Consider the following 72089-nt stretch of genomic DNA (forward strand, 5'->3'; position numbering starts at 1 on the left):
AAACTCGGTTGCCAGTTTCCTATTGAAAACCTTCTCCTATAGATCCATGCGTGCTGGTGGTATAAATGTAAATGTGGTATAAATGTGGTAAACAACTTACTTTTGATTAGCTTCACAAACTTTGAATCAGGTTTTGTCTTTTCTTGGGCAAACTGACAACAATATAATTATTTGGTTATGTTCTTTTGTTCTTCTGTAATCCACTTTTGTTGTTTGTTTATTCTTCATGATGCCAAAAGACCCATCCTTTTGGAGCTATGAACAATACATGTTTCGTTTTGACTTAGAAAGAGTGTGACATTTGGTGAGTCAAAATACAAAAATGGACAAACGTTTGGCAGAAAAAAAACACCCAGTCTTGCTCTTTACTTCCTTTGTTTGTAGAACAAAAATCTTCACGTACATCAACTGCCAGCATCACAATAAACAACATCTTACCATTACTTATTAAGATAACTTCCTATCTCCTTGTTGTATTTTTCAATTCAAGTTTCATTCGTCAGATAAAACATACTAGAGAAAAATCGGAACAAGTGAAGCAAAAAAAATTGCAGGCACGCTCAATGTTTGACACGCTCAGTAATTTAGACTCATAAATAATCCCAGACGGATCTCAAACTGAATAAAGCTTTCAATAAACAGGAATCCGTTTTGTAAAACCAAAACTTTCTGCCCGGGCCAGATAGCACGCAGTGCAGCAAAGTGACGACAGGTAAATCTCCTTCCCATTGGAACTCCTTAAGGCATTAACAAACACGTTGGTTTTCCGCTTGGAATGATAATCCACAGCGGCGACCACATACAACCACACACTAATTACACTAGTGTTGGGATGACACGCAACTGACTAACCCAGCGTAAGCCAGGCCTAACAAATCTCCATCTCCATGTTTCAACGCGTTTTCCTGCACTCTTGTTTCGCCACAGATTTCCCATCACAACTTTTTTTACAGTTTCACTTCAGCTTTTGCGTTGCCTTCATTTTTACAAGCGCTGATTAGATGCATGTGAGTAGCGTCAAGCAGTGAGGCGCGGTTCCCCTCGGGGGGATGGCAGAGATCGGGCTGTTGGCAGGACGGGGAGAGGTCTACTGTAGCTCTGGTTTGTGTAATGACTGATAGGAGGGAAGCTTCCCACCTCCAAGGCTGGTTAGACATCCTAACATCAGGAATGGAGGTTCCTCCGGTGCTACCACGTCTGGCCGACTCATTCCTCCAACATGCGAGCGTTACCGTATTAAAGAGAAGAAGAAGAAGAAGAAAATAAAAACTTTTTGGGGTACTATTTTTTTTATCTTCTCCTGGCACTCTCCACTACCTCACAGAAGAAAAATGCTTTCCTTTTTTTTTCTCGCTTGCCACAGAGGAACAGCCAAGCAGAATTGGTGAGCGAGGCGAAAATATTGGGGTCTTTCAAACTTAAAGAATGGAAAAGGAGAAGAAATTCGAAATAAAAGCAACTTTGTAACATGAAATGGAGAGCATATCATGACCCAATCAAACCCCAACTATATATCCCATTCCCCCCTCCCCTCTCTCTCTCCATTCTCTCTCTCTCCCTCTCTCTCTCTCTCTCTCTCTCCCCCCCCCCCGCACACTGTCACTCTATTTTTCCATGGGGGAGAGAGAAGAAGTGGAAAGAGAGACCACTAGGATTTGTACGAGGGTGAATGCCAACACAAATTGGGAAGTCGGTCCATTTCCCCTCATTTGAATGGACCGCGGCCTAAAGGAAGGCGTTATACATACCGGCTACATCGAAACACCATTTCAATGTATTCTAAAAACATGTCAGGGTGAGACAGACATCATTAGGGAGGAGAGAAACAGTATACTGTTTAAAACAATAAAAGGGGTTTGCGTTTTCAGGACTCAAAGCAAAGGGGTCTAGTTTCACGCTGCTCTTGTGTGGTCTCTCTCTCTCTCTGCCCCTCTCTCTCCCCCCCCTCTCTCTCTCCCTCTCCCTCTCCCTGAATCTCTCTCCCATTCCCTCTTCACTCTCTCCCTCTCTCCCTCCCTCTCCCTCTCCCTCTCCCTTACTCTCTCTCCCTCTCTCTCTCCCTCACTCTCTCTTTCTCTCTTACTCACTGACTCTCTCTCTCACTCCCCTATTTCCCTTCTCTCTTCTCTGTCTCTTGTTTTTCATTTCTATCACTCTCCCTCCTCCTCCTCCTCCTCCTCCCTCCCCACCCCCCTCTCTCCCTACTCTTCCACTCTCTCTCTCTCTCTCTCTCTCCCTCCTCTCCCTCCTCACTACTGTGCGGTTCCTAGCCTATGAGCTGGCGTGGGCCCTTCCTTCCAACACCACCCCGGCAGACCTGTTAAAAAGCTGGGCTGGAGGTCTTTGCAGTGCACTCGCTCTCTCTCCTTCTCCCACTCTCTCCCACTCTCTCTCTCTCTCTCTCCTGCGCTCCCCCTCGGTGTCTCTCGCCCTGCCGTTGGCCCCCTGGTTGTCCCAGGTGCCAGCCAGGTGAGACCTGTACAGCGCGCAACTCCAGGGGCGCCTCAGGTTCGGGATGCGGACGCACGCTCTGGCCCCCCCCGGGCTCCTGCTCTTACTACTGGACCCCTCACTGCTGCTGCTCGACATGGCCCTTGGGGACAGCCAAGGTGAGCGCAAGGAATGCTACGCTGCTGTTGCTATTATGAGCTGAAGTGTTCACGCCATTGTGGAGGACATTTCCGTAGAGGTTCTTGCACGTTGGACTCAGTGGGAAACTCAACATCGGATCGATAGGATACTCAATAATACAGTGGATGGATATTTGATGGATATATACAGTATGCGGGGAAGTGGGGTATCTTCTTTGGGGAAAGTTGTGTGTGTGTGTGTGTGTGTTTGTGTGTGTGTTGTTGTGTGTGTGTGTGTGTATTTGTACGTGTGTTTGCCTTGACGTTTTCTTCTGCCTTGCTGCAAGCTAAAAGCTATCGTCCCGTGGTCGGAGGAAGATGGGTCTATATATACACACACATAGTCAATATTGGTTCACTATGTGCGTCCGCTTTGCTTCCTTGTGTACCCCCCCCTTGGGCTCAACCTGTGCATACCGAGTGTGTGTCGGAGCGTTCTTTACACGTTGTGCGACGGGCGGAACGTTGTTCCTTGACCTTCCCTCGGCCCGTGGTCTCTGTAGAGGTTATAGTCCTCAGAGGATGCTCTGGGCACGGGGACCGCTGTGGGGGAACCACACAGTCACATCTCGTCCTCCCCTGAGGCTCTGTGTGTGTGGTTGAGTGAGTGTGTGTCAGGATGACAGAGAGAGAGAGAGAGAGAGAGAGAGAGAGAGAATGGACGCACACGTGCGTTGGTGTTCACCACTGGTATGTGTGCACTCGCGCTTACATGATCTTGCGGCGTGAGAAGTGTGTGTTAGAAGAAAGAAACACAGACACACATAGATACACACACGAGAACAAAGCACTACGCCACTGCCTTTGGAAGGTTCTAGATGTACTGCTGCGTTGCTTTGATTTGTTTTGTGTGTGTGCCGGTGTGTGTGCGTGTTGTGTTCATGTGAGTGTGTGCGTGTGTTTCGGTGTCTGTGTGTCTGTAAGTGCAGGTTTTGCGGTCATGTACTTTCAATCTATGGAAAGCTCAAGACAGGCTGTTGTATCTTAAAATGTATTGATCTTAAGTTCTGTATGTGCATACCACATGTATCCACCGATGTGTGCTCTGAATCACATTGGTGTGTGTGTGTGTGTGCGTGCGTGTGTGTGCGTGCGTGTGTGTGCACGTGTATGCCTGCACGTGTGCCCGCGCTTGCGCGTGTGTGTGTGTGTGTGTGTGTGTGTCGGTGCCTGTGTAAGTGTGTTTGTGTATCGGGCTGGATGTGTTTGTTTTAGAGTACATGCTCGTCTTGTGTGCGTACGGTTGATGCGGCGTCCGTTGTGTTTATTTACGTGTGCGTTTTCGCTGTCCACGGCCCAGCGCTCTATGAGCGGGAGAAGGAGCCAGCCTATTGGGACGCTCAGGCCCGTGACACGCTGGTCGCTGCCCTGAAGCTCCGCCCCCGCGAACACCGGGCCAAGAACCTCATCCTCTTCCTGGGAGACGGTAGGTCGTCATGGCAGCACGCTCTGTGCTTTTTCTTAACCTGTGTTACGCGTTAAACTTGTGGTACGCAAGTTTAATGGTTCTCTTGTAATAGACATGTTAACAATTTAAAAAAAAAAAATATATATATATATATATATCGATAAATATTGTTCAGTAAAAACTGGAGATGTGTTTGAGCCCAGTTACTATATTAATTGTAAGAGTGTGTCATTGGAATTAATATAAATTAGTAGAAATTAGGGAATCTTTATCAGATAGCCTACATGTAGACTGAGGACACATTGGGATGTGAATCCACAACCTCTTGGTTTGGACTCAAAGTTGTGTTGCAGATGTCATCTAGCCTTGCTGGCTACCTGTGACACATTTAAAGAAATGTTTTGAACGTGTTCTGTCCCTGTCAAGTAAACCAATAAAGCAAAAAACACATCTAAACCTGTCCCCAAACAGCCAGCACCTCCTAGAACATAATAAGGACCTTAAAGCTAAAAGCACAACAACAGAATCCTCTCAGCAGGAGAAGCATGCTATAGTAGTTTTCCTATCGTTTCATTTACTGGGGAGGATGTAAATCCCACAGTGGTAAGATTTCCAGGATCCTACCTCAGTGTTAGTACTTCTGTGGCAATTAGCAGGAGTTTCCATCTGAGTCAGAATTGATCTAGGGTTAGTAAACTGAAATGGCAAGTAGTTGTGGCTGGGGGGTCGCAACTCTACGGGTACGTTTAGAGGGTCATATTGGATCTAGGGGGGTTTGCTGGGTAACACAGCAGAGCTTTAAGACGTTCTCTTGGTGTCAGAATCTTTGCTCTTAATCAGATGTACTCAGCTACATATGTGTGGGTGGTCTGTGCTTTCCATGCTCCCAACAAAGACGCCTCTCTCAGTGTTTTTTTTAACAAGGATATTTAAGAGAATATAAAACGTCTTTAAAGCGAGAAAACGTTTTTATTAAGCAAACTGTTTTTTACTTGCGTCTAGTAAGGCGAACTGGGAGGGATATATAGTGGGGTGAGATTAATTAAACTAATATATATACAAATAAAACAAATACGCTTGAGGGACAGTAAATGTTAAAGCTAATTCACAGCATGTGTGTCCATCTGTCTGTACGCACACCATATTGGCCGTATTTGAATTTCTCTGTTTATAATATTGTGTATATAAATATAGATATTTTCTTATCATATAATATGAAATATATTAAAGAAAGTTTTCCCAACCCTTTAATTATAGTGTGCAACTCTATAAAAATAAGCAGAAGATTAGATTCTGGAAGAAACAGCAGGACTTTGTAGAAGAAGAAACCGAGCATCAAACCACAAAATGGTGTTGGGTTGTACATGAGTCACGTTCTCGCTCTCCTCTCATTGGTCCACTGGCAGGTATGGGCGTGTCCACAGTGACAGCAGCACGTATCCTGAAGGGTCAGATGGAGGGGAAGTCAGGGGAGGAGACAGTGTTGGCCATGGACAGCTTCCCTTACCTGGCTCTTTCTAAGGTACAGTACCAAGTGTATCTCCCCAAATCACTAGTACTTTATTTCATGTTTGGATTTACTGTGATTTGGGCAATCAAAAATATATCGATACATATAAGGAAAAAAGAATTGTACAATGTTTGCTCAATTCAGGTACGAACATTAACAGGCACACGAGAACACACATGCGCACACACATACAAACACTCTTGCATGCACACACGTGAACTAACACATTATTGCATTGGCACACATTCACACACCCTGAAGAACTTGGTGTTAATAATTTATGCTGGTGGGGCTGTCTGGTGTTAATTATAAGAAAAAGTGAGACGTTCTGTCTCCATGTGATTGTGTGTGTGTGTGTGTGTGTGTGTGTGTGTGTGTGTGGTGTGTGTGTTTGTGGGTGAAGTGAGTGATGCGTTTGAAAGAGAATCAATCACAGCATTGACTGCTTGTGTGAAGTAGCAGGGATCCACATCTGCCTCTGTCACATATGTGGCGTGCAAGTGTATAGGGACGCTGAGAAAAAGAACAATGTCAGGCTCCATGCCGTCTTAAAGCGCTCAACCAGGCCAGCCAACTTATGTGTCTTTTTAGTGCCAACATCCTCTGTGTAATGACCCATAACCGGTCGTAAGTTTGGTCGTTTGTGGTAGTCGGCAAAAAGTGGTTTGAGTTTGGTTCTGTGGAATTCTTCTGTCGTCCAAAATGCACATCAAGAGGCCTCCTGTTTCTGCGCTGAGCAAAATGCATCCGGAGGGTTGATATGACTGTCATATCTCCTATCAATCTGTGGCAGGCGACAGTTGGACGACACAAGTAAACAAAGACAGACTGTACTTTTGGGGCTGAAAAGCATTCCTACTTATTGAAAAGCCTCCCTACGTTTCATTCGGAAGGCAGACAGAAAAATAACCCACAGATTTATTTTGAAGGAAAAAGTGCATGTTTTTATTTGAAAAGCCTCCCTACGTTTCATTCGGAAGGCCGACAGAAAAATAACCCACAGATTTATTTTGAAGGAAAAAATGCATGCTTTTATTTTGAAAAAAAACAACACAGAAGTCAACTGTTGGTTTGCATGCTTTATTCCCCTGACGAGTTTCATCTTGTCTCATTCCAGCCCAGTGGAGCTTGAGTGTACCCCTGCTTAATGTGGGACCAGACACATCGGTATTTAAAAAGGTTTAGCATAAGTCCACATCTCCAATGAAAACCCTGACAGGCAGGAAACCACTGAAATTACACACATGCAAAGCTGTGCTAACCCCATCAGATTCTGTATATTCAGCTGAGTGCTGGGTGGTTTGGAAGGCATTTAAAATATATTTAACCATGACCCATCGTTCAACCAGCGAAGCACTACTGAATAGCAACTAAACGGCCGAATCAGATTGACCCCTCCAGCTTTGGTCACAGGGCACAGATCGCAAGAATTGGAAGTGCAAGAAAAAATGTTTAAGGTGCAGATGAGCATGTCGATGGCGCAGAGAAGAAGAAGTGTTGAGTGGCCAGCCATATATTGAGGATTTTTTTTTTAAATATAATTCCAGAATCAAGCATTGTTCTCACCCAAACTACCAGTAGTACCTAACGTTACATCAAGTTGGCATTATCAAAAACATGTAGCCACCATTACAAACACCAACCACCATACAATGAGCGAAATCAACAGCATTAATATTACTTTTTTTAGCGTTTGTTTTCTGGTCGGCTGCCAATGGCTGGAGCTATTAAAGAAAAGCATTGTCAACGCGACAGGCAGAGCTACAACTGGCCCATAACACAGAGGTCAATCGCTCTGAGCACTGTGGTTTTGAGAGCACCCAGTGAGCGAGTCGAGTGAGCGCATGTAGGCTTTGAGAGAGCACCGTGGGCAGGAAAGCGTGGCCTAAGTGTAAATTATCATTCGAGGAAAATAATCATTCTCTCTGACCTCTCAACACTCGCCCTGTGTGCTGGATATGCTCATCTGCGCCCTTGACAATTTTCCGAGTATTTTATCCGGTGCTCTTCTACATTCCCCATTTGTGTGGGATTTTCCCAACACTCGAATCTAAAATGGCGCCACATTTATTTAGGCTGTCGTTGGTCCCTGTCTTAAAACCTCTTCACGCTTTTATTTACAACGTCGTTTCTGTGATGTTCTCGCCATCACTGTAACCCTCCATTGTACTGCTGGGCTTTAAAGGTCCCATATTAAACCACCAGGTGTACCTAGATCCGCCACCTAGATGTATCACGGCTAGATGAGCAACGTTTGCTACAGTCCACTGGGGAGGCTGGTAGACTGATCTATCCAGCGCACATCTAGGTGGACAAGCCCACTTGTGATGTCACTAAAACGCAGGAAGAGGCCGATTTTCCACAAGGCTTTTAACGGCTAATCACACTCTAACCTTGTGGCATGATATGGGACCTTTAACACAGAGTTATTACCTCTCAACTACACCTCTGCTTGTCTTGTGATGATATTTCCCGCCGTCTCCCTTTACAACAGACCTACAGCGTCGACAGACAGGTGGCCGACAGCGCTAGCACGGCCACAGCCTACCACTGCGGGGTGAAGGCCAACGCCAAGACGGTGGGCCTCAGCGCCCGAGCGGTAGCCTACGAGTGCAACACCACCTTCGGGAACGAGGTGTACTCTGTGCTGCGGCGCGCTAAAGCGCAAGGTAAGAGCGCTCTGGTTACGTTATAGCTAACCTCGATTTTCAGTCCCTCTTGTGATACTTTCGTTTAAATGTTTTTTAATTTTAGACACTTTTATCCAAAGCAAACCGCAACCATTCATACACATATTCACCAACCGATGGCGGAGTCAATCATGCAAGCCACAGCCAGCTTGTCGGGAGCAGTTAGGGTTAGCTTTCTTGTTTAGGAACACCTCGACACTTAGCTGGGAGTAGCCGGGGAACCTTCCGGTTACAAGTCAACCCTCTCTACCTCCTGAGCTCAGCCCACCACAGCCTTCGTTGCAGGCTATACGAAAGCCTGGAGGAAGACCCTAACCATATGGGCTGGCCAATTGGCTGGTGCTTGAGCTGTGATTGGCTGGTTTGGTTTTAACATGCGTGGGTGTTACTACAACTAATTTGGTCAGATTTGTGTCCCAACTGCAAAGAGGCTTCCTATTTAGGAACTTGCCTTCTTCTGGGTCTATCCCCCAGATGTCTCTATGATTTGATATAGAATGCTCCATGTCCAGATTTCCATTAAAAAATATATAATTTCTTAAGAAGCTTAAAACTTTGAAGTCTGACTAAGTAAGGCCTGGCGGGATATCACATGGTTTCCGGGTTTGGGCAACTTAAGGGCCTTCTTATCTGTAGGATTTATTTGACCGAGAAACTTTAGTTGCTCAACTCAACTATATTAGTTTATTATATTTGAGTGGCACAACACGTCACACATCAAACATCAAAGTTGATCAGGTACAGAGAGGCAACCTTTCTTATTACCGCTGGGCAATTCAACACATTATCACAATAGTGCGATCGACGAGTATGGTAGTACAGCAATGCTTATCTGAAAGAAACATGGACTCAAGGGCTACACAGAGCTCATATTTCCCATTCCCAACACCATACGTTTAACACCATTTGTCCCCTTTGTGTTATGTTACATCCATAACATAACATAACATAACAACATGTCGTGTTGTTCATGTTAATGTCACCGTTGTTGTCCTATGTTTCCTATGGGCAGTTTCATGAGAGGGAGTAGAGTCGAGATGAGTCACCATGCGGTGCACAAGAGCCATAGGATGCATTCTACTTGGATGATCCTAGTGATTGAAATGGAGCCTATGATCCAAAGGGCAAACACTGAGTCATACATTGTTGAAAAAAAACAACATTAATGATCTACCATGGCCATTAAAACTCCCTACTGTCGCCGCTTAATCTTTAAGAGGACAAACCGCTTTTTGAATTAGTGAGATTAGTGAGACTTTATATTGTAGCCTAACAGCATACGTATGTGTGGTAGCAGGTGAATGTGTGCACGTGTGCATTACATTTACGGCATTGGCTGCCATCCAAAGCGACTAACAGCGGTTCATACAGACACCCATGGAAGCTGACTGCCAGTCATGGTTAGGCGTCTCGCTCAGGGAATCCTTATATCTCTTAGTTTGCTCAAACTAGCAACCTAATGGTTACAAGTCAACCGCTCTATCTCCTGAGCTTAGCCGACCCCGTCACCTGCACCTAATGTCTAGCAATCCGACATTATCAAATGTAAATGAAGCCAACATGAAGGACAACATGTTTCTGCTTCTGTATGTCTGCACAATTGATGACAATATGTGCAGTTTGTACAGTACACATTCTGTTGTCTCCTGAAACTGTGCTGTATCTTTGCATTAACACACCTCGTAACCAAACGTGGAACCTGTTCTGAATCTACCCAGTAGTACTATGTATGTGTGGGGAAAAAAGAAGGGAAATGGCCACCGGCCTGTGTTAACTTCACCTCTGTGTGTGCGTGCGTGCGTGCGTGCGTGTGTGTGTGTGTGTGTGTGTGTGTGTACGCGTGTGCGTGTGTGTGTGGGTACGCGTGTGCGTGCGTGCGTGTGTACGCGTGTGCGTGCGTGTGTTTGTGTGTGTGTGTGTTTGTGTGTGTGCGTGTGTGTGTGTGTTTGTGTGTGTGCGTGTGTGTATGTGTGTGTGTGTGTGTGTGTGCGCGTGTGCGTGCGTGCGTGTGTGTGTACATGTGTGCGTGTTTACATGCGTGCGTGTGCGTGTGCGTGTTCCTCAGGTAAGTCGGTGGGCATCGTGACCACCACGCGAGTGCAGCACGCCTCCCCGGCCGCTGCCTACGCCCACTCCGTCAGCCGCAGCTGGTACAGCGACGCCGACCTGCCCGCCAGCGCGCGGCGCCACGGCTGCGTGGACATCGCCACCCAGCTGGTCACCAACGTCGACATCGACGTACGCACGCGTGAAAGTTTCTGAAATCATTCCCGATTTATTCCGATCTTCATTATTTGAGATTCAGACGTGGACCGTCGTTCATAGAAACAGAGTTCTTATTTTCACCTGAACTAGTCGTACTCTCATTGAACTATTTCACTATTGCTTTAGCTTTCTTCAAAATCTTAATTGCATTGCACACATTGCATTTTTTTTTACTTGGCCTTTATTTTCTTTTTAACTTCATTTTATTGTTTCTACGTGAAGCACTTTGAGTTGCCTTGCCTTGCCTATTGACCTTGCTATCCCGTCCCCACAATAGGTGATTCTCGGGGGAGGACGGATGTACATGACCCCCAAGGGGACCCCGGATCCTGAGTACCCCACCTCCAACTCCCGGAAGGGGGACCGCAAGGACAGGAAGAACCTCATCGAGCAGTGGCTGAAGGCCAAGCCGGTACGACTCACTTTTCTCCTCGGTTTCAATGAGCTCATAGAATCGGTACATTTCCTTTTGTGGCCATAAACTAGTGGGAATGACTTTTTTGTGTTTCCTATCCTTTCATTTACATGTTTTAGTTAAGTATATTTTTATAAAAGTACAGCGCTGAACAGTACAATTCACTATGATAGTACAGCTGAGTTTAGCTCCATAATGTCATAATGACTATAATGACTATAATGATCTGTAAATAGACCGTGGGCGGTGACTGATTGGGAGATGAGACACACCTGGGACTGCTAGAACGAGGCCAGGCAAAAACGTAAATAATCATTATGACACACTTTATCCTGTGTGTTTTGTTTTCTCTGCAGAAGAAGAAGTCCCACTACGTTTGGCACAAGGAGCAGTTTGACGAGATCAACCCCAAGAGCACCGACCGTCTCATGGGTTGGTGTTCCGCAGCTAAAGCCTTGGCGTATACTTTGTGTCATAGTACAAAGGTAGACTCAAATATGGAGTCGGATCACACAGAGTTCAAACTCATGTCTGAAACGCCATTCGAATACTAAATCTGGGGGACAATCATTTGCCAGCAAACAATTATGCTTCATTGTAATAGACCATAGAAGGTCTAAAGCGTTGACGGTATATCAAAGTATTTCGAAGATCAATTTTTAGAAACAAGAACAAATACAAACACACTGACACATACACACTGGCACTTCCTTATCAGGCCAGCTCAGGCCAGCTCTTGATGGATATCTCGTATCTCCATAGTGATGATATCTTATCTATGAATTGCCCGATAAGATTTGAGAAAACGGGTCAACTTTGAACTTTCCGATCTGCCACAAAGTATCAATGCCAGATGGCTGTCCCTCACAGGATTGGCTACCGAAAGCAGACTCCGTAGCAATACATAAGGGCAGATCTAAATATATTGAATCATTGTGCGTAGATTATAATAAAAAAGTATTTTAGAGAAGGATGTGTTTGATTTGACTATTGCAGCCACCGTCTAAGTTGGATCTCATCCCAGTTGCGCGACTACAGCTTTGACGATGTACCTGGCCATACATTTGTCCTGTATAGCATTTACATTTACATTTAGCAGTCGCTTTTACCCAAAGCGACTTACAACCATTCAGTCACTCATGCAGGGCAACAGCCATCTTGTCGGAGCAATTAGGGTTAGGCGTCTCGCTCAGAGAGACCTCAAGAGTCAGCTAGGAGGAGCCGGGGATCCAACCAGCAACCTTCTGGATTAAAGTCAAACCCCTACTCCTGGTCTAAGATGGCTCGATATATCACCAGGTTACCCTGTGCTTTCCTGAACATCGTCTTTATTTGTATTTCATTTGTTTGCATGACCTCCCCCCCTCTCCTCCCTTCCTCCCCCCCTTCCCGGTGACTCCAGGTCTGTTCGAGCCAAAGGACATGCGGTTCGAGGTGTTCCGGAACAACACACGGGACCCCTCCATCGTGGAGATGACCGAGAAGGCCATCCAGATCCTCAGCAAGAACCCCCGAGGCTACTTCCTGTTTGTGGAAGATGAGTTTCAAAATGGCCGCGTTCAAACTGTTAAAAACTATGGGCTTGTTCTGTTCAGTTCTGATTGTTGTGGTGGGGAGAGCTCTGGGGAACGAGGGGGAAAACAACAATAGAACCGTTCCGTTTGTGTTTTGTTTTGTTCTTTGTTTGTTTCGAAACATCAAAATGTGACGGTAATGCGTGCCAAATGGGCCCTTGGATTCAAAGCGTTTTGGGAAATTGAACAGAAAACATATGGAGTCGGTCACTTATAATTAATACAACCAATGCTGTTTTCTTGTTTATTTACTTTACATCTGTTAAAAGAATCCCTGCTCCAATATTTTTCTGTAAAATGGCGTATTTGAAAGATACTGTGGTGAGGTTTGGGGCCAGATGAATCATATATATATATATATATATATATATATATATATATGAGCAGGCATGGGTAGCAGGCTAGACATCTGAATCAAGGAACCTCCAGTGCCTTTCTGCTGAAAGTGGAGCAACCCCAGCCACTACACCGCTTCCCCTGCCTTTTGTCTCTGGGTCTGACCGGCTGTCCTGTGGTCTTGTTCCATTACGAGGGAGAATCGACCACGGTCACCACGACGGGGTCGCCAAACTGGCGCTGACGGAGGCTGTGATGTTCGACCGCGCCATCCACCACGCCTCGCGGCTCACCAGGGAGTCGGACACGCTCACCGTGGTGACCGCAGACCACTCCCACGTCTTCACGTTAGGCGGGAATACCCCCAGAGGGAACTCCATCTTTGGTACGATCCGTGGTGCTTTGAAGAGTATAGCATGGTAAAGCAAGGCGGACGGTATGTCTGTATGGATGGCTGTACATACATTTATTCATACATATATATAATCAGAATTGAACCAATTTTACTCATATGAGCGAGTTAAATACTGTTTTACTGACAAACACAAGAGAATATCTTGTCCCATCTGTCATTATAATCTAAAATAATAATTCTAGGAAACAACAATAACAATGACAGCAATGACACATCTAGTAAATCTATACTCCAATGCAATTATTCAATAACAATTTCCATTAATAATCAGCAATTAATATAAAAAGTAACATGAAAGTCACCTAACAATTCGACTTGACTAATATTGCAAGGAATTCCACTGATGTTGAAAATGAATGGATTCACTGGCAGTGTAGATGGATGCCATTGAACGATCTGGATGAATATCTTTCCCACTTACTCACTGATCCTTCATCGTTCCATTTTATCGTTTGGTCAGGTCTGGCAGCGAAGAAGGCCGATGACAGCATGCCGTTCACCAGCATCCTGTATGCCAACGGGCCGGGTTATGTGCATGTGAACGGAACCAGGGCCAACATCACGTTGGTGGATTACTGTAAGCAAACCAAACCTAATGTCTTTCAGATGGGACTCTTCCCTGCCTGCCTGTCTGGGGTGTGTATAAAAATGTGTATGGATCATTTCAACTCGTTGCGGTTCAAGAATGACCCTGCAGAATGTTTGTTTTTGCTGTTCAAAGTGGGAGTGAAATATGACAATTGTGGCTATCTAATAGTTTTGGTGAGCCTGTGGAAAGATTTGCTTCTACCGTTCGGTCGGGGGTTGTTTTCTAAGGATAGACTTTCATTCATTGTCTTGGCTTTGGCATTTGCTCCATTTCCTTGGCTGGTTGGATATGTGGGCACATTTGCTGAAGCTGAATGTAGTTAGAATTCCGACCTGGGATTCAGTAAGGCTCGGTTATTCTTGTTTATCTGAAGGCTACCTTGACCCTATCAGATCCTTTCTAGAAGCTACAACTTTTACTTGTTCGACTATTTCACAAAATATAACACCCTGTTAATAATATGCGGCATTACAGGACAAAATGTGAAGATGTAACCCTATTTCACTTTGGCTCCGAACCAATTAAAACAATTAGTTAAAGTATGTTAAGGCAAAAAATACGATAGAACCCACACACATACTTTGACCAAACTGGGGACGGCCTCGCCAGCTCAGACCACCGTAAGACCCATACCCCACCTCCCCCAGACGACCAGGAGTACATGCAGCAGGCGGCCGTGCCCCTGGACTCGGAGACCCACGGCGGGGAGGACGTGGCCATCTACGCCCGCGGCCCCATGGCGCACCTCTTCCACGGGGTCAAGGAGCAGAACTACGTGGCCCACGTCATGGCCTACGCCGCCTGCCTGCCGCCCTACAAGGACTGCCCCCCCAAGGACTGCTCCTACAGGGAGTGCCCCCACACGCAGGCCACCACCTCGGGGGGCCGCCGGACCCCCGACTCGGCCTTGTGCCCCCCACTGGCGGGCCTGGTCCTATGGCTGCTGTTGAAATGACAAGGGGAACTAAACCGATGAGACGTTTACAGGACATACTGTGCACGACACAACACACACACACACACACGCGCGCACACACACACACACACACACACACACACACACACACACACGTGGCTGCTGTTGAAATGACAGGAGAAACTAAACCAATGAGTTGTTTACAGGATATACTGTGCACAATACAACACACGTACACACGCACACACACACGCGCGCACACACACACACACACACACACACACACACACACACACACACACACGTGGCTGCTGTTGAAATGACAGGAGAAACTAAACCAATGAGTTGTTTACAGGATATACTGTGCACAATACAACACACACACACACACACACACAAACACACACACACACACGTGAGGACCCCACTATGGACTAAGTGGAAGCAGTTCTATGCACAAGAGTGAAGATAATCATATAGACAATGTATGTTTGTGCTCCTTCTTCCTCACACACACACACACACACACACACACACACACACACACACACACACACATCAATGTGCAAGACCCAACAACAAAGGCCTAGGTACATAGCCTCCAGGGGTTGATTATAATTGTTGTTATGGAAATACACACGCACACACACACACACCGCGATTGTGGCATCATCAATTTAATTGGCGTAATTTCCTACTGCCGTTTTTATCACACGTTCAGTAGGGGCCAGTTGGATAAGCCTCAAAGAATCCTCTCATCTTTGGGATCACTGTGTGTATGTGAGTGCGTGTGTGCGTGTGTGTGTGTGTGTGTGTGTGTGTCTGTATTTTACCAAAGAACTGATGACTCGTTGTTTTTCTGATGACTCAGAGGCCTTAGACAGTGGCTACAATAGCCATCATTTACGATTTAACTCGAAAGCGTTTATTATAATAATGGGCGGAGAGGCAAAGCTATAACGAGTATATCTCCACTGCCTGTTGGGAAGAGCTGACCTTTGACCTCCGCCTGCGACATACCAGAACGATTTCTGATGCTGTACCTCTTGACTGACCGGAGATTTAAATGTAGTTTTGAGTTCTTATTTTAACCTCATAGGTTCCAAACTGTGTTCCCGTAGCTGGTATGTTCATCTGAAATCTACTCGGACGGGGATACATGAATTTATTTTCTATGCAGATATTATTGTATTTTTGTACTGCGTTTTTACCAAATGTTAGTTATGTATGAAATAATAAAAACACAAAAAGGACCTGAATTAAATGAATGGCTTCTTCCTACTCTGTGGTGGAGCCACACATTGGATACCTGCCCAAACAGTTTGAGAATATCTGGTTTAGAGAGGCAGTAATTCATCATAGCTACTATTTTGCTGAATAATAATTCTGTGCTTTTAACCTTTCTTATATTACAGAATATGGATACTCCAGACCAACCTAACACACACACACACACACACACACACACACACACACACACACACACACACACACACACACACACACACACACACACACAGACAAGCGCACACAAAAAAATACAGACAGCTAGACACACATGCACACACACACACACAAATACAGACAGACACACACGCGCACACACACACTCACCTGTGTGCCTCTAGCAGGCATGATAATTGATTATTAATCGACAGCTGTATAAAATCAGACTTCGTACTAGGTCCAGCTTTACAGCGACCCCAAAAAAACAATTATGTTGTTAAAGGGCAAGGATGAGTCTGATACAGTAGGCAAAGTTTAGTTCTCTACTATAGTTCTTGGCCTCTTGCCAAGACACAATAACGTCTCTGCCTGTTGATGTTACTCTCATTATGGAACAACAGTCCCAATAATGTAAAGATATCATTGGTTTTATTGAATGACCCTATGATACATTATGCCTCATATAACAGTTTGTATCTATGGTTGATGTATTGGTATGTCAATTTTGATGCACACACACACACACACACACTGTTGAAATGACACACACACACACACACACACAAAAAAAAAATGTGGCCATTATATTATGATTATCATAATTAAAAGATTGCGTGTTTTATAAGGCCATGATAACTGAGTAGAAGCCCTAAGTAGCACTTAGAAGTTGCAAAGAAAACAGGCTCCTTAAGTCAATAACAATGATAATGTTCAATAATAACAATATATCGATTGAAATAGATAACTGTGGGAGTGTGTGTGGATGATGGCTGGTTGAGGCAGCCTCACCCCAGGGGTATACCACGAACCTCGCTGAACATACCCAGGCTTTCTTGGGAAAACCTGGCTCGATAGAGACGCAACTCGCAATCAGAGTTAAATGGAACCACGACGCACACTTTAGATTAAATTAGTCGAACCAGGTTTTCCGCATTAGGTTAAATGTGCGTTCACATAAAAGGGGCGTTTATCGTGTCATTTGACTCACCCTTATGCAAAATGAATCGAGCGAGAGCGGTGTATTTCACCCAAGACGAGCAGTGTATTATTATGAATTCCTACGAGGAATTCAAAGTTGAAATCACATCCAAGGGGAACACGGTTGCCCATAATAAGGCTAGGGTGGCGTGCTGGCAAAAAATAGCCGACCGTGTTAATTCGTAAGTGAAAAGATTCTGCATATTGTCTAAAAAATATATATCATGTATCATCATGCCTTTTACCCCCATAGATGTGGTGCCAGCAAGCTAATTTCAGGTGAATCTAGCCTATGATTTGCAATGGCCTAGGCTCCAACCTTTAATCTCATGTTGATTACCTGTAGCAAATAAAAAGAAAACCCAAATTAATACGACTGGGAGGGGGACCGCTCCACCGCCCTTCACCACTTCGGAGGAGCTGGCTCTCGCCACTAACGAAGGTCGGCCGATGATGGTAGGAGTGGAAGGGGGGATGTCGTCTGACCCCACTGCCTCGACATCCAAGGCGTTTGTAATGAGTATGTATTCATGTATTGGCAATGGACATAAATAATTGTCTTGCTAATCAAATGTGAAATGATTGACTTTTTAGTTGAAGGTACAAACATTATTTTGGAGGAGCCGCCGACAATCAATCTCCAATCAGAGGTATAAAACTATCAAAGCGAAGTGTCACGTATTCTTCTAAATGTTTAATTTTTGGGAAGAATGTCCTATAATAGGTTTCCCCGATTCTTTCAGGAGACTCTGTCGGCCTGTGACTCCAGGGCGACTATGGAGGTGATTTTTCTTAACAATTCTCACAGCTATAATATGAATTTGTAGAATAAAAAATGCCTAGGCCTAATTATGTCACTGAAATAGCGGAAGGGATAATGGACAACAAGGCACTTGACTATCCAAGGTTAATGTACGTTGAACGTGGGGCCACCTTTGAACTTTCTTAAGATCCATCACAATGAGGAAACTCAACTGAGCAGTGCTGTAAATGTTTTACATGACTCTTCCTTTTGATCATTTATTCTATAGAGGGAAATGGCATTGGATAGGACCTCCACCTCAACCTCCTCAAGGCCTTCTCGAGGGACGGACAAGGTTTTTATTTAGGTTATTCCTTTTGGAAGGTGCGCCACAAGGCTTTGACCATGGTAACTGAATTACGATTTTAACCCATCATTTATTTAGATTGGAACAGACACTATAAGGGCGCTGTACAAGCGCGACTTGGAGCTGGACAACGATATTAAAGTCTTGGTGAAAGAGTCGACATTCTGTGGGCAAGACCTTGCAAAATCAAAATGAAAAAAAAGTAGGCTACAAAAGAGAACGTGCGTCAATTTCGATTAATCCCGTTAAATAAATCGCGTAATTAACGCGTTGACTTGTCCAGCCCTAAAAGAAAAAAACACATCCTTTTTTGTTTCATTTAGGAAAACTAAATGAAACACAAAAACTAACCAAAAACTGGTTCGAGATGGCCCGTCTGACCGCCGTTCCTGTGGGATGGTCCACCGTGATGGGGTCCACCACCTCATCTGCCACCAGTGGCACATGTGGGGCTCTCTCTTTACGAATTGTTGCAATATTGTGGAGCACCACACATGCCGTGATGATTTGGCTTGCCCTCTCCGGCTTGACCCTCAGACCACGGAGGCAGTTCCATCGGGCCTTGATTACCCCAAAGGTCATCTCTATCCTCACCCGGCATGTGCTTAAGGCCCTGTTGAACCTCCGATTGACTCTGTGGGTCGCCTTACGGTGTCATTAGGAACGGCATGCAGGCATACCCTCTGTCCCCAACAGGAATTCCATCACAACGGCCTATTAGAAAGAACATAATGTGATCAGTGCCTTAATCAACATTTACAGTTAGTGATCTTGTGTATTGCGCCACACCTTGCTGAAACAGTCGGCAAAGACTTGACCCCCGAAAAAATACCGAAGTCATGGACCGAGCCAGGCCATTTGGCATCCACACTGGTAACCATAAGTTGATGGTCACAAGTCATCTGAAAACGGCATTTCTGTTACAATAGTTGGGCCATTATGAAGCATATAACAAAGTAGTTTAGTAGGCTTAGTAGGCTACCTGCATGCAATTTCACTTCCCACATGATATAGCCCAGGTAACAGGCCTACTTTACCTGCACATTGATGCTATGGGTTGACTTTCTGTTCAACCTCATGTTCCCCTAAAGGTCCAGTGATGGGGACATGAGTGCAGTCAATTGCTCAAATCAGTTTGGGGAATCCTATAAAGGGATTCTGTAGAATGTTACAAATCCAAACGTGTACAGACTGGGCATTATTATATATTATATATATACTTGTTGAAAAAAATGCATTTGTGAATCCAGCCACGTCAGGAGAGTCTCAAAAATCCACATATAAATACAGACCAGTTCACACACAAATGCAAACAAGTTTACAAATGAAAAGCGTCTTGTTAATTCAAGTTTAACAGTTTGCATATCAATGTAACAACATCCAAATACATTTTGAGGAAAATTGCAAATATTTTTTTAATTAATATATTTATGGATTTATATTATATTTATTTAAAACAAGACACATTTGTGTGTGGATCAGAAATGTGTTTGTGAGACTTATTTTTGTTTATGGATTTATTTTACATTTATACATACCGATGTCCATTCGTGTGTGCATTGAAATGTGTTTGTGAGAAGAGAGTCATTTATATATAAATCACAAAATACATCTGTGAATCTGTGCATTCATTATTAATGAGACCATTCTGACCCCATAGAAAACCTGCTCCCGACCAGGTTGGGTTGCGAGCATAAGTCACCATGGTGACACAGCGACGCTAAAAGAGTTCGACTTTCGTGGTCCGGCTAACCCAGGCTTTGAGCTCAACATGCCTCGCTAACCCTCTAACCGAGGTTCGTAGTGCAGGCCAGCCCAATCAGATTGGACTCCGGTGCAGGGTCTGAGGACTCAATGTGCACACCTGTTATACATTGAGCAATCAGCTTGCACATGTCAAACCAGCCATCTCCACACACAATCAGGGAGAGATCTACAAACTTTTACCTACAAACTTCACCATGAACCGGATTCAACATCACTACCCCCCGAGTCCTTGTCTGGAGGGGCCCAATAAAAGTCACCTAGTTGGAGGGTAAGATGGACCTTGCAACAATATTATTTTGTTTTCCTTGATAATGAGAAATGGTCTGACAAACTGTATGTCAATGTAGCTCTAACAAGCCAATAGCAAAGTTATTACAAAGTTTATCGTTTCTTAAATGTGTTGCTCTTTAAAAATATATTGAAAGAGTATGAAGCACATCAATGGGTTTTTTGGTTAGTTCCTCTTCAAGGTTAGTTAAGGTTATACAACTAGGTAGTCAACTGCTTCCTTACGTACTTAGCATCTCTTTTAGGCACACAGCCCTTTTAAATGTAGGACAGGATGAAAATAATGAAAGTATTTGTTCTTTTAGTCGAAGTAGTCGGACCAATGCATGGCCATGATAAACCATAAGTCTCGGCCAAACGAGAATCGAAGCCCCTACGAAAGCATATCTAGTCTTCAGCCTCTCTGCACACTAATATTGAATCAGGCAGCATTTTCTTTTTGAATGAGAAAGTTTTCAAAAGTGCTCAACCACATCTCTCCATCTAAACGTTGTTGACCCCTCAATGCAGAATGTAAACATTGATACATATATAGAATAACACGATTTATGTTTTGGTATACATAGAGGATATCTGTCTATGATTCTGTTCATTTGCTCTATTACAACATTTGACAATGAATCTTGGCCGGGATTTATCTAAGGATGAGGGAGGAAGCCTTCCAATTTGAACTTCGAACCCAGGCTGTGGTTATAAAATGGCCACAAGCATTGCTCCTGCATCATTATGTTAGGCACACTTTTATTATAACGTATAGACAGCACAATGGCAGGCCTACACAACTTTATTCAGTATGGATTACTTTTGTTTCTGTCTGTGCACTGGACTTGGGCCATTATTCCAGGTAAGGTTGACTAGCCCAAAATCAAGAAGCCCGTTAATGTGTGTCTTATTGACAGGTATGTTTTTTTAAAATGTTATTTCAAAATGTAAGGCCATTTAAAATATTCACATACTTAGGTTCAATAGTATGATTCAAAATATTTTGATTAATGGAATACAAATTGTACATTATGATGATGGGTTAGTTGCTACGGTAAACATTTGTTTAGTTATGTACATTATGATCACAGAAGCACTCCACTAACCACTAACTACATGCATAAAACTTAAATACAAAAAAATAACACAAATACGAAAGGTTACATAGAACAATGAATGCTAAAGATTTGCTCGAATTATTGAATTCTAGGTTAGTATCAATATCAGACTGACCCATAAGCAAAATATTCAGTTTACTTCAAATACAAACTGAGAAGAACGTAGGAGAAACAAAACAACAGAGCCCACTGATGTCTGCCTATCTGTCGTCCATTCACCAACCGGTGGATCAAAAGGTGATAAACTGTTAACCGCACACTCTACCCAGAGCAAGAGCTTCACCCGTGGTACTGGGACAAGATGGGCCGGGATGCTATAGACGTGTCCCTGAGGATGACCCCCAACGTGGGCAAGGCCAAGAACCTCATCCTCTTCCTGGGAGACGGTGAGTTGCCGGCACAGGGACGAGAGACATAGACGGATGGTGATACGGAAGAGATGAAAAAGCTAGCATTTTGAAGGAAAACATGCTGCACTGCTGTAGCTATTGTCGATAAATAGCAGCACTATGAACTGCTTTATGTGTGTGTGTGTTTGTGTGTGTCTGTCTGTCTGTCCCTGTGTGTGTGTGTGTGTGAGTGAGTGTGAGTGTGTGTGTGTGGTGTGCACATGTGTATGTGTTTGTTTGTTTTGGCAAATGAATGATGAAGTATGTTGATTGACCCTGTTTTTTTCGGACGCCAATAGCACTTTAGTATATTACTACTATATAAGATGTCAGGGTGAGAGTCATTGGTGATTCCATTATTTGGGTTATGTCCTCCCATTCTAAATTTGATATCCTCTGTTACAGGAAACACATTTACTATTTACAAGATGTATTGAAACTATTTCCCCACAGAGTTATCTCATTTGTTTACTTAAATGGAAGGCCATTTCTCTCTCACACACACACACACACAAACACACACATATACAAACACTCACACGTACACACGCGCACACCCATACCTATGATCTCTCCTCAGCCGTGCACGTCGGGTCACAGCCAGAGCAGCGATCACGTGCACTCTCACAAGACACAAGCCAAACAGCCTTGCACCTTACACTCTCTCTGTGACGGTGACAGTGAGAACTCACTGTTCTCCCATGAAGACTCATTCACCAATAAATGCGAATAAAGATTTATTTTGAATGATAACATAAGAGAGAATATTATGCATGATAAGTCTTTGGCGTGAGTCCCGTCACGGATCCAAGAGGACGTGTGGACTCGGCATATCCTGCCAGGATTAGCAGGGGCGGAGCCTTCCCCTGGACCGGTAGACCGGGGCAGACCTGGTGGTGGTGGTGGTGGTGGAAGGGGGTGCTTCGAACAAAATACCTATGCAGCAAAGCACTTATGTTAGACTACTCTTTATAAAGCAGGTGTCGGCAGGTGATTGGTGGCAAACTGGCGCGTGTGAGTTGAGTCCTCCTGGTAGAACTTGCGCTAAAGCTTACATCTCCTCTTCGCAGGAATGGGCGTACCCACGGTGACCGCTGCCAGGATACTCAAAGGCCAGTTGGCAGGGTTCAACGGGGAGGAGACCAGCCTGGCCATGGATACCTTCCCGTACCTGGCCTTGTCCAAGGTACCGAGCCCGTTGACAACAGCCTAAGTGCTCTACCATATGCGCATTGTGTAACACGTGGTCATCCTGTACAATGAAGAACGTTCAAAGTAAAGTCAAAGAAGCTATATATACTTCAAATAGAACTACTTAATGTCACCACCCAAATGGGAATTCACTTTTTCCCCTAACCAAATATGGAGTCAAATATTAATATTTATTTTAACATTTAGTAGACGCTTTTATCCAAAGCAACCTACAAAGGTTCATACACATTCACACACAGACGGCGGAGTCAACCACGCAAGGCGACAGCCAGCTCGTCGGGAGCAGTTAGGTCGACGTGTCTTGCTCAGAGACACCTCAACACTCTAGCTAGGCTAGGAGAAGCCGGGGACCGAACTAGCAACCTTCCGGTTACCAGTCGTCCCGCTCTATCTTCTTAGCTGAGCCGAGCCAAATGCTTCAATGGAGTCCCAAGTGTTAAATCTGGTATCATCAAAAGGCAGATATGGTTGAAACTGCTTCCAAACATCCCGATGACTCCGAACGATGTCTCTGTGCAGACGTACAACGTGAACCAGCAGATGCCGGACAGTGCGGGCACGGCCACGGCGTACCTGTGCGGTGTGAAGGCCAACTACGGCACGCTGGGCGTCTCCGCTATGACCGAGCGAGGGAAGTGTAGCGGCGGAGCTGACAACGATGTGGTGTCTGTGCTCCACAGAGCCAAGATGGCAGGTACCGGACTCAGGGGGATTCAGTAGCTAGTCCACCTGTCCACTGTCTGTCCTGTCTGTCCACCTGTCTATCTTTTTATGTGTCTGTTTGGTTGTCAATCCATCTGTCTATTCGTCCATCAATCATCCGTCCGTCATTTATCGATCCATCTATCGACCAATTCATCCATGCATCCATCCATCCTTCAATGTAATGGATCGAGCCAATCGTTCCGTCTGACTGTCCAATCTGTCCATCTCTCTGTGTATCTATGTATATCTCTGTCTATCAGTTATTTAGAACCACAACAACGTCAGCTTGTCTGGTAACAATGTTTATCCTGAGTGGACGCGCCTGCCGTGTGTTCGCAGGGAAGTCGGTGGGCATCGTCACCACCACCCGCGTGCAGCACGCGTCCCCTGGGGCGAACTACGCCCACACACCCGACCGCGGCTGGTACAGCGACATCGAGCTCCCCGCCGACGCCGTTAGAAACGGCTGCCGCGACATCGCCTGGCAACTGATCAAGAACACAGAAATAAATGTAAGAGGAAGACTGATATAAAAGGCGATTATCAGAACTGACACATATTAGAAAGTGATTTGTAAGCAGGTGCACACTTTGAGGCACAAACATAGTTGAAAGTATATATATACGTATTTGTGTACTATTTGCCATCTGGTGTTCCATTACCAAGGTCATTCTCGGAGGAGGGCGTCAGTACATGTTCAGCAACTCCACAGCCGACCCAGAGTATCCAACATACTTTGGAGAACGTAGTGATGGGAAGAATCTCGTCCAGGAGTGGCTTCAAGGAAAGGAGGTAACTCCTCTTTTGCTCAATGATAAGGCTCTAAACTGACTAATTTTTATGAAGTGCTGTGTTTGATCAATTAAATTACAATAATAACAATACTAGGCCTAATAATAACAACAGTTATTGACTATTAGCAAAAATAAAGTACACAATAAGGTCCAATATTTGGTTTGCTTTAAAGTTATAAACGTATCTACAGCCAGTCAAAGTCTCTTTTTTAATCCTAATCTCATTGTTTTTGTGCAGAATGCCAAATATGTGGTGAACAAGGAGCTATTGGATGCAGTCGATGCTACAAAAACAGACTTTCTAATGGGTGGGAGAATTTTTCCTCATAGAATCGCCATTAATTTAAAAAGATTGCTGAGACATAAAATAATAGAATGTTAGTGTTTTCCCGTTGCGATAACATTGACAACCATCTTGTCATTGTTCGGATTGTATGGCTGTACAGATAATGTCACAGATTTGATACGGACTCATATGCTTTATTGTTCTAATAGACATATAATCAATATCATTTTCTGGTTAACTTAGGTCTGTTTGAGCCCAAAGACTGCCAGTATGAGCATGAACGTAATACGACCACTGACCCCTCGCTCACGCAAATGATGGAGAAAGCCATCAATATCCTCAAGAGGAACCCAAAAGGTTTCTACCTGTTTGTGGAAGATAAGTATTAAAAGATTCTTGCAACAGTTAAAATAGTAGTAAAGATCTAATTTAATGTTTAACAATCCCAAACTCCTCTTGGCGAAATACAGGCTGAGTATACTGAGTAAAAAGTATAAATATATTGATATTTTCATTCTCAGAATTGTGTGTCTCGATCGTTCCACTCTTAGATGAGATATATTAGGAGTACGGTACCTGTGGTAACTTGCTTATGCAAAAAGTTCTCCAATAGGCATAGGTTGTAAGCTTTGATTGTTCTCTGCCTCACTACATGCAAGTCGCCTCGGATACAAGCTTCTGCTAAATCCTCCAGAACCATTATCGCTCATGGTATATCATAAAGTAGTTTTCTCTCCTCTGTGTTTCCAAGGGGGAGAATCGACCACGGTCACCATTCCGGTAAGGCCAAGCGAGCCCTAACCGAGGCGGTGGAGTTTGACCGGGCCATCGAAAGGGCTGCCCAGATGACCAGCGAGAAGGACACCCTCACCGTGGTCACGGCCGATCACTCCCATGTCTTCGCATTCGGGGGACATTCTCACAGGGGGAACTCTGTTTTCGGTAGGACGATCGATACGAATCGAATCATTTTGTGTCCAGAATGTTGACTGAATGATTGGAGTATCGTTTGAGTGAAAGCTGCCGTTCTCTAAATGATTGAAGGTCTGTCCCGCGAGTTGGCTACCGACAAAAAGCGCTTCACCACCGCTGTCTACGGGAACGGACCGGGCTACCAGATTAAGAACGGCTCCCGGCCAGATGTCAACGAGACCGTTGCAGGTAAGTGTCTCGTTTCAGAAACGCTACGATGTGGAACAGTGGCACCATCTTGTGGTTCAACAGACGTGTCGTTCCGTTTGCCATTCATGCCTCATCAACTTTATATAGATAGTAGGCCTATTGTAATGTATTATTTATTCAGTCTTTTATATTATTAAACAACGCTTAAACGACGCTTTTGGACACTTATACTGGATTTTGGATACATATAATTTAAGTTTGTCCTTAGTTTAGCAAATATTTTAGTTTACCTCAGCATTACTTTAGCACTACTTTTTCTTTTTATTGTATTGCATTATATCTTGTATCTCTTCTTTAACTGCTGCTGTGCGGCTACACAAGATTTTCCTGGCGATTAAAAAGCGTCATCTTATTTTACCTTATATACGTAAAAGAGAAATCCCACCCATTTGCGCAATTTAGTTTTTTTGCCCAGTTTATAAAATGCACCCTTGTCCTCCTCCTCCCCAGCTGAACTAGATTACCGCCAGCAGGCCCCCGTCCCGAAAACCTCAGAGACGCACGGCATCGAGGACGTGCCCATCTTCGCCAAGGGCCCCATGGCGCACCTCTTCCACGGGGTGCAGGAGCAGAGTTACATAGCCCACGTCCTGGCCTACGCCGCCTGCCTGCCGCCCTACGAGAAGTGTGGCCTGGAGGACAACCACTCTCTGTGCCTCCACCCCAGCTCCGTGGTGGTCCTTATGAGCCTCATTCTAGCCCTCGTCTCCTCCCGCTTGGGCTAGCTAGACGCGCGCATGCGCGGTCTGTAGTTGGTCCGTTTTGTGAATAAATTATTATAAATATTTTTAATTCTGTAATTGTCCAGCGGCGCTATGTTGAACACTGTAGGGATCTGCACACCGTCTTTGTTCGATGAGTCGGGGGTTATTCACCGCTATGCTTTTCTTTGTTTTATATTTTTGCTTTAAACTTTGTCGTAACATAATGACGTGTTTACTAGATCCCTAGAATAAAAATGTAACTTAAAAATGAGAGAGAGAGAGGTGATGATGATTACCAATCCTAAGGCGTTTAGCTTCAGTAATACTTGCATATTATCAACCATATTGGGCATCAATATATGAACTCTTAAATGTGTTGAATAAAGGAGATGCAATGATTGTGATATTTTATTTAACTGCAAGCATGCTTGTACCTACATGACGATGCGACTCCTCCAATAAAACACAGATTTGACTGACAGAAAGCATCTAACTTTTTAAAACGCGTCAAAACCCATGTGTCAGTTTGGTCTGAATTGTCTCAAGCAGTAGACCAACATCGAACTGCGGCCCATAAAGCTCGGAAGTCCGCACCTTCCGGGAGACCCCCATGGGACCTCTGGGCTAGGAAAATTAGATTGGGTTTCAATGGAGAGAAAGTAATTATTTTCTGGTCCCAGTCTTTATGTGCCCTGGATTACACATATGTTGTTTGTGGATTAAAATTGTAATTTTTCATGCAAATAAAACAAAATAATTTTGCGAGGAAGTTTGATAATGTTTTGTGTGAGGCCGCTCGCTGCTCTCGACGCGAATGATATACGTCACCACCACTCTATACAGACATGGCGATCTCTCTGCTCCACTTTACCGCTTTTTTCCAAGGGGAGGATAACAGCGTCGAAAGAGGTAAAAACCATTATATGTCGGGGCATGTGTAGATTTTCAGTTATGCCGATGGAGAGATTGTCGCTCTTGTCCACGCCAGTCGCAGGGAGCATGACGTCACATACGAGACGCGTAGTCTTTCTCATTGGGTTTTCTCTACAGCCTTTAACTGAACAATTGCACAATAAACGGTCAAACTCTTTGTGAAAAATTATTATTTGGACCCACACAAAACATATGTCTAATCCAAGGCATTGAATGACTGGGATCAGAGAATAATACATTTCTTTCCACTGACATTTGGAGTCAAGAGGTCCCGTGAGAGGTCTACCGGAAAGGGCGTATTTACGAGCGCTATAGAGTGGCGAAGACACGCCCTTTCCGGTAGAGCCCATGGGACCTATGAGATCGAAAAATATGAATGGGTTTCAATGGAGAGAAAGTAATTATCTACAGGTCCCAGTCTTCATATGCCCCGGATTACGCAGTGCGCGTGGTGACGTATATCATTCGCGTCACAAAGCGGCCTCACTCGCTTCCCGAAGAAGTTTGATAATGTTAGGTTTTGTACAAAACCTAACATTATCAAACTTCTTCGGGAAATCTTTTAGTTTTCTTTGCATTAAAAAAATATCATTTAAATCTACAAACATGTGTAATCCAGGTCATATAAAGACTGGGACCAGGAAATAATTACTTTCTCTCCATTGAAACGCATTCATATTTTTCGATCTCATAGGTCCAATGGGCTTTACCAGACCGGATTTAAATTATAATTTTTCATGCAAAGAAAACTACAAAATTTCGCAAAGAAGTTTGATAATGTCAATTTTTTTTGTGAGGGCCGCTTTGTGAACTACAGCTCTGTGCTGCTCTCGACGCGAATGAATACAATATACACTTGGAACTCCGGTACAGACATGGCGATCTCTCTGCTCCACTTCACCGCGGGGGAGGATAAAAAGCATCGAAAGAGGTGAAAACCATTATAAATCGGGGCATGTGGAGAGTTTCATTTATGCCGATGGGGAGATTGTCGGTCTTGTCCATGTCCAGGCAAGTTGCAGGGAGCGTGACGTCACATACGAGACGTGAAGTCTTTCTTATATTTTCTCTCTACAGCCTTTAACCGAAAAATTGCACAATAAACGTTCAAACTCTTGACATGAAAAATTATCATTTAAATCCACAAACAACATATGTGTAATCCGGGGCATATAAAGACTGGGACCAGAAGATAATTACTTTCTCCCCTTTGAAACCCATTCAAATTTTTCGATCTCATAGGTCCCATGGGCTCTACCGGAACGGGCGGGACTTCCGCCCGATTGACCAATGGGGAGCCCGGAAGGACGGGGCCGACGGCTTGGAGGGAATTTTAACCACGGGGCGAGCTCTACCAACAACAAAAGATCATGGGATTAATAATAAACATTGAATAGCTCGTTCGATGGACGTATACCATCGTTTCCTTCAATTATCCACGAGAAACCCGTCCGTTTAACGTTATTCCGTATTAATCGTGCATCAAGTTAGCTTTCTTCCCAGTCTATGGGTAAAGATAATGTTGCGATCTGAGACTACGTAGAGGGCGTGTGACGATAACAATGGACCCAAATAAGAAGAGACTGGGACGCCAACTGTGTAAAGCCGTGAAGGATGAGGACCCAAGGTGAAGTATTATGATGCCTTATTGTTTGTCCCCCGACATGTACTCTCTGTACTCACTCTGTGCTTTTATTGTGAGGTTAAATTAAACATCCTTATAACACGGTCTCCACCAAGCCTGAAACGAAGATCTTTTTACCTGACTTTAAACGGTGAATGAATGGCGAGCCATTCATTCACATGTTATAAGGAGGTTCCTTATAACATGTCATGCCATTCAACGGTTTTAATCATTGGAATAGTTTCCTCACTCCTGCACGAAGGGCCCTCCATATGAACATGTAAGCCTTATCTGACTCTTTAATGGTGATCATCTCACAATATTGTTCCTCTAAGGAAAGCTTTCGATCAAAATGCGTTTTTGGTTTTATGAAACAAAAGTGTTGTGACAAAACGCAGATCACCTTTTAGATACTAAATCGTTTCAGAAACGATTTAGTAAAACCGTGCACATATTCACTAAGAAGTAGGAGTTTGAAATGGGACAATCCGGATACAGCAGACACTATTGCAGAACCGACCAACCTCTTTAAATTTGTACCGGCTGCTGCGCGGCGTTGCGCCGAAGGGGTTAACACGCCCCTCTCTGTTCCCTCTGTTTGTCCGGCAGGTCGGTGCAGGCGCTGCTCTCGCAGGGCGCCAGGGCTGACGCGGTGGCCGCCGGGGGCGCGGCGGCGGTGCACCTGGCCGTGGGGAAGGAAACGGAGAAGAGCATCCGCTGCCTGAAGCTGCTTCTCCAGCACGGGGTGGACCCCAACGTCAGGTAGGCACGGTTTTTCGTTGGGTTTCGTTGTTAACTCGCAGTGTTTGTGGTTGATTTGAATGAGACTTCGTGTGGGTGTGGGTGGTGACAGTGATGGTCTGTGTTGTGTTGTGGCTCCAGGTCTTCAGAGGGTCTTACACCCCTCCATGTGGCTGCGCTGTGGGGGTGTTACCAAAACGTCAAGCTGCTGTTGGCCAATGGAGGAAACCCCAATGTCACCGACCAGGTCAGAAAGGGTTTTTTTAGCTGCATGTGAAATACTTCCAATGCGACCAGTCTCGTATTTGTTGCTCTGCATTGGGAAGATGTTTGGTATCATGCTGTACGTTCTTGATCACAGCCTCAGCGGCCGTGTCATTTCTGTGGGCGGAACCAACCTTACCACCGCCTTAATGAATCAACTCGCACAGGTATTGATTTGCTGCTTACATCTGTTGTATCTCCCACCGGGGGCAGGATGGAAACACTCCGGGGCAGTTTGCAGAGCAACAAGACAACCGGAAGTGTGCCCAACTCCTCCAGAGCTACCAGACCCAGTCAGCCGACGGCGAAGAAGACCAGCCCTGCTTCCAATACTGTAAGGAGTTGGATCATGAGCTGGATCTTAAATGAGTTATTTAGCATTAGATGTTTGGACTCGTTTATGTTAAATTACAAAATGAATTGTACTTGGTTTTGATGGTCATTTCATTTGGTTTCAGGGGTCGTTTCTCATCAGAGAAATGAGCAGTCTGATGTTTTTTTCAATGGGAAAAACTAAAAGTCTAAAATTGTTAGGAAAGCCCCTAGAAGGAACGCTGTTGTTCTAGAATTATTGAATCTTATCCATTCTTCATCTCTGTCTCCCCAGCTCTATACTCGGACCAGACGGACGCGTCGAGCTACCCCGACTCGGAGGCCAGCCTCAGCTCGCGCTCCTCCATGATCAGCGACTTTGGCGACGACCCGCTGAGCAGCACCAGACACTCTGCCCTGTTCGACCACCGGGTACCAACCCAACCCACTCCCTGGTGGAGGCAGGGGCCCTCCGACGGGCAGGGGGACTCCAACCCCACCGGGGGCAGGGGTCCGGGCAGAGACTGGAACCAAAACAAAGAGTGTGCGTGCGGCGACGGACCCTCGTTTCTTTCCTGCACCCGCATGTCCACGGTGGGCTGTGTCTCCGCCAGGCCGGTTCCCAAAGAGGACGTTTTTTTTTCGGGGGACGTCACGTGGGCGCCAAACCCCTTGGAGGGCTCGTCGTTCCTGTCGAGCACTCGCATGTCTATGGCGGGACCCCTTCCTCCCTATAATAATGTTGAGGCTCCGTTCCAATGGGGGGGTTCACACCCTCCAGGGCTTGAGGGCAGAATTTCGGCCATAAACGGAGACGCTCCGACGGTCGCTGTCGCCGGCCCCTCCAGGCGAGCGAGCCGCAAGAGCGTCAGCTTCCGCGAGGGGGCCGAATATTTCCCTGTTTTCAGGCCGGACTCCCCTGAGCCTGCGGTGGACACGGTGCCCTTTGACTCCTCCCAGGACACCGACTTTTTGAGCTCTGAGCGCCTGTTGACCGTCTTGCACCGGCAGGGCATCGACGTGACCTCGCCTGACCACGTGCACGTGTTTGACTGGGACTGCACTGAAAACACAGAGGGGGACATGGAGAAAACAGTGATGAGTAACCTACATTCGGCAGGGGGCGAGGAGACAGACGACGAGGATGAGGAGGAGGAGGAGAGGGAGGAGGTGGAGGTCGGACGTCAGACCCAGGCGGCGGCACAGCGCCCCGGTGGCGTCGCAGGCGGCGGCGGCGGCGGCAGCAGCAGTGGGAGTCACTACAGCAGCTGTGACAGCGACCATTACACGACCGCCCACTACACCACGGCCCACGGAGGCCTCGGACCATCCGGCCGTTCCGCTTCCTCTGAGGAGGAAGCGAGGGAGGGAGCGCCGAAACAGGAGGCGGAGTCAAAGCCGGACAGATCAGAGGAAGTACCAGCCCAGGTGGGCAAACCCAGCCGGTCCGACCCACCGCCTGCCGCTGCCTCTGAACCCGAACCCCCTCGGGACGTTTCAGACCAGGCGCTCAATGCCCCAAATGAGGGTGCCGGCGATATTGGCGATGAAGGTACTGCCCGAGCCCGCCGCAGTCCCGTCGCCCAAGCGGCCGGGGCCCCCCCGGGGGACCCCGACACCCCCTTCACCCCGAGCCCGTTCGTGACGGGCCGGACCCGGTCCAGGCTGCGCCGTACCCTGGAGAGCCTCTCCTCGGACGTGTCCCTCTTCGAGGCGACGCTGCCCACGCCGGTCAGAACCGGCCGCAAGGCGCCCCGGCCACAGGGCGATGGCGACGCGCTCCGCCACGCCCGGCCGAGGGGCGACAGCAGCAGGGATCTCTCGGGGAGCTTCTTGACCTCTGACCCCCGGGCGTCGCGGTCCAGCTCGGGGACGAGCGACAGCCAGGCGGACACCTTCCTCCTCCCCCGGGCCGCGGCTGACCCGTCCCAGAGTTGTCCCGACACCCTCATTCTGGAGAGGCAACCGGGCGCGCCGGGCCTCCACTGGGAGGACGGCCTCGAGTCCTACGCGCCGAAGGTGGTGTGTCACGATGTCGGAGAAGAGGAGGAGGAGGAGGAGCCGCTGGCCGACGACCGGACGAGCGCCGGCGCGGCGGATCGGCGGCGGGAAGTCCCGGGGAGCGGAGGGAGGCCCTGGATCACGGAGGGCAGCGACTCCGAGGGCGACCCCAGCGCCCACCCCTCTCCGTCAGGCTCGTCGTCCGCCAGCTCTTGCTACTTCTCCCCGAGGGGGCCCCGGGAGGGCTCCTCCGACACCCCTGTCACCCCGGGCACCACGGGCTGCACCCCCAGGTTCAGCATGAGCCGGCTGTCCCTGGGCCTCCGTCGGTCTCAGGGCCACCTGGCCCCCGACCACCACCCCCAGGGCTACACCCCCGGGGGGCGGCCCGCGGCCCCGCCCCCGGAGGAGCCCGTGGAGTACCTCTACACGGACACGGAGCAGGGCCACGAGCTGATCGAGACGCACATCCCCCCCGGGGCCAACGCCTCCCTGTCTAGCAGCAGCCTGAGCGGTAGCGGCGGCGGGGAGCCCGGGCCTGAGGAGACGCTGGTGTACGACTGGAGGTCCCTGAGGGCCGACGTGTTGGGGGCCAAGGGGGGCAAGGAGAACCAGGCGCCGCGGAGGAGGAGGGGGGAGGAGAAGGAGGCGGAGGAGGCGGCGGCGCAGCTGCAGAAGAAGAAAGAGGAGGAGGAGGCGGCGAAGGAGGAGGAGAGGAAGAAGAAGAGAGAGGAGGAGGCGAAGGGTGGCAGAGCGTTGCCGGACACCCTGGGGATAACGGACAAGGAGCTGAGGCGCCGCCTGGTGGCGCTGGGGGAGAGCCCGGGGCCCATCAGCACGCGGACCCGGCCCGTGTACATGAAGAGGCTCAGTCGCCTCGCCCTGGAATCGAACTCGCGGGCGAAGCCGCCGCCGCAGCAGCAGCTCGAGCAGCCGGACCGCGCACACACAGGTAAAGAAGAGGTTTTCAATCGACACGGATCAAGCTAAGATAGGAGGTCTGGCAGGTGATTTGCAAATAGAGTACTAAAGTGGCACGTCCCGTTTCCATAGCAACCGACTTTCGGTTCTGCTCAAACCAAACGAGCAAGGGCCGCACGAACGTTTTATAGAAAATGAACGATTTTTTTTGGCGAATTGATTCGCGAGTTTGCTTTACCAATGATGTAAGTAATATTGAGAATAGATTGTCTTCATAAAAAAAAAAAAAAAAAAACTAAAGTAACGTCGGCTAACTCTTCCTTTGAATACCCCGGGGGAATACATGAAATCCTCGACATGTTTCGATTGGTAGTGATTTTCACCTCTTGAAATTGATTTCTTTTCACAACACATGGCAGCAATGGAGAACGCCGTCGCTCGTTCGGTTGTTTAGAACTTGAAATCCGGTTGTCAGGACAACGTGACGTTTTCACTTTAGTACTCTATAGTATAATACCTATAGTACAATAGGTTACATTTCAAAATGATCAAATAGTCAAATAACGTAAATAAATAAAAACAAGGCTAAGTAAGTAAAGGCTATGAGACCAGTCACACATTGCATTCTTTCGTTTTCTTGGAATATACTGGAATATAACTGTTTGTCAACGTCTATGAAAGTGTTACGGCCATTGAGTCTGTCGTGCATGAAGGCTATACCAATACAATATAATTCCTATACATTAAACTGAGTAACACCCCTGCTCTGTGGCTCCGTCGTGGCCCTGGCTCAGACTCACGCTACAGTGTGGAGCTAGGCAGAGCCCTGAGGACCTTTGACCTCCCCGACTGCCACGCGGCCGAGATGGACCTCTGCCAGCAGTTCGACCAACCCGACCAGAACAAGAAGTGGAGGGAGGGGGTCATCAAGTCCAGCTTCAACTACCTACTGCTGGACCCCCGGTCAGACACCCGCTGTCCCTCAGGGCCTCCACAGCGCCCCCATAGGGCACTACTCTGTTCAGTCATCGTGTTAAACCCGCCCCATATTAGATCAACGGATTTGATTGGCCGGACACCCGGCTGTTTTTAAAAGCAACAGTGGTGACCCGATTTATGTATTTAATATGACTAAAATAGTTTATTGAGAGTCATCTCATACAAATACAAAGAGTATGCGGTATATTATAAAAAATGAACAATGGAGTCGTAAGGGAGTTCGACTCCTAAAATCCATTTGGGTTGGAACTTCAATTTCAACGTCTACTCCTAGGCATACTTAAGCTACTTCTATTTTTAACTAATTTCATATTTCTATCGTAAGCTGCTGAATTAAGATTATAACTCGCAACAGTTGAGGTAACCAAGGTTAGATCGATGACTCTAAAACCCTCAAACCGGAAGCGTCCAGCTCTCCCTCAATGTGTGAAACGATGGAGCGTGTCACCCCCGGCATCCTCTTAATGAATGTGTGTGTTCCGGGGGCGTCCTTCCAGGGTGACGAAGAACCTGCCGTTCCGCAGCCGCGGCATGTCGCCCCAGGAGTGCTTCCACACCTTCGTGCACGCTGTGTTCTACGTGGGGAAGGGCAAGCGCTCGCGGCCCTACAGCCACCTGTACGAAGCCCTGGAGTACTTCAAGGGGGACAAGACCTCCAAGGTACCGCCCGTCCGCACCATGGAAATCCAATACAGCATTCGTTTACTCCCTATGTGAACTGAAAAACGCATAGCAGATAATTACGAGCAGTTGAACAAGGGGTGGGAATACATAAGCTTTGACTTCCTCTCACTCCTTTCTCGGACACAGACACTACATTTATTTTATAAATATTGTTTATGACACTTTATAATTATTGTTGTTTTGTGTTATGTGTATTTTTTTATGATGTGTCATACTTGCTTTTCTTATTTATTAACTTATTTTTGTTCGAAATAAAGACGAAATGAATGAATAAATATGTTTTACTCCATATATGCAATGTTAGTGCAGTAGAGGTAAAGTGACAGACCAATTTCCCGTTGCAATGGTGTCAATATTTACATTTACATTTAAATTTAGGGCATTTAGCAAAGGCTTTTATCCAAAGCGACTTACAATAAGTACATTTGCCAGAAGAAAGAGAAGCGATATATCGCTGTGGGTACAGTAAGGATGCTCATAGAAACAAGTGCCAAGCACTTACAATCACTAGGTTAACCCATTCCCCGTATACAACAAAGATAGCTGATAAGATGTCCATTGCATTGGTGTCACTGGCTGTCAACGTTTCTGTGAATACTTAAATTCAACGAGAAATCAAAGTAAGCTAGTTAGAGGTTTAATAATGTGTTTTTCCCAATTGGTCTAAAATACTAAATAATAGTTTAATAAAAACAGTGTACAAAGGGATCGTTGCAATGCATACTAATAACAATGTCACATTCCTCTTGTGTCAAACCTCGTCCCGGTCCCTCCCCTTCAGAAACTGTGCTCCAAGGTGCAGCACATCCTGGAGGTGTGGCGCGAGGGCCAGGGTGTCGTCTCCCTGCACTGCTTCCAGAACGTCATCCCCGTGGAGGCCTTCACCCGCGAGGCCTGCATGGTGGACGCAATCGGTCGGTGTGCGCGCGTGCAACGAGGCGCTTTACGACGTTTGATTCATCCAATTAAGGGGTGGTATTGTACCCCCAGGTGTGAGTGTGATTAGCAAGCCGAAAATTGGCCCTTTCCTGTGTTTTTGGTGACACCACAAGTGGGCGTGTCCAACTAGATGTAGTGTGGTGGATGGATCAGTCGACCGGCGTACCCAGCGGACTCCAGCAAACGGTCCCGATCCAGCCAGCATGTATCGAGGACGGTGGACACGCCCACTTGTGATGTCACTAAGGCACAGGGTAGAGCGGTTTTGCAAACGGCTTGTAATGGCTAAGCGCACCTGGTGGTATAATATCACCCCGTTAGGAAGGCGCTTTCCAGTCGAATCCCCTTCATGTGGAGGGAGAGCCGCCGATGGCACCGAGAAGAGCGGTTGTTGTCAGCCCTTTTGTTCCGTGCTGGGCCTTGGGGATGGAACCCAGTACCTTTTTAGTCCGGGGAACACACCCTAGCCACACCCCTACCGCCCACATTACGTTATATTGCACGCTAGCTACGCCAACCCAAGCAAAGGAGCTTCTAAAGCAGCGGCGACATAAAGGCAAAAATATAAAGCGTTATTAGAGTGTGCCATGTGTTATTTTAGCCGTTTCTGTGCCAACTATGAATGCCTTGACATTGTTGTACCTGTGAGGCGCTATAGCTAACTAGCTAACCAAAGTCTCCTCCTATGACCTTGCAGGGCTGAAGATGCTGACAAATAGGAAGCGAGGGGACTACTACGGCGTGGTCTCGACTTGGCAGGCCAGGAAGAGGCGGGAGCTCGGTGTGCACCTGCTCTACCGGGCCATGCAGATCTTCCTGGCAGAGGGAGAGAGGCAGCTGCGGCCTGCAGACATCAGACAGTAGCACCCCCTACTGGATGGAGGGTGAATTACGAACACTTTCTGATTCAGGTTAAAGGCGACATCTCATACCACCAGGTGTGAGTGGGATTAGCCTTACACACCTGGTGGTATAATATGTCTTCTTTTAAAAAGAAAACAGTTTTGTCACACAGGGAAATGTAAGTATTTTATGTAAGGCAAGCTGTCCACTGAGTTCTTGTTTCCTTCATGTTTGATTTATCGTTGTGGTTGAACTTTTTGACGCTGCGGTCCTTTTAGCAAGGCCACACTTTTCATGAAATGTATTTAGCAACACTAACAGCACCCCTACTGCTTCTTTCACTCCTGCTACTACCCCAATACCAAAACATATCAAGTTCTCCTTATCAAGGCCTTTGCATGCCAACCGACTGAAGACTTTGGTCAAGAAAGGAGCGTTTAAATCTCCTTGGACTCAAAGATCTTTCAAAATGACTAATTTGCAAATGCTGGAACGGCCAGTCATGACATGAAACAAACTGAATAAGACGGATCAAGCAATGCTCGGGTCGTACCATAAGACCGCACCGCTAACGGCCGGTTCAACTGGATCCGTTGTTGTCATAGACATACAGGGTGGCCACATGCTACTTTGTAATACTCTGATGCCTAATGTCTCGGAAAATGACTTTCCAAATAGAGTGTGACTGTGCGAGGGTCTGGCTTGCTGAAAAACCGGAAGCCATTTGTTTTTTATCGCCTTGTAGCAGGACTTAGCAGGGGAAACCAAAAGTGTCTGCATGATTGTAGCCGTGGTTGGTTGGATATTGAATGGCATTGTGATTCAGTATCTGACAGTGCTGGATGCATTGGTCCCTTCTAATAGATTTAGATGGGGAACATGCAGAGGCTAAATTGATGTTGATGTGAGTATACATACTTCATACCGTTTCAAAACCCGCAGCTAAGCACTCAAGGTCATTTTGTAATTTTGTTAGTTTTGGCTAAGGTCGTTGACCTTAGTGTGTCCAGTAAAAACAATGAATCAATGTTTTTTATTACACAGCTATGACGTCTTTTATATTTCAGGCTTTTTTCTTAATTTCGTGATCTGAATGATTTTGTTGCATCATTTGTAGAAATGCTTTATTGACAATGCATTGTTTGGATGGATGCCGTGATTGTTTGAGTTACTAATACTAACAATGTTTCATGTATCCCCTTTTAACCTCTTGACCTCAGGTTTGTGAATTATGGAGTACCACTACTGGAATCGATCGTCTGTGCTTTTTGCCCATGAGGTTGATCAATGTTGTATGTATTAGGATAATATTTTGACATGGTTATTGATTTGCATGGTCGATTTTGTATGGTCATTTGAATTATTTGTTTTATTGTTTGGTAAAAAATATGTTCAGCTCTGGTTCATTTCCTCTTGAATGAACAGCTTTAAATTGGATTGATGTGCAGCTATGAAAATCTGAAAAAAATCAAGCCCAAACAGTGTATGATTTCTCATATCCCGTCCTTTGTGTCCCTCTAGTGGACATAATAAATGTTGAACCTTACCCAGCGGCTCGCGTTTGCATTTCATTCGTCTTGACGAGCCCATCGATAGAGACCAGTTCACTATCGTGTACTCGGGAGAAACGCGTTGCACTTTTGTATTAAAGGTAATGATATAACGGTTTAAAGAAAAACACAATATTGATAAATCCATTTTATAATCATGAGAGATTAGCTGTCATCAACGTGTAAGTCATCATTTGCACTTAGGGGTACATGTTTTTCTACTCTGCTCCTCAGGCTCAGTTGACCTTACAGTGCCTTAATTCAATGCAACACGAAAGACTATTATTTATCTGGAAAAATCTCTTAAGATAGAATTGTGTCTGTTTATATAATGGTAAAGTGTAAACGTTGAGAAGTATTCAAAAATAACTCTTGAATTGCACTACAGATAAGCACAAATCACTATACACCATTGCGTTTAGTGGAGTGTGATTTATATATAAGACTAAATGAGTGTAACCAGCTCAGTTTAATATTAACCCTGTATTGGCTGACCCCTTCTCTTTATGAAGATAATTGGGCTCTGCAGTTTTATTATCACCAACTGTACAGTGAATTATTAACTACATGCAAATCAGTGCTTGCCTAATGCCTAATTTTCACTTCCTGCTTATAGATGTTCAGTTTCATTTTTCATGTGTGTACTTTGCAGGTGGCTAAAACCTGCCTTTACAAATGGGACTAAATATAAGTATTCAGCGTTCATATCCATTACCATCAGGGGGAAGAGAAGACCCATTGCCACATTGTCTAACTAATACATCATAATGATCAGGGTTATGCTACTATCATCCGCTTTTCACAAAGTAATTCATCCACATCCAAGTGTCCTATGCACTTATCGGGCTCACCTATAGAAACCCGTTTGATTAAAATTTAAGGAAAACAAATTGTCTATTAATTAGCAAATTAATAGGAAAGTTTTAACACCCCCAATGCTTCTAGGTTCCATCAACAATAAAAAAAACGCAATTAAATCAGGAGTGATTGCTAAAACAATGTGGTAAAGTTCACGGTGAACTAGGCTACCGGTTTCACAGTTAGACAGATGTGATGGGGAATGTAATTGCAGTTTCTTATTGATGGGCTGGGCCGCTCTGCCGCCATACACAGACAAAAGCTATTAGGCTAATTGTTGCAGACACTATGCTGTGTAAGTGATACCAATTGCATAGCTCACAGGCATCCTGAAAAGAGACATTCAGTCCCATTATTCATCACCTCACGATTTTAATCGATGGTTTGGCTTTTGAATGTGCACCGAATAAGTGAACCAACGACAATGAGAACACACATAATCATCAGTTGTCAGATTATTTTTATTTTTGAAATTGCAGAACGGGTTGAAATGCAGGGGTGATGGTGTGATGAGTTAAAATAAACATTGCTAAGAATTGGAAGTAATCAAAGAATGATTGAACAAATATACTTACCAGCTTGATGGTCCATTTACAATCATATCTTTTTGAAAAAGCTATGTTTAGCTTTTTCAATGATCACTAATGTAATATAGAAACCCTGGCTTCTGATTGTCAGAGAAAAAGTACTTCTTTACACACTTTAATATACCTACATATATAACAGAATAAAAAAGTCTGCACTATCATAAAACACACGCAAAAAAATAAAATAAATATACCCCTGCCAATATCCCAGCTAGTAGGATCAAGATGCGTTCTGAATGGTCTTTTCGCCAGGGGGATGGTGGTGGATTTCCTTTTTTTTAATATGCAAATAAATAACATCATCAGCATACGGTGACACTATTCACAGCGACGGGCAGTCCGAGGAGGTCGGGGACACAGTTGCATTCATCGTTCAGTGAGCTTTTCTTCATAGCCAAACCCACCGACAGCAATGAATGTTGATTGTGACCTTTGTTGTGGTTTGGAGGCTGGACCTAGCCTTTCTTTTTATTGTTCTTTAACGTCTTAGCGGAGCACGGGTCGAAAGGGAGGACGCGGTGTGTGTTTCCGTGTGCAAAGCCGGTCAGCAGCCATGTTGGTTTTCCTGCTCCGCGAGGCTGTTTGTGCGAGTGGCCAGTGAATAGGCATTTTTAGCACACATTCTCCTTTTGCAGCATGGAGGGACAAGGGCTGGCCACAGGGTACAATCAACGGTCGATGGTTTTGTGCCAATTTAGTCCCAAACTCACCGACAGCGTTGAATGTTTACTGGGGCGAGCACAGACTTGACGGCGAGCCGCGCTGACAGATGTCTGCTCGGAGACGCATCGGCCAGGCGACTCACTCCGGTCTCACGCACCATTTGAGGGGTCTCTCGCGCTCTCTCTCTTCCTCACTTCATCTCTCTCGCTCTCCCTCGCTTTATATCTCTCTCTCTCTCCCTTGCTTTGTCTTTCCACCCCTCTTTCCCCCCCTCTCCCTCTCTCTCTCTCTCTCTCTCTCCCTCTCTCTCTGATACAGCACTGTCTTTTTTAATTCCTGTATTTGTACAGCATTATTCAAACATATACAGAACAAGTTACCACCTATACCATAAAACATCAGGTAGCATCAGATGTGTTGGAACAAGCAGAAGAATGTCCCTTCCTCCTGCACCTGGTATTCACCACGCTGCACCTGCGAAGGCAAAAGGAAGATGGAGTTCAGATAACAGAAACATGGATGTGTAGATACCTCAGTATGGATGAGGCGAATGAATAATACAAATTTGAGCAAGGCTCGCATTAATTGTGCTAACCACCGCATTGTCGCCGATGCGGGCTGAAATAGCACACGCTGGCCACCGACTACAATTGAACAATTGATTCGACAATGATGACGAAGCCACCCAGTGATTTCTCGTCCGATAAAGGGCGCCAGTCTAATTACTTTAGCTCGCCTTACGGCAAACACCCCCGAAGCCATTACACCACAAGACAACCAACAATAGCCCGACCTGGGACACAAAAACCTCAGGTTCCGTGTATCTCAGAGCAGCAGCAGCAGTTGGAGGGAAAAGTCATCCTGAAACCGCTGACTCATAGCGTCAACGTTTGTTTTTTTGTTTGTTCCGGTACACGGGGTGGCGGTGGCGGTGGTGGTGGTGGTCACACCGACCCAGCGCTAGTCAGCGAACGGCACACGCCGCGTTCAGACTAGAGCAGAAACTCCTAACCCGCCCCACCCCGGGTTCACAGTATGTGCGGTTTCACAAAACGGTGGCAGTTGAAATGACTAAAGGCCTTGTCGAAGACGCTTTACGCAAACTCAGCATGTTTGTGTTCCCGGTTCACTCGGCCAAATCGTTACTCAACAACTGTTACTCACCGTTCAAATGAACAGCCGACATTTAAGTCATGAGAGAGCAGAAGACAAGGGAAACAAGAATTAAACTGGCAATGTGATTTAAAAATAAATCGGGCCACTTTTTTTTTTTTTTTACTATTGAGTCCTATTTAGTTCGCTTTTAACTAAAGCTAATTCCAGGGATTTCAGATGCATATACAGGTAGGGGTAGGAGCATCTTGCTCAAGGATGCCTCCAGGTTAAGCTGTGTGGAGACTGGGAATCAAACCCAGTACCCTGAACGACGAATGGTCCCCTTATTAACATCGACAGCACAAGAAACCTTTTCAGAACCCAGGTACTCAGCGAACACACCAAACCGAGCTCCCCCCCCGAAAAGAGCAGAATAGCCGAGAATGCTGTGTTATTCAGAGCTCAGCGTATAATGCGGACCGGGATTTTGAGACCGCTCTTTGTGAGGCTACTTGAAATCATCGGCGTGTGTCGGTGTAATTGATTGGGCTCTAGAGCAGGAGGTAATAGCTTCCTGCCTCACTTAGGGATGCCGTTTGTGTGCGGGGCAACGTAACCCCGTTGCCATGGTAGCAGGCGATGCCCGAATCGTTGGAACAGCCTTTAAGAAAAATATCTGAAGTTATCTGTTGAAAGCTTCGGAGGCAAAAAAGGAATGTGGATCTTAAAAATAATTTAACCTGTGACCCTTTTGACTGATTCAAGCAGTGACGTCTTGTGGCCTGAAGTTACTATTACATTTATTACATTGATTAAAATCCAATTAATTCGGTAATTGGTTTATACGTGACATGTCTGTTTCAATTAAGTCAGTCACCTTTTTTTGACGTATCTCTGTTATTAGTACCTCGCATTACTTATACAAATCTACCCAATCTCACATAAAAAGGTCAGAGAGTTAGAGTGTCAAAGTTACACTTGAGTAGATTTAATTCTATTTTGCTTTTGTGCACTCAACTCAAAAACCAAAAGCAACCAAGAAATGACTCAAACTAAATAAATATATGAAAAGCACAGTTGTTGCTGGAAGGCACCACCCTTAGCAGGGCCCTCGCCATGGTAACGTGATTTGAGTGACAGCATTGGAACGGACAGAACGGGAGCGAGGCAGAGCGCGGCTCTCTAAAAGGTCTTCTGTGGCCCGCAGGATGAGCCTGACAGTGGGGCGAGAGACATCACATGAGGGGGATGGAGCGAGAGAGCGAGATAGGGTCACGAGAGAGAGAGAGAGAGAGAGAGAGAGAGAGAGAGAGAGAGACACACACACACACACAGAACGCTAGGTTAATAACAGCGAGATAACCACGAGAAAGAGAGAAAAATAGAACAAAGAAAAAGAGTAAGAAGGTGTAAGAACGCAAGACAACGAAAAAAAGAACTAGTAAGAAAGAGAGAACCACAGGGAGGAGGAGCAAGGCCGAGAGACAGACCGAGAAAACGAAAGACGGAGAGGGCGAGCGAGAGAGATATAAAGAGAGGGAGAACAGAGAAGGAGAGGGCGAGAGGCCCCCCGAGCTGACAATGTGGCCCTAATCTGAATGACAGGGGCCTACAGCACAGCTGCAGGGACGATGGGGAGTGATTAGAGGGGGAGGAAGAGGAGCCGGGGCGGAGGAAGAAGAGGTGGGAAGGAAGAGGAGAAGAGGAAGGACTGTTGGGGGGTGGGGGGGGCTGTCCTTTCCTTCAAACATGCTCGCCTTAATGGCATGGACAGCTGTGACATTTAGCCACTGAATCATTTGAAGATAAGGAAATGGGAGGGGGGTAGTGCAGGGTCTTTCTGGATTGTTGAAGTTTCAAATGGTATCGTTCGAAGGGAACTTTAATGAAATATGTAGTATGACAATGATATGGTACTGCATTATCAGCGACGCCATGAGTATATATATTCAATCAATTGAGGAGCCGTTAAACTAGGGGATGGAGGGGGGTCACACTGTTGGATCCAGATTGAAATAGAACTATCATGCTTTGGTTCATGGGTGGAAGACAAGCACGGAGTTCCCTCTGCCAGTCCCTCGGATAACACGCTTGATGCTGAACACACCTTCCATTGAGTTAAAACACTGGCACTATGTCCTCAGGCAGCGCCGAGCTATCCTAGGCTATCCAATTTTCTATTTGGCACCTACTGTACGGCTACCGTGACAGGAATGCACTCTCTCAACTGCATTATCTCCCTTTACCTTCCAACGTCTGTGTGTGTGCGTGTGCGCGCCTGTGTGTGTGTGTGTGTGTGTGTGTGTGTGTGTGTGTGCTCTGCCTGCAGGTTCAGTCTAGTCCAGTCCAACTCCTGCCTGCCTGTCTGCTGATATCATAGCCAGACATGATTGGTTTAGGGGGCCTACTTAATGCTCACCTGCTCCCAGCTCTGAGTGTGTGTGTGTGTGTGTGTGTGTGAGAGAGAGAGAGAGAGAGAGAGAGAGAGAATGTGTGTGTGTGTGTGTGAGAGAGAGAGAGAGAGAGAATGTGTGTGTGTGTGAGAGAGTGATAGAGAGAGAGAGAGAGAGAGAGAGAGAGATAGAGAGAGAATGTGTGTGTGTGTGTGTGTGTGTGTGTGTGTGTGTGTGTGTGTGTGTGTGTGTGGTGGATGCTTATGTTTCTGCAAAGCTGAAAGGATGTCCTCCTATGACTCATGCCCTGAGAGTATATGTGCGCGCATACACACACACACACACACACACACACGCTTGCGCCACATTGCTATGATATTTGTAGAGACGAATGCTATTTGAATGATAGGCCTGACTCAATAGGCAATTGTGAAAAAAAACAACGCACAGGGGAAGTTAAATCAACAATAAATGTCACATCACATTTAAATTGATATGACACATCCTTTACATCTAGTTTTAAGAGGTAATATTACCAAACGAGCTGGATGTGTAAGACATCATAATTATAACTTGGGTGTAACCGCTAGTATTGTTTGCACAACTCAATGTCAGCACCTGACACCGCTGCAGTCTGCAGTGGGATTTAATTAGCGCCAGACACACGGTGAATATGTTCCCTTGTAGCGACACCATGCCGCTTAGAAGTGTGTGTGCGTTCACCAAACGATACACTGTGTGCTCCCATTATGATTGTTATTCAATCTGCATGTTGTTGTGTTACTGATAGATAAGGACTGACATGTTCTGACAACAAGAACACACACACACACACACACACACTGCTAGAGTTTGGGGGTCAAACTACAGCTACAGGGGTCCCCAGCCAAACCTGTTGGCAGGCCGACAGAACGGATATTCACAGGCACTGATTGGGTCTGACAGGACCCACCCACAGGCGCGCACACACACACACACACACACACACACACACACACACACACACACACACACACACACACACACACACACACACACACACACACACACACACACACACACACACACACACACACACACACAAACACACACACACACACACCAGAATCTATACTGCTTTGAAAAACAAAACTCATAGGGCAGCCTGTTATCCACACACAGTATTCCTTTCTAACATTTAAAATAAATACTTTGAGCATATTCAGTAGTACTTTCTACTAAATATGTTTCAAACAAATGGATAATCTCGACGTGTCATTATTTTAAAGGAGAAATTATAAACTAGTGTTTTCAGTTGGACTATAATTGAGTTCCTCCGCAAAAAAAAAGAAAAAGAAGAAGTCCTCTATTTCTTTCACTGGGATCAAATGCTTGAATCAGCTACAATGGAGCAGGAAATTGGAAAAAAATTACAAAACCCTGCAGCGATTGAGATGGAGAGTTTGGAAACTGGCAGTTGAGTGACAGTGAGACAGCTGCACGGCTGGGTGTTGCCAAGCAGCCACAGGAATAAAGGCAGCCAATCAAGAAAAGGTGAGCAAGAGGTGGAGGAAGGCCAATAGACTGTAGAAAGATGGCTCGGATTTGACTGAGAGTATTTCTGCCTCTCGCCCAGTCTGGTGGATACTGGAGAACGCAGCCTGTAAACGACTGTAGGGGGCTAAAATAATAACCCTCACCCCTCCCTCCCCTCCACATAATGACTCCCCCCCCCCCGTTTGGTTCCTAGCGCCAATGCTAAACGGTAACATCAATAGAAAGGGCCATTAGCAGCCAGTAACCCCCCCCCCCCCATCTGTGGCTGAGGAGCGCTTTCGAAAGCCAGTTAGTGTGTAGCATCGTCCTCTGCTCCCCTCCACACCCACACACCCACGCACGCACGCACACACGCACACACAAACAGTATTTTCGAGTGATAGTTGGCTTCCACAAAAAGCCCTGCATTGGGTGTCTGCAACAAGGCTACCTGGCTGGGGAAATTAATTTTGAATGTTTCCATTTTAAGGCAGCCCTGAAGTTTGGCGCATGCTCATGTAAAAACCTTCAGCGGCAAGCCAATGAAGACCTCCCTGAGCAGGAAGCCAATCGGGTGTCAATAGCTTGCTGAAGGGCACTTTTCACACCTGACCAGAAATATAGTAGTTAGACATACCTTCTTTTAAACATAAATCAGACGCTGAGTAAGGGCAGAGGGTGTTCTAGCCTCGAGTCGGAGGGCAAACAGGTTTTAAATCCTACTAAGAGCTTCCCTTAATGCCCCGGCGATAACATGGTATCACGGCGGTTATCGGCTGTTGTTGTAATTATCTCCAGCGCTGAGGACACAGCCCAACGCCAGGGAATAACGCCGGGCATTTTTCACAACGAGAATGCAGAGGTCATTAGTAGACCCAGGTGGAACAACCCCAAAACAAACACAAATTATCACTGACCTTTTTACAATGATTGAGTAAATAAGTATAAACTGCGCCCTGTCTGAATTTCGGTTTCGGTGAAACACAGACAAATACAAACAATTGAGAATAACAAGCCGACTCCGAGACAGTTATTATCATTATCCTGCTCACCCCATACTTAACCTGGGCCATGACGTCTGTGTGCACAGTGCCTCGGAGAGATAGCAAATTATGGGCCAGACTAATGCATATAATACATCAGTCACCCTCCCCTGCCCTCCCTAGTTATCTGAATATCGTAACCTCACCCCCCCCCCCCCCATCTCCAATGGACCCGTAAATGAGAAACATACATAAACACTGAAGAGAGAGAGAGAGAGAGAGAGAGAGAGAGAGAGGGAGAGAAAGAGAGAGAGAGAGAGAGAGAGAAAGAGAGAGAGACTACATGAACACTGTTATCATAATATACCACTATAATGTGGCTCAGTGGTCTTCTTACCGTAATGCTTGTGCATGTGTGTGTGTATCTTTTGGCAGGCTGGTTGAAGACCGCAGACAGACGCAGCGCCCCGTGTGTGTGTGTGTGTGTGTGTGCCTGTGTCTCTCGACTCTTTCATGTCTGGACCTGGGTAAAAAACAAACAGAAGAAGAAGAGAGGAGGGGGGTTCAATGCAGTGTTTATTTCACCAAAGCCTGTTATTACAATAGTCGTACACACAGTGGCACAGAGATCCACAAACACACGCACACACGCATACACACAAAGAGGACGCACCCAGATTCTCAAATAACCCAACTTTTTGTGTGACATTTACCTTTGTCTTTGAACTGTCAGACACGCACACCTTGTGTTTAAACAAGACTTTCTTTTCAGTGTGTGTGTGACCACACACACACATACACGACACACACCCACAGCCACCTCTGAATTTGATGTTTTTGAGCATTTTCGTACACACACGCACCGACACACACACACCCTGTGTGGTCTGGAGAAAACATTTGCAAGCTACCTCGCTATGTGTACATTAACGTCCCATTGCGCTCGGAAAAAAAGACAATTACATTGTGGAGGAGTGGCTTCAAAAAAAGAACGAACGTTTCCACTGAAGGTAGAAACACACGTCCTGCCTTTGAAGCGATGTCCCCGCGGTACACCTTGTCTGTGCCCGCCTGAGACGCATCGCTTTGTACCCTGTGCTATTCTGCCTGCTCAAATGTGTTTTGATTCAGTAAAGCAAGAACATAATTTTCCTTTGCCAAAATAACTGCGCTGGAAAGCGAATGCATTATTGATGGTGTGCGGAACACCCGATGTATAGGGGAGTTATACGTATTTATTTATATATATATAAATCATCAAAGGAATCCCTTTCTGCCGCTCGCCGCTAGATGATCCTGATTTGCATAAATCTAACTAGGTTACTCCAGCGCTGCTATTCTGCATGTTGAATTTGTACACATAGTATGTGTAGTGGTAAATTTGAAGCATTCAGAAAAACTTAGACAAACGTTCCAAAAGTGATCTTTAGATTTCAAAATAAAAGCACAGCACCCTTTCCGCTGATGTTTCTCCTCTGCTGATGTGTTTCATTATCCTCTGTTAAACAACAAAAACAGCAGTCTTCCTCATATCCAGGGACTAGCCATGGCCATAGGGTAGGGATAGTAATCAGCAACAAGTTACGGGCACTTCTGAGGTTGCATCCCCCTCCCTCCCGAATACGTCGTCTGACGCTTTAGCTTTATTTCCCCTGCTGTGGGGGGCACGACTGGAGGGGGTCGCAATTTAAAGCAGCCATTAGGTTCCAGGGATCCCTTTATTTTTCAAAGCATGCCCCCAGTGACATTTCCCTGGGTTTAATAACTTTGTGGTCCTTTGCAGACACTTTAAATTCGATCTGGCCCTATCAGCCTATATCTCACCGTACACACGCCAACAGGCCTGGCTTATTTTGATGGAGGATATCCGAGGGGTCTCCGTGTGATGTGTTTACGGCCTTGATTTATGTTGGCCTACTTAAGAGATATCTTCTTATTTTGACTGATGGTATCTACGGGGCCCGGTCGTGATTAGTATCACAGCCAGGGTTCGTTTTTTAAACTGTCTTTACGTAAAAGAACCAATGTTTGGTCTGGGCAGAATAAATGGGCCATTGGATTCATGGGGGGTTCCAGGGAGACCAGACGTACGGCAAAGTCACAAGACACTCAGTCAGACATGTGTAAAAGAAAAAAAAGAAGGGGGGGGAAAAACAACAAAGTGCTGTAGTAAATTACAGTCTTTGAACCACACTCTCGTACCTCCAAATTCCTCTCGGAGAACAATGAGCGACCTTGGCCGGATTTAAAATTGCCGCCATTGTTTCCACTTCACTTTGATGTTAAATACGCTGAAATGGGCCAGTACCAGCCAAACGGCTCGCCGCAGCGGAAGGAGAGACCAAGCCTTTCATTCCAGCTATTCTTCTCTCTCTCTCTTCTCGCTTAGTCTCTCTCTCTCTCTCTTCTCGCTCAGTCTCTCTCTCGCTCTCTCTCAATCTATCTTTGGCTGCCTTTCCTCTGCATTGTGGAATGATGTGTTGTTTCTGCCTTCTCCATCTCCAACCGTGTTATCAATATTTCCTCAGACTATTTCCACCCCGATTCATCTCTCTTTCTTCCGTCTGTTTCTCTGATGAATTCTCGTTTCCTCTCTCCCTCGTTTCGTTCACTTTCCTGCCTCAATCTTCCCCTTATCGCTCTCTCACCTACCTCCGTATTTCATTGGCCTCACCCTCCGTCACCTGTAGCCACCGGCCTCTCTCTCTCTCCCTGCCATCTCTTCTCCATACACTTCTAATGTCTCTCATTTCCCTTTTACCGTTATCGCTTCACGATACTCTTTATATCTCTTACGCACTGTCTCTCAGTTATCTCTTCTCCATACTCTACCCATCTCCCTTCTTGAATTATCTCTTCTCCATACTGCGCCTTTGTCTCTCATTTTCTCTCTCTCTCTGCTCCAGTGGTCATGCTAGCGTGGGGGGCTAGGCAGGGGAAACTTCCGCCATTAAAGATGGCATCATGGAGTGGCCGACTGATTCTCACATTTGCGTATCTTTCTGCGTCGCCCGACATAGTAAACCCAAAAAATAAAGAAACAACAGGATCACCCATGCAATTACGCCCACCCCTCCTTCAGAACTAAAGAACAATTAAAGGCTGTGGGCTCTTCCTGCTGGCTCACACAGCTCTATTCCACAAACGGGGAAGAACCAAGTCGCAAATTAACCGAGGGGGAGTCCGGGATACTTGGAACAATCACAGCGTGCTTGCGCGTTAATGCGAAGAAAAAATAATTGTATTAATCAGGACTTCTTAATGCTTGAGTACCAGCTCTGGAAGTGGCATTAAAAGGCTTTTGTAAATTGGCGAGTTGTTTCCTTTTTAAGAGCGCGTTGAAGCCGCCTTCGTCTCAAGGAGATCCTCTCTGTTTGACTTGTGGTTTGTTCCATTGTTTAAGCTGGTGAGTCGTTGATAATTAATAGCAGCTCTTCAAGTTTATGTCTCCCTAAACAAAAAGGAATAACGGCCGAGTAGAAGTGCATACATTGACGTTTTATTTGTGCCCAATAAAAACAGAAAAGGCCATTTACCAGTTTTATGTAAAACATATGTAGAATCTGGCTCCGGCAGAAAGCTGCAGCTAGTGATTTCCAACACTGTGTATGCCAGACTGTTCAACATTAAATGAACATGGAATGTACCTTGCCAGATCCGTTCCCTTTGAGGACACCAGGCGATACATATTTTATGTACGCATGGGAGACGGAAATGTGTAAATTCGGCTTTGATCTGGCGGGTCTATCCCTCACCCAGCAGGCCGTGTCCAAACCAAACTCCAAACCGGCAAGCAGAGCAAAGTCTCAGAAAAACAAAATGGACGAACGGAAGGGAAACGCCACAAGAGAAGCTTCTCATTCATCCTTCCGAGGCTTTGTGTGTTTGGGAGATGCACCCATGGCTTTTGACAACGGGCCAAGATGTGTGCATTTCTTTTTACCAACGCATGTCTGGTTGAAATAAGAATATAAAACCAGCAGAGACACGCAGAGAAGGACCACCCAAAGCATTATCCACCGCACCCGACCCCCCCGTCACAACCACCATCACCACCACACCCCTACTAAACGTCACACATCCTAATTGTCTCCATCCTTTGGGTGTGAAACCAGCCCTCCCCACCTCCCACGCGCCGACCTCAAATCCCCAGCAGAGGAATCCAAGATCTGGCTGGCGCCATTTTGTTTGTGGTGCTGCCTTTCTCGACAGTTGACGAAGAACGCCTTGTTCATTCTTATACGATGAAAGATAGGAAAAAGATGAATCGGTACACAAAAACTAAAGACAGGAAGTTGAGACTGAATGAGTCGTTCAAGAAAGAACCGGTAATAAAGCACTACGCCAAAATACGAGCCGCCAGAAAAGGTAGGATGTTGGGTTGAAGGACATGGCAGACAAAAGACACACACACACACACGCACACACACACGCACTCACACACTGACAATTGTGTGTGTGTGTTCAGTGGTTGTTGTGACTGGACTTGCTTCTTTTGATGTTATTTTTCAAGCAGGCAATGTGACGGGCACAAATGTGACAGAAAGAGAGAGAGGAAGAGAGAGATAGGGAGAGAGAGAGAGAGAGAGAATGAGAGAGAGAGAGAGAGAGAGAGAGACCTATAAACATCAAGACACTGCAGAGGCAGGACCCCAGCAACTCGTCTGCTAGCAGACGAGTCTCGCCAGGCGGCTTTGATGTTTTTCACTTTTCTGTCCATTTTTTTCCCCTTCTTCCTCTCAAGTCAAACCGCTATGATGTTTAGCTCAGCAATGAGATTCCACCGTGCTAAAAGAGGGCGGACGGCTGGCGAAATAACCGACAAAGAAACTTAAACAAAGAACAAGAGCTATTAAAAAAAAGAACAAGGAAACCTAATAAAAAACGAGAGAGAATGTCTTCTCCCTGCCCCCCCCCCCTCTTCCTTCCATCTTCTTTCTTCCATTTTGGTTAGCTATGCTAACCTCTGAGGCTGGGAGACTGGGTCTTAATCCCTCTTTTTTTCCTGCTGGGGTTTAGCAGCGATGCTATCGCAGGCCATTCGTTTAAAGTGGGGAGGCTAACGACCCTGGGCCAGCGCTAGACGCCTTGGGGTCGGAGGGGGGGGGGAGACTGTGAGTAATCTCATATATTCTAGCGGTTTGGGGGTCGAGAGGCGATGGGGGAGGGAGGGGGGGCGGGATGGAGGAGAGCCATAATAAGGAAAAATGGCGATGAGGCCGGAAGTCCATCATCTGTGAGGACTAGGGCGGCGGTAACTTGGTCCTCCGTTGAACCGTGGAGAAATGAACACACACACACACACACACACAGAGACACGCGCACACACACACACATACACAGACACACACACACATTCCACCTATCCTGGCTCCGACTTGGTTATTAGTGGAAATAATCAAACCTTTTCAATCTTGCTCTAGACCTCGTGTGAGTAATATTTATTCCATCTTCACCGCAACCTCTCCCACCCCTTCTGCCATTGATAGATGGACTTGAGGTGGACGCATAGCCTGTGTGTGTGTGGTGGCATGTACAGGTGTTCGCATGCACACACACACTTATTCCAGGTCAAGCCTGGCTGGCTGTTTCACTCACATGCGTATTCTTCACACGTGTGTATTTGTGGAAAGAAGTCACCTATGTATAAATATTTATATATATAAACGCATACAAATACGTGTGTGTTTGTATGTGTGCATTTGCGTTTGGGTATGTACGTGTGTGTGTGTGTGTGTGTGTGTGTTTGCATTTGTGTGCGTGCATGTATGTGTATGTGTGCATACGTATATGTGTACGTGTGTGTACATGTATATGTGTATGTGTGTGCGTGTGTGTGTAATACCTCCAAGGGCAGCCTAACGCTGGCTCTTATCGACAGCCAGCAGTGAATGGGGGCCTTTGTTTCCAGTGGGGGGGGGGCTGCATTATAGGGAGCTTAGGGGGTGCCTTTGACTCCCCGTCCCTCTCTTAGAAACACTGATAAACAACCAGGGGAGACAGACAAAAAAAAAAACTGCAACCTACTAAAACAAGTCGCACTTTACCTAAATACAGCTCCGTAAAGACTGACTCTCTGTACAGTGGAGATATAGCTGAATACTGCTCCAGTGTACTGCAATAACTCTCTGTACAGTGGAGCTATGGCTGAATACTGCTCCAGTGTACTGCAATAACTCTCTGTACAGTGGAGCTATGGCTGAATACTGCTCCAGTGTACTGCAATAACTCTCTGTACAGTGGAGCTATGGCTGAATACTGCTCCAGTGTACTGCTTTAAATATCTATGTATGTGTAGTGGCTCTATACCTCAATAAAGCCATCACATTTATTACAATTATTTTTATCACTTTTTAAGTGATTCTACTATCCTGTACTTTCTATAGTTACGCCCAAATGTAGCGCCTGGGATTCATAAAGTACAATCTCATCTTATCTTCTCCTGCAGTCTGGGTAATATGTCTTTGTAGTCTGAATGTGCTGCTTGAGAATAACCCACTATATCATTATGGAAGTAGAGCATGCAACTATAAATCTCTATGTAGTCGCTCCAAAACTCAGAAGAGCCTGAGGGTTCTTCTATAGAACTATATACAGTAAGACTAAAGCCATGCTCTTATACTGTGTAACCAAGAAAGTATATCTGTGCCACGTCAAAAAGAATGCTTAAAGTATAACGTACGTATGTTTAAATTTTTCATTTGATGACGGCTCTAAATAATATCAGTTGAGATGTTTCCTAGTACGCGTTCATTCAAGTGTCTCGTTTCTCAGTGATTGTCTTCCATTTCGGGCTTTGGCTTTTACATGTAATGGCTCACCGGTGTCTGGCCCGGAGGCTGAAAGAATTTGATGCCAGTTTACAGAAATGCCCCTATTATAGTCTCAAGGTTCCCCTGCGTCCCTTCGCTGTCGTATGTATTAGGAGGGGAGCTTAGAGGGCTGGGCCGAGGTGCCTTAGCAAAGCAGTTTATGAAATGAAAACGTTTTCTTTTCCAATGATGCCAGTCGTTACTGCCCTGGTTCTTTTAAGGGCCCGGGATACAGCTCTTCTGGGAGGCGTAGCCATTGGTACCGCTGTTTCCAGTGGTGTCGTTAAAGCCCTCTGTGTCTCCGTTATAGCCCTCCGTCTCTCCGTCTCCCGCCTCCCTTCACATTCTCCACCGTCAAGCCTCATTCTTTTGATTTGCTTGGTTCATTAACTGTAATTTTTTAAAGCGTTCCTAGAAAAATATGCGAGAAAAGTGAACTTTTACACCGATTCACTCCATTTGTAACCTTCCTTTTCTGTGTTGATTTTGAAAGAGATATATTTAAATCGTCGCACGCCAGGTCGTAGTCTGGGCCTCTCTGTCGTTCCATAACCTCTCCATATCTTCTACTTTATTCCCTTAACCATGTCAGCACATGTTCCTCACAGCGAGCACCCTCGGGAGGCCCCACCCCTTTAAAGACGGGCCCCGTGTGAAGTTTTAAGGGCCTCATTTACTAAGCAGGTAGAGCCTGCTCCTTTCCCATCCCCTCGCAGCAATTAGAGCGGTGCCAGGAAGCGCGCCACTTTATGACCTTATAAAGACGTTAGATGCCCCCCCCCAGCTTCTTCGCAGTAGTTATTCACCCTACTCCTTCTCGGTGGTGCTGTTTCGCTATTAGTTGTCTTTCATTCTCTGTCTGGTTCTCGCTCTCTGCGACTCTGCTCTCCGCTGGCTCAGTGATCCTCAGCCAGCCTCTCTTGATCCTCCTCCTCTTCAACCCGTCTGCCCTTCAAAACGTATTCTCAGTCTCGTTGTTCATCGCCTCGTCTTCACACACCGCTTTCCTTTCTACTCACTTAAGTCTTCCCCCCCCCCCCCCCCCCCCACTGTTTCTATTTTTCAATCTCCCTTGCCCACCACCCATCCCCCCCCCTCCCCATCCAGGCCTATCTTCCTCCCCCCTCCGCCATCAATCCATCTTCCCTTCCCCTCATCCCTCTATCCATTACGGGGCTGGCTTGGCTCCAGCCTCTCCTCTCTCCCTCTCCTTCTCATTATAACGAGCTCCCTTCATCTTTAATCCAACACTGATTGATGCTTATCGTTTCGGAGAAAAAGGAGGGCAGGGGGAGGGGCTCGGGAGGAAACGAACTCCAGCGTTGCGGCAAAAAACAAATGTTGCCCGATTTTTCCAACACCTGCCAGTCGAACTTTAACGGCGGTAACTCATCGGAGGTGTACCGGCGTCCCCGTACGACGGGCGTCTCCCTCGTCCGTCTTTGTTAGACAGATCATCCGAGGGGATACCGGGTCCGCACTCGGTCCAGGGGTCGAGGGACAATTATGTGCCCTGTCTGTTATTACAGAGGTGGGGGGGGGTGAATCAATATGAGCTGACGGGAGTGCGTCGACCGGCTGTCACTTCTCCCTATTTCTCCGTCTGAGTGATGGAAGGTGTGACAGTCCGTGAGAGAAGCCCCCCCCGCCCCCCTCCAGTGGAAACCCTCTCCGTCGCATTGGAAGGAGGGCTTGCTCGCCGTGTATTCTTACACTCGTGGAGCGCTGAGGCTTTTTAAAGGCAGCTTAGACAGACTTGGTCGCCCCTGAAAGAGAAATAAAAAAACCCTTTCCTACCGTCAATGGAGAGGAAGAAAGGAAGGAAGGAGCAACGGAACAGGCAGTGAGTAAAAGGAGTGAGCGGAAAGGCTGAGTGGAGTGGTTTCAGTGTGAGAGCATCCCCTTAAAGCACTGTGTTCCTATTCGGCGATGATATCTGTGCGACATTAAAATAGGAACCAGCCATTTAAAAAAAAAAAAAAAAAGAATTCCAACATGGCGTCTATTTTTCTCTAGCTCACAAAAAACCTGAACAAATACAAAAATAAACAGCGTCTTGTCCACGTTACGTGACAAAGCCGGGGTGAGCATTTAAGTGAGTAGAGGCCCTTAAGCTCCCGCAGTGGCTGCTATTGGCTTTGGGGAACCTTTAGGAGGCAGAGTCTACCCCCTCATTGTAAAGAGCTCAACTCTCGTATCCCTGCTCATCTTCATCCCTTTCATCACCAGCTTGGGGGATTCTCAGAACGGGAAAGGGGGTGTGTGGGGGAGGGGGTCCCTTTGTTTGGAGCAGAGTGGATAGACTCATTGGGCCCCGGAACAGCCAATAAACAGCCAAAGTACCTTCTCGAGGAGATTACATCTAACACCAAAGAGAAGGAGAGAGAGAGAGAGAGAGAGAGAGAGAGAGAGAGAGAGAGAGAGAGAGAGAGAGACAGAGACAGAGACAGAGACAGAGACAGAGAAAGAGAGAGAGAGAGAGAGAGAGAGAGGGTAATAGAAACACAAGAGAAGAAAGAGAGTTGTATCTACGTGTAAATGAGTCCTGGTCTGTATGCGTGAAGGTGCACACACAGGAGGGCGGTAACTGCCCCCCAAAAATATAAAAAGCTAATAGCGCCCCCACCCCAAAAAAACTAGATAAACTTAACTGAACTTTAAATGACATTGGGGAATGTTGAGTGAATTCAACATTTAAGGACAATTCAACTGAATTAGATTCCTTTTTGTGACTTCTAATTTAAACTGCATGGACACACTGAGATTCTTTATGGCTACATGAGTTGAATTGTGCAACGTATTAGTTCCCCTGCACCCAACTCTCTCTATTGCGTGCTTAGAAGAGATGCTCAAAGTCACCTTTTCAACCGACAAAAGTCCTAAGTCTCCGGGAAACCAGTCCCTTGTGCCCCGTTAGCTCTTGTGTTTCAGTGCACTAGTGCGTACTCCAGAAGGTCATATTCCACTGAATTAACTGATAATAAACACACACGCGTGAAGAACACGCTGCTAGCCCCGGCATTGAGAACCTACACGACCCAGGGAAGTTTCCAGTGCGTATCTCTGCAACCCCAGAGGCCTGGGTCAGGGGCTTGTGTTGGTTGAAGGCTCACACTGGATTGGGTGGAAAGGCGGCTTTGATGTAATAATGAACAGTATGACACTAATCTCGGGGTGGTAATTAGCGGGCAGACGATAGCTGTCGGAATACTTTCAAAAAAGATGAAAAGAAAGTGGAGGGAAAGCATAACGCAATAACAGAATGAGGACAAGGAGGCACGGGGGGGGAGGTGGACTGACGGACGGACAGACAGAGAGACAGTAATAAACTGGGATGGGGTGCCGGGGAAAATGATGTCTTTCCTTTTTCTGGATAACCTCACAAAGAACAGTGATGTTCTCTTGCTAACGGCGTAATGACCAGCGAGCGAGATGAGAGATTAAGAGATTGAGAGGTGGGATGGGGGGGGGGGGCATCGAGGCATAAATAGATACGGCAGGTGAGATCCATGGCTTCCTGTTCGTGTGTCCGACAGTTGGTAAGCCATTGGTTTCACCTGGCGGTTCTGGCTCCATGCCATGCACAATCATACACACACAGGCGCACAAACACATACACACAGGCGCACGCACACACACACAGTCTCACACACACAGTCACACACACACACACACACACACACACACACACACACACACACACACACACACACAGAAACATTCACATGCACTCAAAGGGATTAGAAATAAAAAAAAAATTGCAGGGAGACAGGCAGACAACAGATACAAATGTGTACACATATCACCCCGGGCATAAAATGTGACACAGACCCAGACACACAAACAGAAACCTCTAAACTACAAGATGTGTTACCTTCGATTAATTTCTTGTGCGTGTATTCTGCATTGGGTTCCTCTCCAGGGAATGGGTGCGATTGTTGGGTGGCGTTGGAGGGGGCGGCGTTGGTGGATGACGGCGGGAGGTGATGTCGTGTTTGTAGCCAGCCTCAAAGCCTTGCAAAATCTGAAATACAAAAAAGAAGACAGAGAGGAAAGAATGATGAGCGACAGTCAACAGTGGCACCAGAATAAAGTGGTCTCAATACTAAACCAGACATGGACACACCACCATCCAAAAACCACAGTGATAAAGAAACCAGACCTATAGAGACAAAGGAACATATTGCCTTGCACTAGTATTCACATTCTCAGTTATTCACACCACTCCATGAACTGTAAAGTCCTGTTCAATTTGGCACACTGCATGTGGCAGAAACACATTTGTGTCTTTACTTTTAGACTAGTATACTGTTGTGAAAACTATCTTGCTTGGTAGAACGTTTGGCAAAGTGCATTTATTTAGTCATTGCTCTGAGCCGCAAAGAAAATAGCAAGAGGAACACACAAACTTGTAGTCTCTCATCTGAACCCACAGCTGCACGGACAAAGGGTCCGACAAGGGTTAGAAAATATGACACAATAGATGGTCACCAACAAAGACCCCCGCCCCACCCGGTCCAAACTAACTTACAGACACACACACACAAACACTCAGCCTTCTCACTGTAGAGTGGGCTCCGGTGGCACTGTGGACCCTTGTGTGTGCGTGCACGTGTGCGCGCGCGCGTGTGAAAGACGCTATAGAAATGTGTGTGTAAGACACTGACCGGCACAGCTTGACGCGCGCGCTATTCTCGCCCTGTACCCCCACCCCTCGCCCCTCGCCCAACACACACACACACACACACACCCCGACCCACGCACACACCCACCTACCCTAATTTTTAATCTCCATTCTGAGCGATAAACCGCTGGCGTTGGCTCGCACGGTGAAACACTTCATCACGCCCCTCGGTTGCCAGAGCTCCCCGTAACCCACCCCCCCGATCCGGGGAGGACAAACACAATACTCCTTTGTCTGCCCTCTCAACCCCTCGCTCTGTCTGGGCGTGCACCGGCTGGCTGCAGGGCATGTCTTTACACGGACCAGGGCAGACCGGGGGAGAGGGGGGGGGTGAAGAGATGGAGGGAGGGAAAGAGGATAAAAAAAAAGGGGGTCCGGGTGGATTTTTTTTTTTTTACATGCTTTTCTTTTTGTTTCTTCTCCTTCTTCTCTTTATCCTGTTTCGGCATTTTTCTGTCAACTCAGCACCATGCGGGAGGGTGATGGTGTGTGTGTGTGTGTGTGTGTGGTGGGAGGGATCGGGGGTTAAGAGCGGGGGAGGGGGCTTGCGTCACGCCAGTGCATGCTTGCAGTGGCGTGATGCCCCCCCCCCCCCCGACGTTTAAACACACCGACTGTGTAGCAAAACGTTTTCTATAGACGATAGATATGAGCAGGCATTATATTCAATTTAACACAAAAATGTAAAAAGTTATTTAAAAATACAAGTTATCACTATATCTACATGTAAGATATTGTACACGCACTACCAAGCCTGTTTGTCAAACAGCAAACATAGTTTATTATGGGATGGCGCCTTGCTCGGGTTGTCTTGTTTAAGTTAAGCAGTGTTTCCCTTCTAAGCTATGCATCGAAATATATAACTAAAACGCACCCGCCATCCATTTGAATATGGACCCTGAGCCATGCCACATATATGTATTTACATATGTATGAATGCACTTTGCCAGATCGAGCACACACATGAAAAATAAAATGTTTGTGCGTGTGTGTGTATATGGGGACTCAAGCAGAAGGCAGCAGACATAATGTTTACTTATCAAGACAATCAAATGATTGCAGTTGTTTATGGTGGCCATTTTGTCCAAGGAACACATTCCGATGAACTATTTCATATTTATTTCTTATTCATTTACGAATTAAAACATCATTTCTTTCCTGCATTTCCTTTTTTCAAATGAACTCACCCTCTTTATAGCGATGACACATTTCTACACGACTTAAAGCGCCAGAGAAAAATACATATTAATAGAAACGATAAAATCAACGCACATGTCATAGATGTACGAAGGAAATAAAGGCTCTCCAAGTAGCAGTACTTTTGAGAAGTGCATCACTGCCAACCTAAAGAGCCAATGACTAGGTGTCTCATATGAAAACCGCAAACTCCATCCACCAAGCGTTCTGAAAGTACCAAACCTAGCTCGTGGAGTTTCTGTTGACTCATTTCCCGACACTCGAGCTCACATCTGCTCTTGAGGTAGAGGGCCTTACATTGTGAGAATGGGAGTAGGTCTGTTGCTTTGAGCAAAACGTATATACGCCCCCAGTGTGAACGTCTGAAACTAATTGAATCAACGTAAATATCTTTTCGGTTGAACTTTCGGTCAGAGCTTGAAAATTCAAACGTTATTCAAAGTCCAAACAGACGTGGTGATTAGAGCTAATGGAATCACGATTTGCACCAGTCTTTCAGACATATCAGGCAGCAGGGGCTGGGTTTATTTTGTCGATGGGAATAAGGAATGCATGCTATTTCCTGATGTTGCCAAACTGCCACATGGCTTATGCAATGAGACCAAGGCCTGTGGCCTCAGCAGTTATCTTCAAACAGTCAATTCAAAGTATTGCCTCTTATATGAATAAGAGGCAATCTATATATTCAGAGTATTCAAAGTATCGCCTCTGAATATATATAATTATTATTTTTGTGATTGGTTGCATTTAACTGATACAACTGATAAACAGCCATGATTTGCTGATGCAGGCCAATTTCAGATTTCCAATTTTCAGAATCTGAATATATTTTAGTATTCCAATGTTTTTGAATATTAAAATATATTCAAAAACATTGGTTTATCAACCTATACTCAAACTTAACATTGAATCATTTAAAGCAGAAATCCGTCAATAAATATCTAGAAAACGTGAGGACTTGGAGGCAAAGATTTGACTGTATTGTAACACATTTACTTATTTAAATCTGTTGCATATTTCATGGATAAAAGCACTTTTGCTCTTAACTAGTTTTGGTTAATTGATGTATGTCATTAATAAAAATCCCATTAAGGAAAATGTTCCGTCCCTGTTGATGGACAATAAAGTTCGCTAAACTAATCTACAAAAACACAAACAAAAAGCTGTTTCGGGACCGTGTCGACCCTCAACCGGCGGCGCCCTGATTGCACTGTGTGCATAGTGTTGGCTAACACAGTACCGCGCTCTGACAAAGGAGCCAGCGAGGCCCCGAGGGGCCAGATGACATGCGCTCCTTAAGCACAGCCAGACATAATCTACCTCCCCAGCCCACCCTCCACAAACACACCCACTGAGGCTCGGGGGGCGGAGGGGGCCTATTCAGGGCACATTAGGGAGGTGATGGGGGTATGGGAGAGGGGGTAAGGGGGGGGTTCTCGAGGGACTTGCCCCACTTGGCCGTCCTAATCAACCAACACCTCCCCTCCACCTTGTCTGCGTCTCCCCCCTTACAACCCTGGACCAATCTGGGATCGTTTCATTTATTCACTTTTACGATGGGGGGGGGGGGGGGGGGGGGGGGGGTTGGCATGTAGAAGAGATTGGTGTGTGTGTGTGTGTGTGTGTGTGTGTGTGCACCAACAAACCAAACACGTCTCGGGGATTTTTTCCCGCTTAATTTGCCCATTTTCTCGGCTCCAAAATTAAAACAAGCTGCAGCACGTTTCTGGTTGGTATTGCCCCCCCTCCCCGTCACGTCCGGTCCCCCTACCCCGCCCAACAGACTGACACGTTCCATAAAGCACACCCGCTATCTAGAGTGATGAGCGGGACCCATTGTCTTGTTATATTGTCTTCAATTAGGCAGGAGATGATCGGAGACAATGGGAGGCGCATTTTGTAATCACTGGAGCTGCTCAGACTCACGCTGGGGCCGCAGAACTTCATTACGCTCAACGGTCCCCATTTGGTGATAAAAACACAAAATGTGTGTGCGAGATCGTCTTCCATACGGGAGGGATTTCAAGCAAAACTGGAGGCAGAGCCGGAAAAAACAAAGAAGATGCTGTTGTCAGATGGAGTTTAGCAGCGAGTTTATCTTTTAATCTTTGCCGTGACTAAACAAGCTGGTCGCATCCAGCGAGAATGATCCGGGTCTTGTGTCTTGTTGTTGCAGTAGTTGTTTAGTTTTTTTCTGCATTGCCTCTACTTCTGAAAATGCACTCTTGTGGCAGTTGAGTGCCATGTCTGAAGAGTATGCTGCTTTAAGGCTAAAGTCTTCTTTGGGAAGATAAATGTACAACCACAAAGTGAAGTCGTGACACCCCTTTCATCCTCACTGCATAAATATTGTAGGAGCTTAGTGGTGGGAACAGAGGACTAGCTCGGTACATGTGTCAGTTCAGAATGTCAAAACGAGACTTTTACGGCGAAAAAAGAGAAAAGACGACTTGACAGAACATTATCTACATTACCTGGAAAGCATTTAGCTGAGAAATAAGTAATGCGCTTTTGGAGCGAGCCTACTTTCTTTGAGAGTTTTCCATCATGGCTTTTTAGGCTCTGACTGAACCATCAGGCCAGACAATGCAATATAATTGTGCAAATGGTTTCTTTCATCCGGAATTGTGGCGGCATTAACCTCCAACCCCCCTCCCCCAGCATCAATCTTCCCTGACCTCAGCGTTCCCCCCTCTACACCTCCATTATTCCTCGGTTCTTTGCTAATCTTTGGCAGACATGTGTGCCTTCAATGACACATCGTCACACCATGTCTACCGGGATTATAGAAAATGTCCTCCAATTGTGTGAATGGCCGTGCGGCATTAGCCCTCATCCCTGGAAGATGATGAGAGAGCAGGATTGACCCAAAGCTGTTTTCCCATTCCCCCGCCCCCCCCCCCTTCCCGCCCCTAGCTTTTGCTAACACACACACACACACACACACATAGACACACACACAACCACACACAGTAGGGTTCAAAGTGTGGCCTTAAATGTTGTCCATCCATTCACCTCTTCACTTGCACGTATTAAGGGAATTAGCAGCTCAGTGCAGAAACGTTTTGGCTTCATTGCATTTGAAGATAACATCCGTCCTTGCTGGGGTGCTAGTCAGGGGTGATTTTTTTTCATGAGGACCGCCCTGGTGGGCATAGCTGTGAGACCCCCCCCCCCCCCCCCCCCACACACACACACACACACTCTTATCAGATCCTAGCAGACATGGAGATGACAGCCATGCCAACCCAAAGCCTTTGATTTTTTCTGCACGTCAATTTCATAGCTCTCATGTGGCTATATGATTGCGGGGTTCTTGTTGTCTTGCTCGTCCAGGATGGTTTCTTCACGTCATGTGACCTCCCAGGTGAGGTGTCACACGGGTTCGAACAAACCTAATCCTTATTTGAGTTTCCCCCACCCCAAGGACTGTCTATGGTAAACTGTGTTGACTGCCCCTGTCAAGTTTCTCATAGCCCAAGGCCAAGACACAACCTTTTATTCCTCAACCCTTTTCAGGGCGGTCAGGTCAGAGTGAAATACTCTCACATTTCAGCACTACACTCTGCGCAGTACGACCGCCATCAGTGTTGAACCTCATGCATAATGCAACGCGAGTTAACTTTTAACACTGAGACTTTGGTTTTTTTAAATCTTCAAACGTTGCTAGACCACCCTTAACACGTTACATCTGTAACCTTGTGGGAATGCCTAATTTCCCCTCACGTTAACCATTAAGTGTGCAACAGTATAAATATATATACACACACACACACATTCTTTTTTACTATACGTAGCACATCTGCCCCCTGGCTCAATGCAGATGGCAGGGCAGCGTATGTAAATGAGTTCATTAACCTTACCGAGCAGTAATCACTGGGCCATGCCAGCACTTCCTTCCACTCTTTGTTGGATTTTATTTATGCCCGTTAATAGCGAGCCGGGCTGAAGCTCTCGCTCAGCGCCTGAGGTGCCTCAGTGTGGCGTTATCAAACCCTGTAATAATTATACATGACATCCTTGTGATTAACGCTTCTGTGATTATAACGCAATTTCACCGATGCCGTCTCCTCCACCGTTTTTAAAAATAGCAGCACGTTGTTTTTCCCCAGGAGCTTAACTTTTCATGAGGGGCGCTCGGCAGAAACGAAAACCAGCGAAGACGGGGGTGAGAATGCGAGCAGGATGTGTGTTTTCGCATGGTGTCTTGCATCACCCATGGTGAATTCAGTCTGCGTTTGAGTTTTCTTAAGAAGGTCTAAAGACTTCACGTTGGCTGCTGGCGTTGAGGGCTTGCACCTGGAACGGCGAGGTCAAAGGTCAGCTCACCAGCTCAACATTCCCAGAGCCTTTCCCTCCCTACCCCCCACCCCTGAATGAGTATCCCTGCGGCGTTATTAGCAAAAAACGCGCTGTTCCTCTCTGCTTCCTTCCCCCTTTATCTCTTTAGCACTTTAGTTCTACCTTTGTTATTTCACTCCTCGAGAAAAAGCCCATGGACCGAGATTCAGAAACAATTAACCTCTCCGCGGCAGTGGGACCTCGCCCAGGAAAGGGCACTCCAGTAATTGAATGACTGCAGTATTTACATTCCTGACTGTGACTTCCAATCCTTCACGGGTAAATCTGGTTATCCAAATCCCAAACTGTGGCTTTGTGATCGTCCAATTTCATTATCACGGCTGTTGCATTATTTCACAAGGAGGAGGGGGAAAAAATGCAGTTTTAATTTCAGCGAACGGGATTTTTTCGGTGCCGTTTAAAAAAATGAAATAAAATGAAATTTCACACATCATCCTTCTGACCTACTTAAGCTACCCTTTATGTATTTTAAACCATTGGGTTAAGAGCTTTTTTAAAACCGTTTATAAAATAACAGACATCCCCCCATGGTTTAAAACATACTTTAATCTACGTAAAGTCCCAATAGGATCCACCTCAGACACCAGTCAGGGTCTCGGTCGGACCGCAGGGTTAAAGGGGAGGCCCTTAAAGATGAGGCCCTTGACCCCTTCTTCTTCTGTTCCTCTCCAATGCCACGCCCCTTGGTCTTCTGATTGCAGGGCTTCTGCGTTGGGGAGGGGCCTCTCACTCATTCATATGACCTCAAAGGGTAGTGGTGGTCGGGGCTGGTGATGCTTACTGTTACTCTTTAATTCCCCCCCACCGCGCCTGCGCACACACACACACACACACACACACACACACACACACACACACACAGACACAGACCGATCTGATTGGTTCCATGAAACTCATAGTGAAAATAAAAATGAAAAAAGAAACCAAAGATTTTGGACTTGATACCATGTAATTACTAATACCAGGGGAGCATTCTCTATTTCAATATGAGAATTCACACCTTGATCTAAAAGTCTATAAAAAAAAATCATTCAGCGCATTTCTTCAGTATCAACACAGGATTAGCATTGCCGGAATGACACAATATAGCATTCACTGGTAAATGACGCAATTTCAAACAGACATAGAGAAAGAGAAAGCAAGCGTCTACGACTCCTGTAAAACGTCTTTGAAGAAGACTTGTGTATCCAATGAAGGAACATCCTGATGCATCAATGGCAATTCCTGCCTCTTATGAAGCCTTTAGATCCATCTTTTACCAGAATTAAAGAGCGTTGTGCTAAATGCGCCTACTGAAAGCACTTCAGTGCTTTTGCGTGTGGTCGAATGATACAAACGCACAGCATGCAAAACAGAAATGTCAAAATTATGTATTTTATCACAGAAAACTTTGTTACACATTTACCATTCATTACCATTCATTTACTACACCATTAATTTATCTACAATTGCCATTCATTTATAACTTCTTAATAACCTCAGTTTACTGGGTTTCAGCACTATTAGAACCCCCTATTATACTGCATAACTAAAACCTGTAATAGTTCTACAGTAAAAAAAAAAAAAGCTATACAGCTAGAACTACACACCCCTATTCTAACAAATAAAACATAGCCTCCAAGCTACTTAAGTATTCACAAAGACGCCTGCTCGAACAGCTCACACGCACACACACGCGCACACACGCACACAAAGAGCCACTCTCGTCTTTGATCTGTGTGCATGTATTGCGCCTGTGTGACTCACCCCCCACTCTGCGACTCATATAGGCTACACAGCATCATAAATAACAGCGGCATGTTGCAAAGGGAACCGTACAAACGCGCGCGCGCACACACACACACAAACATAACAAAGTGTTGCTTTCTCCGCTTGATTATGGGTGAAGGAGGAAGAGTGGGCGAGGGAGGGCAGGGACGAAGAGGGAGAAGAAGAAGAGGAGGAAGAAGAGAAAATAAAGCAACTGACACTCTTCCAGACAGACTGAAGCGTTGCTTGATCATTATGTCTAGCCTTCAGGTGTCTGGGGCCGGCCTGGCGCGAGAAGGTAGTTATAGGGTTGCGCATGGCAGCACGTCGGGAGGGGTAGGGTGTGCGCACGCACACACGCACGCACACGCACGAACACATACACACTACAGCGGCATATAAAAAATAATAATATGCGACAGCCAGACAAAGCAACACAGATACACCAGCATCAGGAATGAGACGGGAATGGCAAGGGGGAGAGAGAAGGGAGCGTGGAAGAAAAGAGAAAGAAAAAAAAGCCTCATCAAATTTTGATTAGTCAATCCACCGTCAAAGTGACTTTCTGTGTCGGCTGTCTTTTTTTTAATCTCGACTCTTTTTTTGTCCGTCCCCCTTTTCTCGTCGGATTTCCACGGAGCAGACAGATTTTTATAGTTCCTAATTAAAGCCATCTGAAGCCTTTCAAGACATCAAACGGGCCCCGTCCGCACCCTCTCATTTTGATTGTGCTCCAATCGAAAAGAGCACACACACACACACCCACATACACACACACACACACACACACACACACACACAGACACAAACTTACACTGCTAAATAAATCAGGGGTGGATTTTTTTTTTGCTTCACCTTCATGCATTAAATATTCATTTATAACCTCCTGAGTGGAAACAAGAGATCACGTCCCGTCTCTCTCTCTTGGTGTAAAGGAACCCGTTAACATTTTTCTAAAGTGACATTTCTCCCAAGCGTTCAAATCAATGGAATTTCAAATTATAGTAGGCAGGCGCCTCCAACGAGTGCAGGGAGAATGATGCTTCGTAAAACACACTAAAAACACCCTCCGGGCACAAACACACACACAACCAAAACCTTGAACTTGGCCAAATTCTAAGTTGGGAACATATTCCGGAAAATATGCAATATCCCGGATGGAAATGACACACCGTTTCATCGCTCCGAGATCCACCCTCATACTGGCCCGGCGGATCGGAGCAAAAAAAAAAAGAGAAAAAAAAAGAGTCTCCTCCTTTCTGCTCCTCAAGTGGGCAAGTGGGGGCCACAGCCCACTCCATTCCTCGTGAGCTCCTAATTATGTCCACAGTGTCGACCGGTCGGACAAGCCCTGCACCGCACGCACAGCGCGGGGCCCGGGTCACCGGGTTTAGCCCGGGCTGGGATTTATATTTCATGGTGTGGCTCTTTGCAGACAGACATAACAGCACAACAGAGAACCCCAGACCGACAATGGAAACGAGCGAGCACTATGGGTCGCACATGCACGACTCATGCAGTGGAACTGGACCGCTTGTGATACACTGAAATTATTGTTGATAATACGTTGCACTTGAGTGACAGACAGCGAGGTACCTATTGGTACATCATGTTCTGCCCGGCGAGACAAAGAAGACATTTCTGAGAGCCAAAGTATTCGCTCTGACTGACCGAGAGCTTACAGCATGCACAGTTCATGTGGCTCTTAGCGTTTTTTTTTATAATTTCCTCATAAACGATGTAAATAAGTCAGGGAAAAAACAACTTCGCCTACTTACATTCATTGCGATAACTTCGGGGCGTTATCTCGCTGCGCGGCGTCTCGCGGCGCATGAGGAGCGGGAAAAAGTCCGGGGTCTCGAGACGCGGGACGTCATTTCGTCGACGCAGCGACCGTACACTTCGAGTAAAGTTTGATGCGTGATGAAATAAGCCTCTGTGCGGTTGCGTGGCGGTTGACGTCCGATTTCGCCGGTCTCCAGTCCTTCAGTGATGCCTCTTCTCTCCGTGGTTGAATGGTGTGAGGAGAGTGGAGGCGCAGAGGCGCGTCATGTGAGCCCAGGAGTGTCCCCCCATTGGCCGGACAGACGGCACATTGATAAGGTTCTGATGTGCTCCCATTGGCCGAGAGAGCACAGGGGGCGCGGTCTCCTCGGCTCGCCTGTGTGCAAGAATCTGAGTGCGTTCACTGTTCATGATTTCCAGCAAAAGGGGGCAATGTAACAAATTGTTCCAAAGATCTTCATCTGCTTTGTGCCATTTGCGTAAAGAGTGTTCTTTCTTTCAGGCGGGTGCGTTGGAGAAACGTTGGCTTTGTTTAAAGTCAACTAAGGTTGTGAATGTCGAACTTGTGCCTCTGGAACTTGGGCTGACCCCATACAATTCTTCTTTGAAATTGTGTCTTTCTTTCTAAAGTGCAGAACGCTAAATAATTCAAGTTGATACTATAAAAATAACAGGCTATTGCTGTTTTTTTGTAATGACCTCAAATAGGCCACACATGCAGCATTTTAGCGATACACTTCTCAAATGTGTTTTTTTCTTAGTAATTATTACAAAGTAAATATGAATAAGCGCTTATTACATTTTTCATGTTTAGTTTTTCATCTTGCAAACATAACAAAATGAAACTCAGGAAATTCTGCCCACACCCCAGTTGGTGGGAATCAAGGAAAACCCCAAAACAAATACATCAGCAAATATAAATACAACCAAATGTATCAATGAATCAATCCTCCTTTAACTCAAAAGACCCTTAGTTAAGTGTAATGTCAACCCTTCTGCTTAATAGTCCCGAGAGGCCTCAAGTTAAATAATATAAAGAATAAGAGCTCTTATTTCATACAAGCTAGTTCGGTCGGCCGGTCTTAGCTCAGTATATCTTCAGTATGTTCATAGTTCTGTGCATGTTTATTTATCTAAATACTGTGGATTAAAATTGAAATCAACGTCATTAATGAGCCTTCAAAGTTGTGTGCTGCCGGGAGGTACGACTGGCTGTGTGGCCATGACAACTATCGTCAGCATTGTGTGTAGTAATGCACCATTGCATTTGTGACTAGAGGTGAAACATCTTACATCATGTCCAAGATATCCACCCTAACATTCAGACATTTTCTTTTGTTGACCCTGTTTGCTTTCACATAGATTTTTCTTCATAGCTGGACAACACAATAAATAGTGCCTCGATCTCTCTCTCTCTCTCTCTCTTTCCCTCTCTTGCTGCCATTCTTTCTATGTTCGTCTATGCTCACACTGTCTCTCTCTCGTCCTATCTTTCTTTATACCTCTCACACTGTATCTCCCCCTTTCTCTCTCCCTCTCCCCCTCTCTCTCTGTCTCTCTCCCTGTCTCTCTCTCTCCCTCTCTCTCCGTCTATTCCCAGACTGTCTTTCTCTCTCTCTCCCCCTCCCCCTCTCTCTCTCTCTCCCTGTCTCTCTCTCTCTCTCCCTGTCTCTCTCTCTCTCTCCCCCTCCCCCTCTCCCTGTCTCTCTCTCTATCTCCCTGTCTCTCTCTCTCTCCCTCTCCCTCTCTCTCTCTCTCTCTGTCTCTCTCCGGAGGTCGCAGGAGGCAGAGAGGAGGCAGAGGAATGGGAGGTTGTGTACGAGGGGAGAGGTGGTGGGGGGGGGGGGGGGGGGGGGAAATAGAGCGTGTGTAATCCGGAGCGCGGCTGAACTCTCCTCGCCGGTCGCCCCTGGCCGTGCCATTAAATCAATATTCCGTAAAGCTTTCCCTTGTTTTCACATTCACTTGACTGCCGCCATGATGCCCCGGGGGGAGGGAGGGGGGGGGGGGGTTATGGCGTACCCAGCCCCGCAATATGCACACACACACACACACACACACCCCGTCCCTCACCCACCCACCCTTCTCCTTGTCTTCACCGCACTTCACGGGCAGACGCCCCTCATTCTCCTCACGGAGGGGTGGGTGGCTGGGAGTGCGCCATTTCAATTTGTCTCGCCCGTTAACGGGACGCGGCAGGGGCAGGGGGGGGTTATGGGGGATGGGTAAGGGGGTTGAGGGGGTGAACCAAACCGTTGTATTATCTCATCGAAAAAAAACATAAACATTATCATTTTTTTTCTTCGCCACTTTTCTCACCATGTACCTGATGGAGGGTGAGGAAGAGAAGGAGTTGTTTTTTTTCCAGGAGATTCGGTCAACGCTTTTTCTCATGAGATCATCTATTTCCCCGTACGCTGCAGTCACCTCAGCGCTGAATATGTTTCGTGACTCAGACCCGGCGCGTTGGTTCCTCTTTCTGCTGGTTTCTGGATCACGGCGCTATGACTGGCTCGGACGCAGGACCGAAACAGACCCCTTCCCTTCCTGTCCGATATTGAAACACCCACGAGACTTTGTCCTTGTGTTGCATTCATAGTTTAGCATCCATACACACACATACACACATGCAAGCAAACGCACAACACAATAAAAACACACACACACACACACACACACACGCAGATACAATACATTCCCTGCATTCACTCCCTAAGTGAATGCAGTGTGTGACCTATTTTGGGAAGACAAGGTTTTGCTTTCATCCGTGCATGCGTTTGTGTGTGTGCGCGCGCGCGTTCGTGTGTGTGTGTAGCTGTCGTCTTTGTGTTTGTGTGTTCAAACGAGCGAGCGATGCATGTGAGATTACACATCAAAGGCACAAGACTCTAGAATTACAGTGGCTGCGGGTGTCTTCGCTAAAACAGGGCCTGTGCTCATCGTACTGTTAGATGTTTTTAGTTTACAGGCTTGGTTCACCCTCTTTCTCCTCCCCCCCCCCCCCAAAACCTCCCCGCCCCAACCCAACGCTGGAATGTCAACGGTTCGTTAAAGACCTTAAAATGGCCCGAAACTCTATGTTCCCTTTTTTATCTTACCGCTATCGTTTACGTTCGTATATATCTGACATTCAATGGTATATATTTTATAGAATTATAAATAAAATATAGTGTATTCTATGAAAATGTGCTATTGCTGAAGGGAATGGAGCAGACTATGATCCTTAGTGGAAGAAGAACAGGCGTACTGACATCTACTGCATCTGAGGCACTTGGAGGTTCAAAGCCCGATGCCAATCATTAAGAGGAGAAGACAGCTTTAAGTAGTGGTCTTATGGACCCCGTCTCTATTCCAATGTAATCTGCCATGCCTTTCAAGGGCTATATTTAGACGTGGATGTTTGGTGAACACAGTATAATTCTCTGGGAGATGAAAAATAAGCTTTGGAAGGAGGCTGTTAACCTGTGTTTAAAGCGTTCATTCTGAATACTTCTGCTGGGTATTATTCCAGCACCTGTTCTGTCCTTCATTATTTCCTCCTTAAACGCTCTTCCATTTATAACAAGACACCCGGGGATGGGGAGAACTGAGTTCATTTTGTTGGTAGCTCGGGGAAAATACTGAGTATTTGTTGTTTTTTAATACCCCCTTCACTCGAAACATGTTCACAAAAAAATCCATGGGTGCTTGTCTTGTGCGAGTGTCGTTTGTATGTATGTATTTGTGTGTTGTGTACATCTGTCATCACATTTGCATATATGTATATACATGATTATACATGTTCCGTGCCGTGGATGTACACTGGATGGTCTGAACGACGGAGGGTCGGTCAAACTGAAAGGTTTTACCTCCATCTGCTGCAATCCAAAACATGCATATATGCACACACACTCACACAAACACACACACACACACACACACACACACACACACACACACACAAAGAGCACACCTACACACACACACACACACACACACACCTAAACACACTCAAAGACACACATGCGCTGTGTGTGTCTTTCAAATGGTCTCCGTTCAGCAGAGAGATATTCCTGTTGGCCGTGGATCGCGGTCCCACTCTGGGGGCCGGCGTGGCATCTGCCTCCCTCTCCAGAGTCCAGGCAGAGACCCCCGTGCCCACCCCCCCGAGCCAAGGGGACTGGACAGGCCTGCCGCTTCAGCTGAGCGCCGTCCCAATCGTTCACATGTGTGCGTGAGTGTGTTTGTCTTTGTGTGTGTGTGTGTGTGTGTGGGAATAAGAAATGGTATTGTTGGTTGGTTTGCGTGTGTGTATGGGAATAGGGAATGGAATTGTGGGTTATTTTGCGTGTGTGTGTGGGTGTGTGTTTGAGTAAGCAGGTGAATGGTGTGCTAGTTTATGCTATGCTATGTTTTTGTGATTGTGTATTTGTGGTTGAGTTAGCAAGTTAATGTAAGGCTAGTTTGTCTGTATGTGTGTGTGTGTGCTAGGCTAGCTGGTGTGTGAGTGTGTGTGTGTGTGGATATGTTTGTGTGTGCTAGGCTAGCTCGTGGGCATCTGTGGGTGTGTAAGGAATGCTGTCTTGCAGTCAATATTCGACACTACGAAAAACAAAATCCACACATCACAAAGCATCTCATAACATGTCTGCCAACGTCTGCGACTGCGTTTCAGTGCGACCGCTTTTTATTTGCCTTAACACACAGTGTTTACCTCATGATAATGTCATCTCGGCTCTTGTTCTATCAACGTGGTTACAAAAAGCGTCCCCCTTTGAGCGTCCGCGGTGACCTTATCATTTCTTCTTGTCATAGCACGGCGCTCATTAAATCATCATGTGAGGAGTCGCTTCACGTAAGCAGCCAGCGGAGCGAATGGAATTAATTCCGGGTTACTTTTAATCACGG

At 46.1% G+C, this 72089-nt stretch overlaps 3 protein-coding genes and 1 pseudogene across 4 annotated transcripts; 3 read left to right on the top strand and 1 right to left on the bottom strand.

Moving 5' to 3' along the window:
- Positions 1–2515: 2515 nt before the first annotated feature.
- On the top strand, positions 2516–14787 carry alpi.1 (alkaline phosphatase, intestinal, tandem duplicate 1; the record flags this gene model as incomplete). Its single annotated transcript, XM_079739996.1, has 11 exons — positions 2516–2609; positions 3931–4056; positions 5445–5560; positions 8043–8217; positions 10304–10476; positions 10781–10915; positions 11275–11350; positions 12321–12459; positions 13029–13213; positions 13704–13820; positions 14480–14787. 11 exons carry the CDS (start codon positions 2516–2518, stop codon positions 14785–14787), a joined length of 1644 nt encoding a protein of 547 aa, XP_079596122.1.
- Positions 14788–17479: 2692 nt separating this feature from the next.
- LOC307077832 (putative nuclease HARBI1) lies at positions 17480–19829 on the bottom strand (annotated as a pseudogene). The gene is made up of 5 exons: positions 19820–19829; positions 19319–19426; positions 19071–19183; positions 18633–18995; positions 17480–17512 (listed from the first exon to the last, which is right to left on the bottom strand). The product of its transcript is annotated as a putative nuclease HARBI1 (transcript).
- Positions 19830–21101: 1272 nt separating this feature from the next.
- LOC307078263 (alkaline phosphatase-like) lies at positions 21102–26729 on the top strand (the record flags this gene model as incomplete). The annotated part of the gene is made up of 11 exons (XM_079739997.1): positions 21102–21180; positions 21706–21822; positions 22896–23011; positions 23557–23731; positions 24082–24254; positions 24409–24534; positions 24775–24844; positions 25066–25204; positions 25574–25764; positions 25867–25983; positions 26455–26729. 11 exons carry the CDS (start codon positions 21102–21104, stop codon positions 26727–26729), a joined length of 1578 nt encoding a protein of 525 aa, XP_079596123.1.
- A 2321-nt stretch (positions 26730–29050) lies between these two features.
- LOC307077833 (uncharacterized protein) lies at positions 29051–38465 on the top strand. The gene is made up of 10 exons (XM_079739307.1): positions 29051–29268; positions 29875–30027; positions 30148–30253; positions 30484–30604; positions 30878–33198; positions 33286–33535; positions 34299–34467; positions 35001–35163; positions 35969–36101; positions 36824–38465. The coding sequence occupies exons 1-10, from the start codon at positions 29204–29206 to the stop codon at positions 36988–36990; spliced, it is 3648 nt and encodes a 1215-aa protein (XP_079595433.1). The 5' UTR covers positions 29051–29203; the 3' UTR covers positions 36991–38465.
- The last annotated feature ends 33624 nt before the right edge of the window (positions 38466–72089 follow it).

The sequence above is a fragment of the Pollachius pollachius genome, assembly GCF_949987615.1.
Source record: "Pollachius pollachius genome assembly, chromosome: 7".
NCBI lineage: Eukaryota > Metazoa > Chordata > Actinopteri > Gadiformes > Gadidae > Pollachius > Pollachius pollachius.

What these genes read in the sequence shown, in the direction of transcription:
- LOC307077833 (XM_079739307.1), top strand. Translation starts at nt 29,204, where the DNA reads ATGGACCCAAATAAGAAGAGACTGGGACGCCAACTGTGTAAAGCCGTG. An exon ending in CCAGCCCTGCTTCCAATACT is followed by an intron (nt 30,605 to 30,877) that starts GTAAGGAGTTGG and finishes CTGTCTCCCCAG; the next exon opens with CTCTATACTCGGACCAGACG. An exon ending in TACCTACTGCTGGACCCCCG is followed by an intron (nt 34,468 to 35,000) that starts GTCAGACACCCG and finishes GCGTCCTTCCAG; the next exon opens with GGTGACGAAGAACCTGCCGT.